The 72,089-nt window shown below is 43.1% G+C and overlaps 1 protein-coding gene and 1 long non-coding RNA gene across 2 annotated transcripts; both read right to left on the bottom strand.

Annotated features, from left to right (window-relative positions):
• Positions 1-22,592: 22,592 nt before the first annotated feature.
• On the bottom strand, positions 22,593-23,955 carry LOC137358839 (uncharacterized). The gene is made up of 3 exons (XR_010971336.1): positions 23,888-23,955; positions 22,996-23,152; positions 22,593-22,725 (listed from the first exon to the last, which is right to left on the bottom strand). It is a non-coding gene; the product is annotated as an uncharacterized lncRNA (long non-coding RNA).
• A 10,286-nt stretch (positions 23,956-34,241) lies between these two features.
• Positions 34,242-45,633, bottom strand: LOC137358844 (scavenger receptor cysteine-rich type 1 protein M130-like). Its single transcript, XM_068025061.1, has 4 exons — positions 45,592-45,633; positions 40,891-41,205; positions 34,882-35,190; positions 34,242-34,282 (listed from the first exon to the last, which is right to left on the bottom strand). Exons 2-4 carry the CDS (start codon positions 40,913-40,915, stop codon positions 34,242-34,244), a joined length of 375 nt encoding a protein of 124 aa, XP_067881162.1. The 5' UTR covers positions 40,916-41,205; positions 45,592-45,633.
• Between the last annotated feature and the right edge of the window lie 26,456 nt (positions 45,634-72,089).

Raw genomic sequence — 72,089 nt, 5'->3', positions numbered from 1 at the left:
TATTTACATCGAAATCATTAAGGTGCAGTGCAAACAGCAAGGCTCCCCGCATCGATCCCTGTAATACACCACTGGTCACTGGCTTCCACTCTCAAAAACAACCTTCGACCATCACACTCTGCCTCCTGCCACTAAGCCAATTTTGGATAAACTTTGCCAAATTGCCCTGGATCCCATGGTCTCTTACCTTCAAAAAGGAAATAGTGAGAGCTCAGGGCCAACATGTTTCCCTAAGGTTGAAGGGCAGTACCAACAAATCCGGGGAAACCTGGATGTCAAGGGATATAGAGGATTGGATAAGGAGTACAAAGGAAGCTTATGGCAGATTCAGAGCGCTGCACACTTTGGAGGCCCTCGAGGAGTATGGAAAGTGTAGGGGTACTTCAAAACGAAATGAAGAGAGCTAAGAGTGGACATACAAAAACACTGGGCAGCAAGATAAAGGACAATCCAAAGGCGTTTCTTTTTAAAGTATATTAAGGGCAAGAGGATAAGAGTAGGGCCGATTAGGGACCAAAGTGGCCATCTGTGTGTGGAGCCGGAGGACGGAGTTTAGGTTTTAAATGATTACTTTTCATCTGTGTTCACCATAGAGACAGACAATATCGGTGTCGAGATCAGGAAGGGGGATTGTGATGTACTTGAACAAATTAGCATTGAAAGGTAGGAAGTATTCGCGGGCTTAAAATGGATAAATCCCCAGATGCAGATGATATGTGACCCAGGCTTCTATGTGAGGGAATGGAGGAGATAGCAGGGGCTTTGACACACATTTTCGAATCCTCTCTGGTACAGGAGATGCATCAGAGGACTGAAGGACAGCGAATTTATTTATTTACTTTGAGATACAGCACTGAAACAGGCCCTTCGGCCCACCGAATCTGTGCCAACCAGCAACCACCCATTTATACTAACCCTACTGTACTCCCATACCTACACTCGGGGCAATTTACAACGGCCAATGTACTTATTACCTGCAAGTCTTTGGCGGTGGGTGGAAACCGGAGCACTCGCCGAAAACCCACACAGTAACGGGGAAAACTTGCAAACTCCGCACAGGCAGTACCCAGAATTGAACCCAGGTCCCTGGAGCTGCGAGGCTGCGGTGCCAGCCACTGAACTACTCTGCCGCTCAAATGACATGAACGTGGTACCATTATGCAAGATGGGTAGCAGGGGTAAACCAGGTAATTACAGGCAGGTGCATCTAACATCAGTGGTAGGGAAACTATTGCGAAAAATCAGAGGAACAGGATTAATCTCCACTTGGAGAGGCAGGCATTAATCGGGGATAGTCAGCATGGCTTTGTCAGGGGGAGATCGTTTCTAACAAACTTGATTGAACTTTTCCTCAGAGAACACATTTGTCCCAAGTCTGCTGCAGGTGAACATGTGAGTATGCCGAAAAATAGACACAAAGACATATACACAAATACGCACAACAAAACTACTCCGCATTCATAATACTTGGCTTTGTCACTTTACAATCACAATCTCTGCGATTTGGAAGTGTTCACAGATAATTTACTGTTAAACGCTCGTGGGTTGCAACTAAATTTTAATCTCCCCACCATCCATCTGACAGGTTCTGTCACTAGCGTCAAGGGTTCACTGGCTGGTTTGTACCAAGCAATTTATGAAGAGATTGGGAATGTTCCACCTGGCAAGGATTCCTATCAGATCCGGCGTTCAGGTCTGTGTTTTATATTTCATGCCGAATTTTCACAAGACAAATGTCACTTCCACTTAAATACCCCATTTTAATTGTCAGCTTACTGACTGAACTCTGTCAGAAATCCGCTCACTATCCCCAGGTGAAAGAGTCCGATCACAGTGCGAGTGTATCTATATCTAGGGGCGGCACAGTGGCGCAGTGGTAAGCACCGCAGCGTCACAACTGCAGCGACCCGGGTTCAATTCTGGGTACTGCCTGTGCGGTGTTTGCAAGTTCTCCCTGTGACCGTGTAGGTTTTCGCCGGGTGATCCGGTTTCCTCCCACAGCCAAAGACTTGCAGGTTGATAGGTAAATTGGCCATTATAAATTGCCCCTCGTGTGGGGATGTGGTAGGAATATGGGATTAATGTAGGATGAGTATAAATGTGTGGTAGATGATCGGCAAAGACTCGGTGGGCCGAAAGGCCTGTTTCAGTGCTGTATCTCTAAATAAAAATAAAATAAAAATCTGTGTCCATAGTAAGATTCCCACCAATCGCAAATGCTTAAAGAACGTGATTTCTGTTTGTTTACAACTATCATGTAATGTTATTCCATTTAAACAAGACCATAAATAATCACTGCTCTCAGCAGGAGATAGTCACATTGACTCAGATTTCATTTCTCTCGGTGACTGGATTTCTGGATCAGAAACACGTTTCCATCAGGAACTCCTAACCTCAAATCCGTGGTTTCTACAAAAAACATATTCTAACACTTTGTATTCTGACGTTTAACATGAAATCTACAAATTCTGCTTCATGATACTGGGGCAGCAACACTGCCAAACCTATATAAGTTCTGTCCTGCGATTTAACCATTGAGATCAATTACTAAGGTTACAACAAAACACACAAAAACGATTTCCCTCGCAGATAAGATAAAAGAGTATCCTAAAATATTTTATAAGTATAGTAAGGGAAAATGGTTGACTAGGGAGAGAGTAGGTCCCCTTAAGGATTAGTGTGATAATCTGTGTATGGACCCACGGGAAATGGGCGATGGCTTAAATGAATACTTTTCGTCTGTATTTACCGTGCAGAAGGTCATGGAAGCTAGTGAGTTCAAGGGAGGGAACAGCGATATCTTGGAGCATATCAACATTACAAGGGAGGAGATGTTGGAGGTTTTGAAGCGCATGAAGGTGGATACATCTCCAGGGCCTGACCAGGTGTATCCGAGGATGCTATGGGAAGCAATTGAGCAGATTGCTGGGACCCTGGCAGAGACTTTTGTATCATAGTTAGTCACAGGGGATGTATCGGAAGACTGGAGGACAGCTAATGTTGTGCCTTCATTTAAGAAGGGAAGCAGGGTGAGCCTTACATCAGTGTAGAAAGGTTATTGCAAGGGATTCTGACAGACATGATTTGCATGCATCTGGAAAGGCAAGATCCAATTCGGGATAGTCAGCATGGCTTTGTGCGTGGGAAATCATGTCTCACGAAGTTGATTGAGATTTTGAGGAGGTGACCTAGAGGATTGACAAGGGTAGGGCGGTGGACGTTGTGTACATGGACTTTAGCAAGGCCTTTAACCAGGTTCCGCATGGTAGGTTGGTCCAGAAGGTTCGAACACATGGGATCCAGGGAAAGGTAGCCAATTGGATACAAAATTGGCTTGGTGATAGGAGGCAAAGGGTAGTGGTGGACGGTTGTTTTTCAGATTGGGGGCCGGTGACCAGTGGTGTGCTGCAGGGATCGGTGCTGGGCCCTCTGTTGTTTGTCATATATATTAATGACTTGGATGAGAATGTAGGGGACATGATTAGTAAGTTTGCAGATGACAACAAAATTGGTGGTATAGTGGACAGTGAAGAAGGTTGTCTAAGGTTACAACAGGATATAGATCAATTGGAAAAGTGGGCAAGGGATTGGAAAATGGAATTTAACGCAGACAAGTGCTAAGTAGTGCATTTTGGGAAGTTAAACCAGGACAGGGCATATACAATGAATGGCAGGGCCCTGGGGAGTCTGCTGACCTTGGAATGCAAGTACATAGTTCCCTGAAAGTGGCAACACTGGTAGACAGGGTGGTGAAGAAGGCGTATGGCATGCTTGTTTTCATTGGCCGAGGCATTGAGTACAAGAGTTGGGACGTCATGTGACAGTTCTACGCATCATTGTTTCGGCCGCACTAGGAGCACTGTGTGCAGTTCTGGTCGCTGCACGACAGGAAAGATGTGATTAAGCTAGGGAGGGTGCAGAAAAGATTCAAAAAGATGTTGCCTGGTTTGGAGGGCTTGAGTTATAAAGAGAGATTTGATAGGCCAAATCTGTTTTCCCTCGGGCGAATGATGCTCAGAGGGGACATGATAGAGGTATATAAAATTGTGAGAGGCATAGATAGGGTAGTTAGCCAGTGTCTGTTTCCCATGATAAGGGTGACTAAAACTAGAGGGTATAGATTTAAGGTGAGAGGGAGGAGGTTTAAAGGGGATCAAAGGGGCAGATTTTTCATACAAATAATAGTGTTTATCTGGAATGAGCTGCCAAAGGAGGTGGTGGACACAGGAACAGAAGCAACATTTAAGAGGCATCTGGACAGGTACTTGAATGAGCAGGGCATAGAGGGATATGGAATTAATGCAGATAGGTGGGATTAGTATAGATAGGCATTATGGTCAGCATGGATGCGGTGGGCCGAAGGGCCTGTTTGTATGCTGTACGACTCTATCACTCGAAGAACAAAGCCACCTTGCACTCTTTTCTGCCCCATTATCCGGGGTGGGATTCGGTTTTGGAGACAGCACCGGCCGTTTGAGACTCTGGAGAGGAAAGAGACGGGGACAGGGTGGACGAATTCTGCATTAAGAAACTGTGCGAATTGACTATGTTTTACACTATTGTCTCGGCTCTGATGTTTGAAATCTGACCCACCAGCTGTACTGTGTATTGTTTCAACTACTCGCTGGATGAGCCAGCATTTCAGGTCCATCCCTAGTTGCTCTTGAACCACTGCAGTCCCTGTGATGAATGTTCCACAATCGTGTCAGATACAAAGTCCCAGGACATTGTCAACGGTTGATGATGGTATTATGTTATTTACTCGAACGTCCCAATCAATCTCTCCAATAACCATCCATGTTTGTGTTTAACAATTACCGATTCCATTGAGTCCCTCAATCAGATTGAATATTACACCAGTCACAGTTTGATTGAAATGGATCCTGGATCAGAAAATCCTGAAGGGAACTCCTCCAGTATTCAGGGTGAGTACATGTTTACTTGTTACCATCAGGTTTTTAAATCCATCACGCTGTCTGCTATCTAAAATCAGCAACTAAATATTTCAGAACTTCCTCGCCCTAAAATGATGCTGCTGAAGACACAGAGATTTTCTGAGTGATTTTAGTTTTAAAAAATGGAGAAATAATTTGGATTTCTGCAAAATCATCCCGATTGCGCCATGTAGTATAATGGAAATAAACTTTCAGTTCATGATGTTTTCTGACACTGTTGTCTGGGCGGTGAAATGTGAAATTTGTGTACATGTTGGATGGGTGATTCAATGGGATACATGTGACTTGAACTCGGAGGGCTGAAGTTTGTCACACAGTGACCACAGTCGGGGAGAGAAAATGCCGCGGATAGCGGTGCAAAGGAAGCTCGACGTCATTACACTATTAGGTGATATTCCCGGAATCGGACGAGCTGGCGGGTGGAGGCTCCACTTTAAGGCGCTGGTCAGGTAACTGAGCCTATAAAACAGGAAATGCATGGCAATTTTCTAAACCATTCACAATTTAGTGAAAGGCGGCCGAGAACAACAGTTTTCAGAGACTCGCCACCTGTAAAGAGGGGGAAGGTCAGTGGAAGGTCAGTTGTGGCTGTGAAAAGCATTACGTCACTGGAGGGAGGGTGAGAATTACGGCATTGGCAATCTGGAGGCTGACCTATCTTGCCGATCACAACAGAGGTATTCAGGGTGAGCATCTTCTCCGACATGTAACATATGTATACAAAGTAGAAAGATTGGTGACATTGAGAAATAAGTGCAGCTATTTACAATAGGTCTCAGCCACTCCGGCTTTGAGGGCTCACATTGTGGAGGAGCATCAGAGATGGAGAGAGCTACAGTCCCCGGGAGTTGGGCTGCATCACCCAGATAGTGACAAGAATCATGAGGCTGGAAGACAGAGTGGATCATCAGGGCACACAGTGGCACGCAAGCAGCATCTTGAGTGCAGGAGATGCTACCCACCAGAGAGGGTTTACCATCAGAGGCTCTTCTTCCTGCAAATGTCAGAGCAGCAGTCTCACTGAAGACTGTGCCTCTCCACGGAGGCAGTCACTGAGCTGTGCACTATGATGGTGGAGGATCTGAACCAATGAGTGGGGGTACCCCTTCTCCAATTTCATTTATATATTTTGTGACATTTAAGGTCGTGAGCTTAATGTTAGGCTCTGCACTCACCTTGCCATGCTACATACTAGATCATCTTCCTGCACCGAAGCTTCTTACCTGGACCACCACACGGCTGCACACCTGCTCCTCAGTCTCCTGCCATGCCCTCGCTGCCTGCCTAGCCGGCCTCCTTCACCTATCCCGATGGGGAAAGCGCTTCCCTACTTGACCTTGCTACCTGGAGGAGCACTTCCAGGGAGGCATGAGAAAACCTGGACGCCAACCTTGCTCTGGCTGCTGCCATCTGCCAAACACACAAGTTGTCAGTCCTCCCACTCAATGTCCTACAGTGCTCCTGCCTTTCAATCGATTGCTGGGTGCTTAAAAATATAGCAGGGGCCTAAGAAGACTCAGCTACTGCGACACGATATGGTCCTAAAATTTACCAGCGTCTAATCGCACTACAGCTGAAGATCAGTCTACCCTGGCCGGCTCAGGTAGATTGACGTCTGATGATATCATTCTAAGCATTCAGTGATACAATTTAATTTAATTTCAGTGAAAATCATTATTTCCTCCCAGGTCTGGTTCCGGGTGATAATGATGATGTTCAGACTGGAGCTATTGAAACCCAAGATGGTCACTTGTTGCTGGACAGTGTTCCTGATGATCTCTTCACACTGACAAGTTCCGGCGGTGATCTCTCCACTCTTGGTGAGTTAAACTCCCACAGTCACCAGCTCTCTGTCACTACTTTGAATTTCATTCCAATCGGCGATGTCACAGACCCTGGTTGATTCAAATTCATGCTGTGATTAAAGGAAATTAGTCGAATCAATGCTTGACTTATTTTAGCAAAGACATCCTGATGTTATTCCGTGTGTGATATCTCTCTTATTAACACTCCCACGGGAAATCCTTCAGGTGCTCAATCTGAGCTCTCTGATTCAGGCTCAGCAGATCCACTTCATCTGCTTTCACCCAGCGGGAAACTAACAACACAGTGAATGGAGCTGGAAAACATTCAAATTCCAGTACCCATCACCTGATTGACACTTATTTCGATGACCCGCACTGAAATTCGCTTTCAGTCCAATCATGTATCCATAATCTTTCTCTCCACAGTCTACAATTCTCAGACCCGCAACGAACCCACTTTCAGTCCAATCATTAATCCATAATCTTTCTCTCCACAGTCTACAGCTCTCAGACCCGCAACGAACCCACTTTCAGTCCAATCATTAATCCATAATCTTTCTCTCCACAGTATACAGCTCTCAGTCCCGCACTGATCCCGGTTTACCGGTTCCCTCCATTCCTGAAGACAATGAGGATGTTCATTGTGACACGTTCACAATAGTAGACATTCCACCAACGATGGGCCGTGACTGTGTGCTTCAACATATTACATCTACATAAACCCGGTAAGACTAATGCTGTATTATTTGTTTCATTTATTTGTGCTGACAGTGTGCAGTCCCGGATGGTTTTTTAATTTATTTTATTTAGAGTTACAGCACTGAAACAGGCCCTTCAGCCCACCGAGTCTGTGCCGACCATCAACCACCCATTTATACTAATCCTGCACTAATTCCGTATTCCTACCGCATCCCCACCTGTTCTTTTATTTCCCTACCACCTACCTATACCAGGGGCAATTTATAATGGCCAATTTACCTATCAACCTGCAAGTCTTTGGCATGTGGGAGGAAACCGGATCACCCGGAGGAAACCCACGCAGACACAGGTAGAACTTGCAAACTCCACACAAGCAGTACCCAGAATTGAACCCGCTGGAGCTGTGAGGCTGCGGTGCTAACCACTGCGCCACTGTGCTGCCCTGACATTAATATGATAATGAGTGGTGTTTTCAACAGTCAGTGATTCTAAAGTATCAGAGAGACATTCTGTGTACTTACTATTGAAACAGGAGGCTTATTGAAACAGGAATATTCTGAGTCGGGAACATATGCTGTATTTGAGGTGTTTGTTTGATGTTTTGCATTGCTCTAACCCTCTCAAGTCGCTTTTGTTGTCCTTTCAGCTAACAGTCAGCCTCAACTCCTGCAAATGATGTCTGGAGGTGGATCACAGACTGGTGGAAAATATTCTGTGTTAAATCTGAGAGAATGGCATGAACTTTTACAACAGTGTAAACATGCTGAATGTGCTTTACTTCACGATATTAGCACCGCTTTATGTTAATCAATCACCAGATTACTTGGTGTTGAAATAACTAGATTTGGCTTTTCTCCACGTTTTGTCTGAAAGTGTGTGTATTCTGTTTAATTAAAATACCAAACAGAATTGATTTCGGATAATTTCTCTGTCTATACAAATACTGAGATATATCACTCCGCATGTAATTACTGACACTGTCACAGAGATTAAAACCATTGCTTATTAATATTGATTTTGTACGAAGATCGTTCTGTAACCGCTTCACATTTTCATATCCTATTAAAGAATGTTTAAAATACGTCAGGCGGCAAATATATGGTCTGTTTCTTTTACCTGCATTTATTGTAACAGCTTCCTCCACCGCTATATACTCGATGTGGACAAATTACTCCTGTTTATAAAGTAAGTGTTGATGTCCAGTGAAAACAATGCAAAAATAATAAAACATGTATTCAATGGGCGCCTTTGTCAATATTACTTCCAATATTATGGTTCAAGTACTAAATATACACCGATTCCTAGATACAATCCAACGTTGTTTTACTGTGCTGCACTATCCGGAGTGTGGCGGGAGAGCGGGGGAATCTGATCAGAAATTAATGTGTTTTTGCACTTCTGTTCTGAATATCTCAGTTAGTCATCAGTGGAGTGCAATTGTTAATCAGTCGGAAGAACGACGACACCGTGAATTACTCTCCAGCAGATTGTGATTTTTGTGATTGGTTGGCTTACTGAAGCACCCGTATCCACCAGCAGAGGGCGACCATTACTAGATTTGAAAACAGATTCTGCTGGAAACACTACTGGAAAAACAGGTCAGGTGTCATCTGTGGAGAGAGACACAGAACGAACTTTGCATGTTAATACGATTTCTTCAGAAACATATAATATTAGAGACGAACTACATTTAGCAAATACAGAACCGGGAAAAGGGGGCATGAAGAGAGTTAAATAATTAAGGTTTGTGTTCAGATGGAAGCAGGTGTGATTAAATGAATTCCGCCCGCTTTACGCTCTCTGATCTATGTCCCTTTGCTCTGCAACACTTCATTCTCTCAACCCTGAAATTATCATTAAACTTGCTCACAATTGTTTTCTGAAAAGAACCCTGGGAGCCTAAGCTCTAACCCTCTGACATACCTTCCCACTTTCCCCTGGACTATGACCACACCAGCGAACATCAAGTCATCCTTTCCCATACTATCACTGCATATGGAGAGTAGACCTGCGTGAGAAGGGCAGCGGCGGCATGAGATAAAAATCGTTAACAGAGAGCCCCTTCTACCTCTCTCGACCTGGAAGAGCTGAGGTGTGACAGCTCAGGAAAACAGATAGGTGATTGGTAGGTATCTCATCCGGGCCTTTTTTGATTAGCCAAGTGGTTTAAATCACGAGACGTTATTACAGATGATGAGTGCAGTTAAGAAATTCACTTTTAAAGTATTTAGCATCCAAATTAATTAATTAAGTCGAATAGAGACGGCTGGGCAGGCGATGTGTTGCAGCTGTCGTATGTGGGAGCTGAGGGACGCCGGTGCGACCCACAGTGACCACATCTGCAGCAAGTGTTGGCTGCTCGAGGACCTTTGGCTCAGTGTTGATGAGCTGGAGTTCGAGTTGCGGACGGTGCAACAGATCAGGGAGCGGGGAGAGTTATCTGGACACTGTATTTCAGGAAATGGTCGCACCCCTTATATTAATTACATCAAAGTTTGAACATGGTTAGGGAAAGCAGGTGTGACTGCGAGTGAGGCAGGTATGGGGATGTGGAATTTAGCTTTGGAGGAGCCTCAGCCAATCCCCTTGTCCAATAGGTACGAGGTTCTTGCTCCCAGTGTGGACGAGGGCACAGACTGCTTGGAGGATGAGCGAACTGACCACTGCACCGTGGTTGAGTGTGTCATTCAAGTGCGGGGAGAAATGTCGTCGTAAAAGAGGATAGCATAGTTAAGGGAATAGATACTGTTCTCTGCAGCAAAGACAGGAAGTCCCGAAGGCTGTGTTGCCTACCTGATGCCAAGTTAAGGAGATCTCTTCTGGGCTAGAGAGAAACATGAAGTGGGAGGGGAATGATCCAATTGTTTTCGCCCACGTAGGTACCAATGACATAGATAGGAATCAGAAAGAGGTTCTGCTGAGGGACCATGAGCAGTTCGGGGCTAAATTAAAAAGCAGAACCACAAAGGTAATAATCTCCACATTACGACCTGAGCCACGTGCAAATTGGCGTAGGGTAAATAAGATTAGAGAGGTAAATGCGTGGCTCAAAGATTGGTGTGGGAGAAATGGGTTCCGATTCATGGGGCACTGACACCAGTACTGGGGAAGAAGAGAGCTGTTCCTTTGTAACGGGCTTCATTTGAACCAAGCTGGGACCAGTGTCATGCTGCAACGTATAACTAGGGTTGTAGATAGACTTTAAACTAATTGAAGCGAAGTTTAGTGAAGAGACGAAAAGTAATCAAAGTGTGACAGGAAGGGGCAGAAAATATAAGCCGAAGATTGCAGCAGAAATTAGAAGCCAAATGAGTAATAATGGTAAAAAGTCTAAGCTTAAGGCTCTTTATCTGAATGGGCACACATTTATAACAAGATAGATGGTTTGATGGCACAAATAGAAATAAATGAATATAATTTTATAACAACTACAGAGACAATTTTGCAGAATGACAAAGACTGGAAACTCAAAATTCAAGGATTTCTGACATTCCGGATAAAAAAGGCAAAGCGGGAAAGGAGTTGAGGTAACTTTGTAAATAATGAAAGGTATCAGTGCAATATGTTGGGCTTGTTGACGCTTATTCATACTGAACAAGCTCGGCATGGTGATCAGAATCCTGGGCTGATTGAACCACATTCAGATTGTACCAGCACGGCATGGCGATCAGTATCTGGGGCTGGCTGTCCCATATTCACACTGTACCAGCCGGGTAAGGTGATCAGTATCCTGGACTGGTTGACCCATATTCACACTGTACCAGCTCGGCATGGTGATCAGTATCCTGGGCTGGTTGACCCATATTCACACTGTACCAGCTCGGCATGGTGATCAGTACCCTGGGCTTCTTGACCCATATTCACACTGTACCAGCTCAGCATGGTGATCAGTATCCTATACTGGTTGACCCATATTCACACTGTACCAGCTCGGCATGGTGATTTGTATCTGGGGCTGGTTGAGCCATATTCACACTGTACCAGCTTGGCATGGTGATCAGAATCCTGGGCTGCTTGACCCATATTCACACTGTACCAGCTTCGCATGATGATCAGTATCTTGGGTTGGTTGACCCATATTCGCACATTGACAGTTCAGCATAGTGATCAGTCTCTTGGGCTGGTTGACCCATGTTCACACACTGGCAGATCGGCATGGTGATCAGTATCTTGGGCTGGTTGACCTACATTTACATTGTACCAGCTCGGCATGGTGATCAGTATCCTGGGCTGGTTGACCCATATTCACACTGTCCCAGCTCAGCCTGGCGATCTGCAAACTGGGTTGGTTGACCATTATATGGGGGGAAAGCGGGAACAGGTTACTGAGTTGTATGATTAGCCATGATCATAATGAATGGTGAAGCATGCTCGAACGGCCGAATGGCCTTCTCCGCTCCTATTTTCGATGTTTCTATGTTCTATGCAGGGGTCTAACACTGCATTCTTAAAGGCAGGAGGATAGGACGATGCACAGGGATCTTCCTTTGCATTCTGAATGGGATGCGGCCTGGGATTACTGGGGGGAAAGTTGTGCTGGCATGAAGCGCATTAACATGTGCCAGCCCTCCGTTAACAGTGTGCTCTCTGTGTTTGTGAGGGGCCAATGGCACACTAGGCACCCTGTGTGAGTGGAGGATGCCAGAAAGGGCAGGAGAATTAAGGTTATGTGGATGGTGGGGGCAATCGATTCAGCTGGTAGGATCTTGATGTTGTCATGCTGTGCCACTCTAAGTGTTGGCCAAGTTGGGAAATGCCATGGCACCCCACATAGTTGATCCAGGAAAGCATCTGATGTGCCTACCAACGCCAATCCTTGCCCTATTAGCAGCCTTCGAATCTATGAAGGGTGCAACTTTATTTATCACATGGCAACAGATTTGGCTCGTCCGCCATTGTGTGATCCACTGCACGTGAGGATCCGTATGTGCTGGAAGCAATACCAACAGGCAGGTGCGATCCGTGTAGAGGCCCCTGGTCGTGAGCAGCAGCCATCAAGCGGACCTGGCCATTACGTTTGCCGTGCATCTACCAGGTCCCACATGATATACCAACAGATGTCAGACCACCAGTGTCAGAGGATATTGTGCATATAGAGATGGTGGTGGCATGTCTCTGTGCCCTGCTCAAGGATGACCTGCAGCCCATGGGCTCCTGTGGACATCCCATGCCTTTGTTTCTCATCGTTACAGCGGTTCGCGAGCCTAATCCCTTTGAAGCCTCTTCGGGGCCCACCAGAGACCTTTGTTGGGTCATGCAGTTAGAAGTGCACCGCTGCATCAGGGAGGTCACCAATGCCCGCACCGGATGGCCAGCGAGGATGTTCACTTCAGGCCGGAGACTCACAGTCAGACCCAGAGGGCTATTGGTTCTGGCATCATTGCCGGAGAACCATACGTTGTAATGTTCATAGACTGCACACAAGTGGTCATCAGGTCTACTGCCACGCTACCACCTGCAGACGCAATATTAAAGGAGCCCACTTAATCCAGGTGAAGCTGGTATGTGAGCACCACAGTTGCTTGCAGTGAATGTGTGACCACCTCTCAGGAAACTGTCATGACACCTGGGTCTTGCACCCGTCCCGGCCACCACCACTGTTCACTAAACTGGCCCAGAGGGAGGGGTGGCTTCTTGGAGATAAGGGCTATCCATTGCAGACATGGCTCCCAACACCAGTGAGAGACTCCACCACTGCTGCAGAGGAGAAGTACAACGCCAGCCACTGAGGTACAAGAGCCACCATTGAGCAGCTGATCGGCATGCTGAAAGAACGCCTTCAATGGCTGTATGGATAGGGTAATGCCCTGTACTACAGGCCGAAAAGGCCAACTCTTTTCTTTGCTGGTCTGCACAAGTATGCACCCAATAGGGGCCAGGCCTGGTATGATGAGGAGAGACGTCAACAGATTCCTCCTCGGAATATGAGGACGCTGAGGACTGACAACATGAAAGATACATTGGAGGGCAGATGACACCCAGGCTCTGCACACAGGGCTAGCAGTGAGCGAGGGACGTACAGAGGTGTCATATCAGACAAAGGCTGTCTGCTCCATAGGAACCACCATGAGCTCTGCAAGCCACACTGATGCAATGTCCATGTCACTGAGTCCCTGGAGACGCTCATGAGTAGTCATGGCATGGTAATGATGTTATTGCATACGTTGGCTCTCCTGAAGTGCCAAAGGTGCAAAGGGATGTGACGTTGCCGCTACATGCTGGCACATATCACTCCCACAGAGAAAACGACACACATGTTGGTGAGGAACATTTAGTGAAAGGAGTCTTTACATTGCTGTGACACACGTGCATTCCCATTTGTATCAGTGTGTTCTCTGCAAACCTCTGTAATACATTTAATGGTCTATTTAAGTCTCACGTACTGGAATGTGCAAAATTAAGATTATTCACCCAGGTGCAGCTCGCCTACAAGAGGGAATGTTACACTTAAGTGGGTGAAGAGAATCACGACTTCACAGGACATTGGGACGCAGCAGGGTAAGTATGTGACAGCAACGCGGAATGTGTTAGGGTAACTGAGCAGGTCAGGCAGCATCTGCAGAGAGAGAAGCAGAGTTAACTTTCAGGTCTGTGAACTTGGACAAGTTAACTCTGCTTCTGTCTCCACAGATGCTGCCTGGCCTGCTGGACTTCTGCAGTACTTTCTGCTTTGCTGCCAGATTGACAGCAGCCCCACTCCGCAACAGTCATGTAAGTATTTCTCGGACGGCTGTCAGGAAACAGGTGCTACAGCGCTCTATATTAGTTATCAAGCGTAATTTAACAATTAACCAGAACAATAAACCCTGTGTATTCGGGATAACATCTAAGTTAGCAATTAACTGAAACGTTTTACACTCTACTTTAGTTATCAAGTCTAATTTTACAATTACCAAGAATTTTATACCCTGTGCATTCGGGATGAGATCTTATTTCACAATTAACTGGAACAATTCATGTTATGTATTAGATATCATGCCTAATTTAACAACGAACCGGAATATTATGCCTTGTGTATTATTGGTGACATCTAATTTAACAACCAACTGGAGCGTTTTACACTCCGTATTAGATACCATGTCTAAAAAAGCAATTAACCAGAATATTATACCCTGTGCATTAGAGATGACATTTAACTTGATAATTTATTAGAATTTGAAGCACGCTATACTAGTTATCATGTATAATTTAACAATTAGCAAGAATATTATACCCTGTATTTTCGTGATGACATCTGATTTAACAAGTGGAACGATTTACGCTCTTTATTAGTTATACTGTCTAATTTAACCATTAACCAGAAGATCATTCCTTTTGTATTTGGGATGGCATCTAATTTGACAATATATTGGAATTTTATACACTCTTATTAATTACCATGACCCATTTAACAATTAACCAGAATATCATTCCTTTTGTATTAGGGATGGCTTCTGACTTGACAATATATTGGAATTTTATACACTCTTATTAATTACCATGACCCATTTAACAATTACCCAGAATATTATACCCTGTGTATTCAGGATGACAGCTAATTTAACAATTCACTGAAACATTTTACACTCTACATTTATCATCATGCCCAATTTAACAATTAACCAGAATATTACACCCTGTGTATTCGCGATGACAACTAATGTAACAAATGCCTGGACGTTCTATACTCCGTATTCATCATCATGCCCCATTTCGCAATTAACCAGAATTTTATACCCTTTGTATTCGGGATGACATCTAATTCAACACCTAATGGGAACATTTTGCACTCTGTATTAGATATGATGTCTAATTTAACAATTAACCAAAATATTATCCACTACTTAATATGAATGACATCTGATTTAACAATGCCCGGAACGTTTTTGTCTCTATATTATTTTGTATGTCCATTCAAACAATTAACCTTAATATTATCCCCTGTGTGTTATGGATGGCATCTAATATAACAAATGCCTGGAACGTTTTACGCTCTATATTAGTTATCATGTCCATTTTAACAATGAACCTTAATATTATCCCCTGTGTGTTATGGATGACATCTAATATAATAAATGCCTGGAAAGTTTTACGCTCTATATTAATTATTATGTCCATTTTAATAATTAACCAGAATATTATCCCCTGTGTATTATGGATGACATTTAATTTAGCTATTAATTGGAACATTTGCTCTCTCTATCGGTTATTTTGATTTGATTTAGAGATACAGCATTGAAACAGACCATTCGGCCCACCGAGTCTGTGCAGACCATTAACCACCCATTTATACTAATCATACACTAATCCCATATTCCTACCACATCCTCACCTGTCCCTATATTCCCCTACCACCTACCTATACTTGAGGCAATTTATAATGGCCACTTTACCTATCAACCTGCAAGACTTTTGGCTGTGGGAGGAAACTGGAGCACCCGGAGGAAACCCACGCAGACACAGGGAGAACTTACAAACTCCACACAGGCAGTACCCAAAATTGAACCCGGGTCGCTAGAGCTGTGAGGCTGCAGTGCTAACCACTGCGCCACTGTGTGGAGTTTGCAAGTTCCCCCTGTGTCTGTGTGGGTTTTCTCCGGGTGCTCCGGTTTCCTCCCACAAGCCAAAAGACTTGAAGGATGGTAGGTAAATTGGCCATTATAAATTGCCCCTAGTATAGGTAGGTGGTAGGGAAATATAGGGACAGGTGGAGATGTGGTAGGAATATGGGATTAGTGTAGGATTAGTATAAATGGGTGGTTGATGGTCGGCATCTCGAAACTAAACTAAACTAATGTAACAATTAACCAGATTATCCCCTGTGTATTAGAGATGATATCTAATTTAAAAATTAACTGGGAAGTTTTACACTCTGTATTAGTTAGCTTGTCGAAGTTAACAATTAATCAGAATATTTTACACTGTGTATTAGACATGACATCAAATTTAACAATTAACTGGAACATTTTACACACTCTATTAGTTGTAATGTCTAATTTAACAATGAACAAGAATATCATCACCTGTGTCTTAGGGATGACATTAAATTTGACAATATATTAGAATTTTAAGCACTCTACACTAGTTATCCTGTGTAATTTAACAATTAACCAGAATATTACAACTTGTGAATTCGGGATGATATCAAATTTGACAATTAGCTGGAACATTTTACACTTTATATTTGTTATGATGCCTAATTTAACAGTTAACAGGAATATTCTACCCTGTGTATTAGGGATGGTGTCCTATCTAACAATTAACAGGAACAATTCATGTCCTATATTAGTTTACATTCCTCCTTTTACAACTAACTAGGATATTCACCCTCTGTATTAGGGATGACATCTAATTTAACAATTAGCTGCGACGTTGTACTCTATAAATTAGATATCATGCATAATTTAACACTTAATCAGAATATTATAGCCTGTGTATTAGTGATGGCATTTAATCTAACAATTAACTGGAACAATTTATGCTCTATATTAGTTGTATTTCCCATTTGAGAATTAACCAGACTATAAGCTGTGTAATGGTGAGTTCATGTTGTTTAACAATTTGCTGGCATGTTTTATACTCTATATTAATCATGTCTCTGTTGGAAGCTGCAGACGGAAGATCTCCAGAGGAGATGAGGTCAGTGACAGTCCCGGGGGAATCGGAAGAAGTGTCTGAGTGTTGGCACTGAGCGTCTGCAAGGTAGAGGTCGGTGCACCGGACAATAACAGCACCACCCTTATCTGCAGGCTTGATAACAATGTCGGGGTTAGAACTGAGACTGGCATGTTCAGAGCAGGGATAGTTTAGAGTGAGTGTGGGTGGCAGAGAAATTATGATGACACGCTGACAGTTTTCAATGAAAAGATAAAGAGCTGTTAAGAGGCCAGAGGGAAGGGTCCAGGTAGAGGGTGCATGCTGGAGGCGGGTGAATGGGTCTTCTGGCCGGGGAAGGACTCCTGTGCAAAGAAGTGAGCATGGACGTCAAGGCAATGGAAGAAGAAGTTAATGTCGTGCCAAGCACGGAATTCATTGATGTGGGGGTGTAAGGTGATTAAACTGAATCCTTTGCTGAGTACCAAAAGTTCAGCACCAGAGAGGGGAAGGTCAGAGGGTATAGTGAATACATGGAAAGGGGTCAGATCAGAAGGGGTTGGGTCAGAGGGAAGAGAAACGGAAGGAGGATCTGCAGGGGCATTAGTTCCCATCAGCTGTTGGAACTTGCGTTCCATAGCACATGAAAGGAAGAAAAAAGACTAATATTAATGCGCAGGATAAGACGAAGGATGAAATGAAACTGTGGAATAGAACAGCTTTGAGATAACGTGAGGTGGTGCTTCTGGAGAGAGAGGTCCAGTGTGTACATGCGGTGGGCACATGCAGAAATCCAGTGTGGATCTCAGGATGCGGCAAGAACAGCTGTCCGACGAACGTTGTATTTCTTAGAGATGCCTGTAATCCTGCTGGATTTAAAAAAAGGATGAAAATTCAGTTGGAATCCACGTGGAATAAGTCGGAGTTGGAGACAGTCACTGAGGAAGGAAATGTTAATGTGAAAACATGTTTTGGTAGACACTTTAGCAAGCAGCACGACGGAAATAGAAAGCAATGAAAGTGAACAAGGTAAAAGAGGCAAACGAAAATCCCGTCGGAGAGAAGAGCAGAACTTCTTCAATGTAATTCCTGGAAGAGAAGTGGCAGTGAATTAAACACTAAGTTAAAAGCAAAATGCATCAGATGCTGGAAATCTGAAATAAAAACAAGAAATTCTGGAAATACTCAGTGGGCCTGACAGCAGTGAGAAGCAGCGTTATTGTTTCAGGTCAGTGACCGATTTTCAGAACTGACAGATATTAGAAATGTAAAAGGTTTTAAGCAACTAAAACGGGGTGGGCAAGAGATAACAAAGGATAAGGTGTTGATAGGACAGGGTCAGAGGCTAACTGACCATATTGTCATGGAACAAAGGCAAATAATGTGCTAATGGTGTGCTGACATACAAAGCGTGAGGACAAAGAGGGTGAGAATTGACTGTTGAGCAGAACACACTCCAATCACTCACATTAAAAAAACAGTAGGTAAGCATAGTAGAAACGAACTGAAAAACCTAAAATAAAGTAAACAAATAAAAAAGGAAAAAAGAAAACAAAAGAAAATATAACCAAAAATACAAAGGGGGGCGTCATGCTCTGAAATGATTTAACTCCGTGTTCAAGCCGTCAGGCTGCAGTGTGCCGAATAGGTAAATGAGATGTTGTTCCACGATGTTCTTGTGTTGATGTTCGCTGGAACACTGCAGCAATCCCAGGACAGAGATGTGAGCATGAGGGCAGGGGTGGTGTACTGAAATGACCAGCAACCGGAAGCTCGGGGTCATTCTTATGGACTGACTGGAGATGATCACCATGCCGAGCTGGTACAATGTGAATATGCTTGAACGAGCTCAGGATGCTGATCGCCCAGTCAAGCTGGGGCAGTGTGAATATGGGTCAACCAACCCAGGATACTGTTCACCATGTCGAGCTGGTGCAGTGTGAATATGGGTCAACCAGCTCAGGATATTGATCACTATGCCGAGCTGGTACAGTGTGAATATTGGTCAACCAGCCCAGGATACTGATTACCATGCTGAGCTGGTACAGTGTTAACATGGGTCAACCAGCCCAGGATACTGATCACATGCAGAGCTGGTACAACGTGAATATGGGTCAACCATACCCAGGATACTGATCACTTTGCCGAGCTGGTACAGTGTGAATATGGGTCAACCAGCCCAGGATACTGATCACTATGCCGAGCTGGTACAGTGTGAATATGGGTCAACCAGCCCAGGATTCTGATCACTCTGCCGAGCTGGTACAGTGTGAATGTTGGTCAACCATCCCAGAATACTGATCACCATGCCGAGCTGGTTCAGTGTGAAGAAGCATCAACAAGCCCAGGATATGGCACTGATACCTTCCTTTATTAACAAAGTTCCACTTTTGCCTTTTTTCCCCGAATGTCAGATATCCTTGAATTTTGAATTCCAAGTCTTGGTCAGTCTGCAAGCATCTCTCTGTGATTTCTCTCAAATCACATTCATTTATTTCTATTTGTGCTGTCAAATCATCTATCTTCTTGTAGATGCTGCGTCCATTCAGATAAAGAGCCTTAAGCTTAGACTTTTTTCCCATTACTACTCATTTTGGTTCTAATTTCTGCTGCAATATTTTGCTGATATTTTCTGCTCCTTCCTGTCACACTTTGATTACTGTTCACCTCTTCACTACCCTGCATCTCTGATCTCTCATTTCCTTTTGATTGTTTTTAAAACTTCCCTTGAATTGAAACCCACCACCCCCGTCCCCCGCACTAATTAGTTTGAAATCGAATCTACAACCCTAGTTATACGTATGGGCATATGGGCAGGACACTGGTCCCAGCATTGTTCAAATGAACCCCGTCCCAACGGAACAACTCTCTCCTTCCCGAGAACTGGTACCAGAGCACCATGAATCGGAACCCATTTCTTCCACACCAATCTTTGAGCCATGCATTTACCTCTCTAATCTTATTTACCCTGCGCTATTTTCCACGTTGCTCAGGTAGTATTGCGGAGATTATTGCCTTTGTGGTTCTGCTTTTTAATTTAGCACGAGCTGCTCATAGTCCCTCAGCGGAACCTCTTTCCGAATCCTTCCTCTGTCGTTGGTACCTACATGGGCTACAATAACTGGATCCTTCCCCTTCCATTCCAAGTTCGTCTGAAGCCAAGAAGAGGTCTCCTCAACCTTGGCACCAGGTAGGCAACACAGCCTTCGGGACTCTCTATCTTTGCTGCAGAGAACAGTCCCTATTCCCCTAACTATCCTAACCCCTATTAGTACATTTCTCTTTTCTTACCCACTTGAATGGCGCTCTGAACCATGGTGCTGTGGTCAGTTCGCTCATCCTCCCTTCAGCCTGTGCCCTCGTCCACACTGGGAGCAGGAGCCTCATAACTATTGGATATGTCTCCTCCAAAGCTAAATTCTAGATCCCCATACTTGCCTCACTCGCAGTCACACCCTCCTGTCCCTAACTGCAGTCCAAAGTTGATGTAATTAATATAAGGGGCGCGACTGTCTCCGGAAGCACAGTGTCCAGGTAACTCTAACCCTCCCTGCTGTGTCACATTGTCCGCAACTCGGACTCCAGCTCATCAACTCTGAGCCGAATGTCCTCGAGCAGCCAACACTTGTTACAGATGTGGTCACCGTGGATCGCACTAGTGTCCACCAGCTCCCACATACTTCAGCTACAACACATCGCCTCCCCAGCTATCTCTATTCTAATTAATTAATTTGGATGTTAAATACTTTAAATGTGAATTTCTTAACTGTACTCATCATCTGTAATCACGTCTCATCATTTAAACCACTTGGCTAATCAAAACAGGCACGGATGAGATACCCACCAATCACCTACCTGTTTTTCTGAGATGACACACCACAGCTCTGACAGGTGGAGAGAGGTAGAAGGGATTCTCTGCCACAGCTTTTTATCTCATGCCGCCGCTGCCCTTCTCACGCAGGTCCACTCTCCATGTGCAGTGATAGCATGCGAAAGGATGACTTGATGTTCGCTGGTGTGATCATGGTCCAGGGAAATTGGGAAGATACGCCAGAGAGTTAGAGCTTAGGCTCCCCAAGGTTCTTTTCAGAAAACAACAACAGAGATTCCATTGTCAGCAGGTTTAATGACAATGTCATGGTTGAGAGAATGAAGTGTTGCAGATCACAGGGACATAGATCAGAGAGAGTAAAGGCGACGGGATTCATTTAATCATACCTGCCTCCATATTAACATAAACCTTAATTATTTTATTCCCTCCATGCCTCCTTTGATTAGAGATACAGCACTGAAACAGGCCCTTCGGCCCACCGAGTCTGTGCCGAACATCAACGACCCATTTATACTAATCCTACACTAATCGCATATTCCTACCAACCATCCCCACCTGTCCCTACATTTCCCTACCACCTACCTATACTAGTGACAATTTATAATGGCCAATTTACCTATCAACCTGCAAGTCTTTTGGCTTGTGGGAGGAAACCGGAGCACCCGGAGGAAACCCACGCAGACACAGGGAGAACTTGCAAACTCCACGCAGGCAGTACCCGGAATCGAACCCGGGTCCCTGGAGCTGTGAGGCTGCGGTGCTCACCACTGCGCCACTATGCCGCTTTTCCCTGGTTCTGTCTTTGCTAAAAGTAATAATCTCAATCATTACATGGTTCTGAAGAAATCGCATTAACGTGCAAAGCTGGTGCTGTTTCTCTCTCCACAGATGATACCAGACCTGCTTAGTGTTTCCAGCATTATCTGATTTCAAGTCTAATAATGCTCGCCCTCTGCTGGTGGTTACAGGTGTTTCAGTCAGCCGACCAAAAACAAAAATCACCATCAGCTGGAGAGTCAGCACGATGTCGTCGTTCTCCCGACTGAGTAACAATTGCACACCACTGATGACGAACTAAAATACTTAGAATTAAATTGCAAAAACACATTAATTTCTGATCAGATTCTCCTGCTCTACCGCCATACTCCGGGATAGTGCAGCACAGTAAAATAACATTGTATTGTATCTAGGAATTGGTGTATATTTAGAACTTGAATCATAATATTGGAATTAATATTGACAAAGACACACATTACAGCTAAAACATGGAATCAATGTTTTTATTAATTTTGCATTATTTCCATTGTACATCAACACTTACATTATAAACTGCAGTAATTTGTCCACATCGAGTAGATGGCGGTGGAGCAAGCCGATACAATAAATGCAGATAAAAGAGACAGACCATTTATTCTTCGACAGACGTATTCTAAACATTCCTTAATAGGATATGAACATGTGAAACGGTTACAGAACGAATTGCATACCAACTCTTTATTGATAAGCAATGGATTTAATCTCTGTGTCAGTGTTGGTAATTACATGTGGAGGAATGTATCTCAGTATTTGTACAGACAGAGAAATGATCCGAAATCAATTCTGTTTGGTATTTTAATTAAACAGATTACACACACTTTCAGAGAAAATATGGAGAAAAGCCAAATTTTGTTATTCCAACACCAAGTAATCTGGTGACTGATGTACGCAAAGTGATGCTTATATCGTGAAGTAAAGCACATTCAGCATGTTCACACTGTTGGAAATGTTCATGCCATTGTTTCAGATTTAACACAGAATATTTTCCACCAGTCTGTGATACACCTTTAGACATCATTTGCTGGATTTGAGGCTGACTTTTCAGCTGAAAGGATAACAGAAACGACTTGAGAGGGTTACAGCAATGCCAACCATCAAATAAACACATCAAATACAGTATATGTTCTCTACTCAGAATATTTATGTTTCAATAATCCTCCTATTTCAATAGTAAGTACACAGAATGTTCTCTGCGATACTTTAGAATCACTGACTGCTGAAGACACCATTCATTATCATATTAATATAAGAACCAGCCGGGACTGTACACTGTCAGCACAAATAAATGGAACAAATAATACAGCATTGGTCTTACCGGGTTTATGCAGATGTAAGATGTTGAACCGCACAGTCACTGCCCGTCATTGGTGGAATGTCTGCTGCTGTGAACGTGTCACAGTGAACATCCACATTGTTTTCAGGATTGGAGGGAACCAGCAAAGCTGTTTCAATGCGGGTCTGGGAGTTGTATACTATGGAGAGAAAGATGATGGATTAATTATTGAACTAAAAGTGAGTTCAGTGCGGGTCATCTGTATAAGTGTCAATGAGGTGATGGGGACTGGAATTTGAATGGTTTCCAGCTCCATTCACAGTGTTGTTATTTTCCCGCTGGGTGATAGCAGATGAAGTGGATCTGCTGAGCCCGAATCAGGGTGTTTAGATTGAGCACCTGAAGGATTTCCAGTGAATGTGTTCATAACAGAGATAACGTCAGGATGTATTTTCCAAAATAAGTCCAGCATTTACTTTTGTTCAGAGATACAGCACTGAAACAGGCCCTTTGGCCCACCATCAACCACCCATTTTCGGCTAATCCTACACTAATCCCATATTTCTACCACATCCCCACTTGTCCCTATATTTCCCTACCACCTACCCATACTCGGAGCAATTTATAATGGCCAATTTACCGACCAGCCTGCAAGTCTTTTGGCTGTGGAAGGAAACCGGAGCACCCGGAGAAAACCCACGCAGACACAAGGAAAACTTGCAAACGCCACACAGACAGTACCCAGAATTGAACCCGGGTTGTTGGAGCTGTGGCTGCGGTGCTAACCACTGCACCACTGTGCCGCCCCATTGAGGAGACTAATTTGCTTTAATCACAACATGAATTTAAATCAACCAGGAGTCTGTGAGATCGCCGATTGGAATGAAATTCAAAGTAGAAACAGAGAGATGGTGACTGTGGGAGTTTAACTCACAGATAGTGGAGAGATCACCGCCGGCACTTGTCAGTGTGAAGAGATCATCAGGAACACTGTCCAGCAACAAGCGACCATCCTGAGTGTCAATGGCTCCAGTCTGAACATCATCATAATCACCGGGGACCAGACCTGAGAGGAAATAATGATTTTCACAAAAAGCACATGGTAACACTGAATATTTAGAATGATATTGTTAGACGCCAATCTACTCAGGCTTGCCAGGTTTGACTGTGATATTCAGCTGGAATGAGATTTGAGCCTGACGAATGGTAGGACCATGTCGTGCCGCGGCAGTTGAGTCATCATAGGCCCGTCATATATTTGAAACGGCAGCCAGCAATCGATTGAAAGACAGGAGCACTGTAGGACATTGGGTGGGAGGACTGACAACTGGTGTGTTTGTAAGATGGCAGCAGTCAGAGCAAGGGTGGAGCCCAGGTTTTCTCATGTCTCCCTGTACGTGTTCCTCCAAGCGGCAATGGCAGGAGGGAAGCGCTTTTCCCATCGGAACGGGTGGAGGAGGCCGGCTAGGCTGGCAGGCAGGGCCTGGCAGGAGATTGAGGAGGAGTTGAGCAGACGTGAGGTAGTCCCATGTAAGAGGCTTCAGTGCAGGAACAGGATCAATGCCCTGATGTAGTATGGCAAGGTGAGTGCAGTGCCTTACATTAAGCTGACAGCCTTAAATGTCACACAATATGAAAATGAAATTGGAGGAGGGGTGCCCCCACTCATTGGTTCAGATCCTCCTCCATCAGATCCTCCTCCAGCTCAGTGACCACCTCCCTGATATGGCACAATCTTCAGTGACACTGCTGCTCTGACATTTGCAGGAAGCAGAGCCTCTGATGGTAAACCCACTCGTGGGTAACATCATCTGCACTCAAGAAGCTGCTTGCGTGCTACTGTGCTGCCCTGCTAATCCACACTCTGTTCCAGCCTCACGATTCCTGTCCCTCTCTGGGTGCAGCAGACCAACCCTTGGGGACTGCTGTTCTCTCCATCTCTGATGCTCCTCCACAATGGGAGATCTCAAAACAGGAGTGGATGACACCTATTGTAAATTGCTGCACTCACTTCTCAAACCCTTCATTGTTTTCATTTTTTATACCTATCTTATAAGTCAGAGAGGATGCTCATTCTGAATACCTCTGTTGTGATCGCCAAGATCGGTCAGCCTCCAGATTGCCAATACCGTGATTCAATATCTCTCCCCCTCCCTCCAGTGCCACAATGCTTTTCACAGCCAAAACTGACCTTCCTCTGAACTTCCCCTTGGTTATCGATGGCGAGTCTCTGAAACTGTTAGTCTCGCCCGCCTTTCACTAAATTGTGAATAGTTTGGAAAATTGCCATGAATTTCCTGTTTTCTTTGCTCCGCTATCTGCCCAGCGTCTTAAAGTGGAGCCTCCACCCACGAGCTCGGTCGACTCGGGGAATATCACCTAACTGTGTAAGGACGTCAGGTTTCCTTTGCACCGCTATCCAGCGGCATTTTCACTCCCAGACTGTGGTCACTGTGTAACAAAATTCTGCCCTCCATTTAAAAGTCACGTGTATCCCATTGAATCACCCATCCAACATACACGCAAATTTCACATTGCACCGCCAAGACAACAGTGTCAGAAAACATCATGAACTGAAAGTTTCATTCCATTATACTACTGGATACAATCGGGATGATTTTGTAGAAATCCAAATTATTTCTCCATTTTTTTAAACTAAACTCACTCAGCAAATCTCCATGTCTTCAGCAGCATCATTTTCGGGCGAGTGAGTTCTGATTGATTTAATTGTTGATTTTAGATATCAGACAGAGTGATGGATTAAAAAACGTGATGGTAACAAGTAAAAATGTACCCACCCCGAATTCTAGAGATGTTCCCTTCAGGATATTCTGATCCAGGATCCGTGTCACCCAAACTGTAACTGGTGTAATATTCAATCTGATTGAGGGACTCAATGGAATCAGTAACTGTTAAACACAAACATGGATGGTTATTGGAGAGATTGATTGGCACGTTCGAATAAATAACATAATACCGTCATCATCTGGTGACAATGTCCTGGGACTTTGTATCTGACGTGATTGTGGAAAATTCATCACAGGGACTGCAGTGGTTCAAGAGCAACTAGGGTTGGACCTTAAATGTTGGCTCATACAGCGAACCGTTAAAACAATACGCAGTACAGCCGGTCGGTCAGATTTCAGACATCAGAGCAGAGACAATAGTGTAAAACATAGTCAGTGAGCACAGTTTCTTAATCCAAAATCCCTCCACCCTGTCTCTTTCCCTTTCAGAGTCTCAAACGGCAGGTGGTGGGGCTCCAAAACCGAGCCCCACCCCGGATAATGGGGTAGAAAAGTGTGCAAGGAGGGCAATAACGGATTTGAAATTCGAGTCATAGAGTCGCACAGCATAGAAACAGGCCCTTCGGCCCACAGCGTCCATGCCCACCATAATGCCTATCTATACTATTCGCCCTGCCTGTATTAATTCCACATCCCTCTATGCCTTGCTCATTCAAGTACCTGTCCAGATGCCTCTTAAATGTTACTACTGTTACACTCTCCACCACCTCCTCTGGCAGCTCATTCCAGATAAACACTATTCCTTGTGTGAAAAATTTTATCCCCTTTAAACCTCCTCCCTCTCACCTTAAATCAATGCCCTATAGTTTTAGTCACCCTTAACATGGGAAACAGACTCTGGCCAGTTAACCTATCTATGCCTCTCATCATTTTATATACCTCTATCATGTCCCCTCTCAGTCTCCTTCGGTCCAGGGAAAACAGACCCAGCCTATCCAATCTCTCTTTATTAATCAAGCGCTCCAAGCCAGGCAACAGCTTTGTGAATCTTTTCTGAACCCTCTCTAGCTTAATCACATCTTCCCTGTAGTGCAGCGACCAGAACTGCACACAGTACTCCTAGTGCAGCCTAACCAACGTTATGTGCAACTGTAACATGACGTCCCAACTTTTGTACTCAATGCCTCGGCCGATGAAGGCAAGCATGCCATTCGCCTTCTTCACCACCCTGTCTAACTGTATTGCTACTTTCAGAGAACTATGTACATGCACCCCAAGGTCTCTCTGCTCAACAACACTCCCAGGGCCCTGCCATTCACTGTTTATCTCCTTCCCTGGTTTAACTTTCCAAAATGCATCATTTTGCACTTGCCTGCGTTAAATATACCATTTGCCAATCACTTGCCCACTTTTCCAGTTGATCTATATCCTGTTGTAGCTTTAGATAACCTTCTTCACTGTCCACTATACCACCAATTTTGGTATCATCTGCAAACTTACTAATCATGCCCCCTGCATTCTCATCCAAGTCACCAATATGTATGACAGACAACAGAAGGCCCAGCACCGATCCCTGCGGCGCACCACTGGTCACAGGCCTCCAATCTGAAGAACAACAATCCACTACCACCCTCTGCCTCCGATCACTAAGCCAATTTTGTATCCAATGTGCTACCACACCCTGGATCCCATGTGTTCGAACCTTCCGGAACAACCTACCATGCAGGACCTTGTCAAAAGCCTTGCTAAAGTCCATGTAGACAACGTCCACCGCCCTGCCCTCGTCAATCCTCTTGGTCACCTCCTCAAAAAACTCAATCAAATTCGTAAGATATGTTTTCCCACGCAGAAAGCCATGGTGACTATCCCTAATCAGACCTTGCCTTTCCAAATGCATATAAATTCTGTCTCTCAGAATCCCTTCCAATAAATTCCTCACCACTGATGTAATGCTCACCGGCCTGTAGTTCCCTGGCTTATTCCTGCTACCCTTCTTACATAAAGGCACAACATTAGCTCTCCTCCAGTCTTCCGGTACCTCACCCATTGCTAATGATGATACAAAACTCTCTGCCAGGTCCCAGCAATCTCCTCCCATAGCCTCCTAGGATACACCTGGTCAGGCCCCGGAGATTTATCCAACTTAATGTGCTTCAAAACCTCCAACACCTCCTCCCTTGTAATGTTGATATGCTCCAGGATATCGCTGGTCCCTCCCTTGAACGCATTAGCTTCCGTGACGTTCTGCACGGTAAATACAGACGAAAAGTATTCATTTACGACCTACCCCATTTCCCGTGGCTCCACACATCGATTACCACACTGATCCTTAAGGGGACCTACTCTCTCCCTAGCTACCCATTTACTCTTAATATACTTATTGAATCGTTTAGGATTCTCATTTATCTACCAAGGAAATCGTCTTTGTGTGTTTTGTTGTAACCTCAGGAATTTATCTCAATGGTTAAATCGCTCCTTAAATATATCACAGGACAAAGCTTTCATCGATTTTCTAGTGTTGCTGCCCCAGTATCATGAAGTGGAATTTGTAGATATTATGTTAAGCTTCAGAATACAAAGTGTCAGAATAAGTTTTTTTGTAGAAACCACTGATTTCAGGTAAGGAGTTCCTGATGGGAACGTGTTTCTGATCCAGAAATCCAGTCACCTCGAGAAATAAAATCTGAGTCAATGTGACTGTCTCCTCCTGAGAGCAGTGATTATTTATGGTCTAGTTTAAATGGAATAAAATTACATGAAAGTTACAAACAAACTGAAATCACGTTCTTTAACCATTCGCGATGGGTGGGAATCTTCCCAAACCCATTGCTCATCTTACTATACACACTGATATAGACACACTCGCACTGTGATAGGCCACCTTCACAGGGTGATAGTGAACGGATTTCTGACAGTGTTCAGTCAGTAAACTGACCATTAAAATGGGGTATTTAAGTGGAAGTGACATTTGTCTAGACAAAATTCGGTATGAAATATAAAACACAGACCTGAACGCCGGATCTGATAGGAATCCTTGCCAGGTGGAATATTCTCAATCTCTTCATAAATTGCTTGGTATAAACCAGCCGGTGAACCCTTGCCACCAGTGACAGAACCTGTCAGATGAAGGGTAGGGAGATTAAAGTTTAGTTGCAAACCACGAGCGTTTAACAGTAAATTATCTGCGAACACATCCAAATCACAGAGATGCCGATAGTAAAGAGACAAAGCCAGGTATTGTGAATGCAGAGTAGTTTTGTTGTGCATATTTTCGGATAAGTCTATGTATCCATTTTTTTTGCATTCTCATATATTTACCTGCAGCAGACTGGGGACAAATTCAATCAAGTTTGTTAGAAACGATCTCCCCCTGACAAAGCCATGCTGAGTTCCCCGATTAGTGCCTGCCTGTCCAAGTGGAGATTAATCTTGTTCCTCAGGATTTTTTCCAATAGTTTCCGTACCACTGATGTCAGATTCACCAACCAGTAATTATCTGGTTTATCCCTGCTACCCCTCTTGAATAATGGTACCACATTCACTGTCCTCAGTCCTCTGGTACATCTCCTGTGATCAGACAGGATTTGAAAATCTGTGTCAAAGCCCCTGCTATCTCTTCCCTTGTCTCACGTAACAGTATGTGGCACATCCTTCCAGGGCGGTACTGTGGCACAGTGGTTAGCACCGCAGCAACCCGGGTTCAATTCTGCGTACTGCCTGCGTGGAGTTTGCAAGTGCTCCCTGTGTCAGCGTGTGATTCCTCTGGGTGCTCCGGTTTCCTCCCACATGCCAAAGAATTTCAGGTTGACAGGTAAATTGGCCATTGTAAATTGCTCCTAGTTTAGGTAGGTGGCTGGGAAATAAAGGGACAGGTGGGTATGTGGTAGGAATATGAAATTAGTGTAGGATTAGTATAAATGGGTGGTTGATGGTCGGCACAGACTTGGTGGGCCGAAGGGCCTGTTTCAGTGCTGTATTTCTAAACTAAGCTATCTCATCTGGGCCTGAGGATTTATCCATTTTAAGCCCACTAAAACATCTAATACTTCCTACCTTTCAATGTTAATTTATTCAAGTATATCACCATTCCCTTCCCTGATCTCTACACCAACATCATCCATCTCCATGGTGAACACAGATGAAAAGTAATAATTTAAAACCTAATCTATGTCATCCGGCTCCACACAGATGGCTACTTTGGTCCCTAATCGGCCCTACTCTTTCCCTGGTTATCCTCTTTCCATGAATATACTTTAAAAACTCCTTGGTATTGTCCTTTATCTTGCTCACAAGTGTTTTTGCATGCCCCCTCTTCGCTCTCCAAAGTCATTTTTTAAGTACGGCCTGTGCTTTCTATACTTTTTTAGGGCTTGCGCTATTTTCAGCGCTCTGAATCTGTCATAAACCTCCTTTTTATTCCTTATCTAATCCTCCATAACCCTTGACATCCAGGGTTCCCTTGGACTTGTTGCTCCTACCCTTCAACTTTACGAGAATATGTTGGCCCTGATCTCTCCTATTTCCTTTTGAAGGTAAGAGCCCATGGGATCCAGGGCAATTTGGAAAATTGGATCCAAAGTTCGCTTAGTGCCGGAGGCAGAGGGTGACGGTCAAGAGTTATTTTTGCGATTGGAAGCCAGGGACCAGTGGTGTACTGCAGGGATCGGTGCTGGGGCCATTACTGTTTGTAATGTACATTAATGATTTAGACGTGGATATAGGAGGTATGTCAGTAAGACCGCAGATGACACGAACACTACTGGTGTCATAAACAGTGAGGAGGAAAGCCTTAGATTGCAGGACGATATAGATGGGCTGGTAAGATGGGCGAGGGAGTAGCAAATGGACTTTTATCCTAAGAAGTGTGAGGTGATACACTTTGGGAGGACTAACAAGGCAAGGGAGTATACAATGGATGGTAGGACCCTAGGAAGTACAAAGGGTCAGAGGGACCTTGGCGTACTTGTCCATAGATCACTTAAGGCAGCAGCACAGGGAGATAAGTTGGTTAGGAAGGCAGATGGGATACTTGTATGTATTAGCCGAGTCATATAATATAAGAGCGGGGAGGTTATGATGGAGCTGTATAAAATTATAGTTAAGCCACAGCTGGAGTACTGTGTACAGTTCTGGTCACCACTCCAAAGGAAGGATGTGATTGCACTGGAGAGAGTGCAGAGGCGGTTCACCAGGATGTTGCCTGGGCTGGAGCATTTCAGCTATGAAGAGTGACTGGATAGGCTAGAGTTGTTTTCTTTAGAGCAAAGAAGGCTGAGGTGGGACCTGATTGAGGTATACAAAATTGTGAAGGGCATTGATATGATAGATAGGAAGAAACATGCTCCCTTAGCGGCGGTTTCAGTAACCAGGGGGGATAGATTTCATGTAAGGGGCAGGTGTTTGAGAGGGGTATTGAGGAAGAAACTATTCACAAAGAGGATGATTGGAGACTGGAACACACTGCCAGAAGGGGTGGTAGAGGCAGTACCCCTCACAAAATTTAAGGTATTTAGATGAGCATTTGAAATGGGATAGCATGCAAAGCTAAGGGCCAAGTGCTGGGTAACGGGATTAGAATAGATAGGTGCTTGATGGCTGGCACAGACACGTTGGGCCGAAGGGAGTGTTTCTCTGCTGCATAACTCTATGACTCCATGACCTGATCTCGTGCTTGTGATCGTTTGCAAACTACTTCCAGTCTAGTCAAGTTACAAGGCTCGATCTTTTCAGCTTTATGATTGTCTTGTTACAGAGGCTGTTCTGGCCGGGTCCTTGGCAGAGATAACAGGTCTATGCTGTCCTAGCTATGGACTCTTTCTTATTCAGAGAGAGAAAGAGAGATTTTTCTATAAGAACTCAATATTATTATGAAAAGTGCTTTTTATTAAGAGGTCCATTTCTTATAATAAATCAGGAGTGGGTTAGATGGGTGAAATATGAGTGCAAGCGTAGTTTTGGAATGTCGAATCACCGCTGGTGAATACAGGAGGTCCTATACAAGTATCACTTGTCAAAATAACTGACAGGCCCGGTTAGACAACTCGCGATTGGATGCCCAGAGCCCGAATCTGAAGGGCAGGAATTGATACCCAATGGATGAAGGAAGATGAACAGTCAAATAAATAGCTGAATGCACAGCCCAAAAAATCAAATTATCTTCCTGATCCATTGTTACAATAAGTAAATTCTTCCAGAGTTTCATGTATTATGTGATGAACTCTCACAGTGAATGTGAACACTTCAAATCACTCTCCGTTTTGAATGTCACATTTTATTCATTCTGGAGCACCTTGAATGGAGAAAACCAGCAAAAACGACTGCAATGTACTTCTAACAAGGTCACCTGACAGTCCATAGAAAGCTGCATTGACCGAAAGTCTTGCAAGTATATGACATGAAATCTGCGATTTTCTGTTTGTTCCACGGTAAGATATGAGCCTCACCTCTTCTGATTGACTTTTTCTGTATAACCACCATCAGTGAGACCAACACACAGATTAGCAGGACTCCGAAGCAGACTGCAACTAGGATGGAAGTAGTTTTATATCCCTGTTCTTAATGACAAAAATAAAGAAAGGTTTAGCACAGACACAGTCCATCTTGTGTGATAAAATATTTGCAAGAAGTATTTAATAATTATATCCACTGCTTCCAGGCAATGAGTTGGGCTGAACATTCCCCATTATGTGGTGCACATTGCACCAGAGGAAAGTGTGAAACAATCTAAATTACAGAGACAGTGCCCCCATGTTTCTGATCAGTGCAGGACAGTTCAGGTACAGCCAGAAACTGGGATTAGCGGAATTTAAACTGGACCATTTGAAATATGCGGTGAGGCAACAAAATGTTCCAGTCAATGAGAACGTGCACATAGCATCTTCAGAAAATGACAACAATACCAATTCAACTAATACAAACTCCAATGCTAGCTGGACTATTAATAATGGTAAGTACCTGCAGATGTGGATGGGAAAGCAATTGGAGGCACATCGAACCCTATGGAATATATTGTACAAAATGTTCAGGAGGATGAAATTTCAGCACTTTCCATTTAAACGATAAATACTGTTCTTAATTTCCCGAACTAATGAGTCAATTTAACAAAACAAGGTACCCTAACCCTACTCTCCAAACCCTGCCACCCTCACCGGAACAAATTACACTGGCATCTTCCTTGTGATCACAGTCAGATTGAGCCGGTGATGAGGAAGGACAGTCGGCCAGAGAAGATTCACTTCCAGTGCACTTCACCTCATCCAGCCAGATAACACCGTCACCCTGAGAAAAAGTAGCTCCTGCGGGGGCCAATAGAGCGTGACCACAACCCAGCTGTCTGCAGACAACATTGGCATCGGACAAATCCCAGGAGTCATCACAAACCGTGCCCCAGCTGTTATTGCACAATATCTCCACTCTCCCAGAGCAGTTGGTGTTACCTCCAAACAGGCGCAACCAATGTCCAGAATCTGGCAAAGAGAATCAATTATTATTATTGATGTAGTATAAGACAGGAGTACAAGTCAGATAGTTGGTATAATAAAGAGGAAGTAGCACCTGGTGAAAGTACATGTTTACAATCATATTCTCGAATGCAGTCCTCTGATCGATGGAGCTGCTCCTCAGTTACTTTTGCTTCTGTTGAGAAGAGAAACATGCTGACTGTATCAGCCACCAATTTTTGAAATGACACTCACAGATTGAGACGTGTGTTGTGTTACCTGAACAAATAACACCAGCATCCTCCCTGTGTTCACAGTTGTGTTTCCCCCACGGTTCTGTTTGACACTGCCAAAGGAACGATTCGTGTGAAATACACTCCATCCCCTCGAGCCAAATGGGTCCAGGTCCTTCTCCGAATGACAGAGTGTAATAATCGATAGAACTGAGGGGACCGCACTGTAACTGTTTACAGATCACTTCTGCATCAGGTCCATCAAGTCTCTCCGAGCACACTGTTCCCCAGGTGCCATTGTAGAACACTTCCACTCTCCCCTCACAGCGATGCTTCCCATTCACCAGCCGCAGCTCTTTGTGCTCTGTCAATGACACAATTGATATCCAGGTGTTTGGATTGATAACTCGTTGTATGTTCATACTGCACAGCTCAACACATGCTGCACCAGTTGTGTTCACTGATTTCCGGTAATTATTCAAGAAAAGCGATAGAAAAACACCGGCAGCCCATAATGTATTAAAGAATAATCAACACGGATTGAACAACAGAAAGACAAACAACGTTACTGAATTGTTTTCAGACGTTACAGAAAGATAACGGGGATAATGCAGTCGACGCAACATGCACGTTTTTTTCAGAAGGCCTCCGACAAGGAACCACATCGTGAGATCATGACTGGGGTCAGAGCATGTGAAGTCAAGAGATCAGTGGAAGAATAGTATAAGACGAGCTACAAAGCACACTGTCGGGTTTAAATGTGGTAACCCAGAATGGCGGAAGGTGGGAAGTCGTGTTCCACAGGTCTGGGGTCACTGCTGCTCAATATTTACAAAAACGATTTTGACTTAGACAAGGGAGACATGATTTCAAAATTTCAGATGACAGCAATTCGGGGATATAGTTAACACTAAGAAAAACAAATACGAAATACGGAAGACGTTAGTAAAAGAGCCGAATGGGCAAACAATTGCCAAATGAGTTGAATACAGATAAGTCTAAGGTGGTCAGTGTTGATAGGAAGAATAAAGAGGCAACGTACTTCTTGTAAAATAAGGATTAAAATGATGTATAACAGCAAAGAGACCTCGGGATACAGGGGCACTAATCACTTATAAAGTGACAGAAACCGAAGCTAGTGATCATAAATATAGGATGATCATGAACAAATCTAATAAGATATTCAGGAGAATTATTTTTTTTAGCTCGGAGTGGTTTGAATTTTGAATTCCGAACACATGCAATTGTTGAAGTGATGAGCGTCGATGCCTTCAAGGTAAAGCTGTATAGGTACATGAAGAAGAAAGAAGTAGGCGGATATGCAAAGAGGGTTAGATGCAGTGATATGGGGCGATACTCGTGGGCAGCATAAACACCACATTGACCAGTAAGGCCGAATGGCCAGATTCTGTGCTGTCCATTGTATGTAATTCGATGTCATATCTTCCCTGTGAAGCCATGTGCACAACACTACGGAAAATGGGCACATGGAAGCACCCTTACCTGAACACAAGATCCTCACATCTTCTTTATGAGAACAGTCGTGGTTACCCCACGATGCTGAGGGACATTCCCAGAGAAATGATTCGTTACCGAAACACTTCAGTTCATCCAACCAAACTGGCCCTGAGCCTCGTTCACAAGATGCCGGAAGTGCCAGGTCCAAGGCCTTTCCACAACCCAGCTGTTTGCAAACCACGTCAGCGTCCGCCAGATCCCAGGAATCATCACAGACTGAACCCCATATCCCATTGTAATAAATCTCCACTCGGCCAGTACATGGGCTTCCACCGTCAGACAGCCTTACCTGCACGTGGTCTGTTGGACAACAGTACAGGAGGATTATACTTTCAATAGACATTCACCTCATCACTCAATGCAACTCATTGCACCATCACCAGCTTTAAAACAAGACATGTTAAATGCGCCTGCGACAGGTAAATAAAGCTATAAAACAGAATATCTGTTTACACATGCTTCTTACACAGAATGTAATGAACAGAAATGTTTCAGATATCCTACTACATCTGGCTTTGACATGTTATGTTCTCCAGTTCCCATTTTATGTTTTGAACGCTGTGTACGTTGTTGTACAGGCGATCACTCACACGAATAACAATTAATTTATACCCATGTTTTATTACTGTATATGTTCGTTGTCCATGTATGTTACCCTTATCTGTTATCTTGGTCAGACATTTACTGTCATCTCCTATTGCCTTTATCTTGAATTGCAAGTGACTTGCATTTATCTAGCGCCATTAACGTAATGCAACATCCCAAGGCGCAGTACAGGAGTGATATCAAAGAAAATTTAACACAGAGCACCAAAGAATATATTAGGTCACATGACCAAAAGCGAAGTCAAAGAGTTTGCTTGTTATGGAGTATCTTGAAGCAGGGAAGAGAGGTTGACAGGCAGGGAGATTTAAGGAAGCAATTCTGGAGCGTGTGACCTTTGCAGCTAAAGGCACGGCCGCCATGGTGCGCAATTGAAATCAGGAATGCTCAAGAAGCCAGAACTGGGAGCTGTCAAACTGGAGCCGATTGCAAAGAGAGGAGCTGCGAGGCCAGGAAGGGATTTGAAAACAAGGATGAGAAATTTAAAACCGCGCATTGCTGGGAAAAGTAGGTCAGTGAGCAGAGGGCAGATGCCTGAGTGGCAATTGGTCGAGACAGCAGAATTTGCAGAGGTTGGAACTAAGGAAGCCAGCCAGGATTACATTAGAATTATCGAGTCTGGAGGGTAAAGGGCAATCGACAAGAATAGATCACGGCAAATTCGGGTGATGTCATGGAGGTGAAAATAGACAGTGTTAATGAAGATATGGAGATTTGGTAGGAGGCTCACCCCGGGGTCAAATGTAACACCAAGATTACAAGCAGTCTGCCTGAGTCACAGACAGTTGGTGTGGCGAGAAATGGAGTTGGCAGCAAGGAAACATGCGATGGGGACTGATGGTTTCTATCTTTTCAATACTGAGTTGGAGGAATTTTCTGCTGATGCAGTACTGAATGTCAGACTGGAATTCTGACAGTGTCCAGGCTGTGGAGGGCTCAAGAGAGTTGAATGTGAGGTAGAGTTGGATACAGTGAGATACATGTGGAAACTGAGGCTCAGTTTGTGGATATCACTGAAAGGCAGCATGTAAATGAGAAATGAGCTATCAATGGATAGATCCTTTGGTGACACTGCAGGTGACTTTGCAGGAGCGGGAAGAGAAGCCATTGCCGGTAACTTTCTGACTATGACTGTACAGATAAGACTAGAACCAGCTGAGTGCAGTCCCACCCAGCCAGGGGATAATGGAGAGGGGTTGGAGAAGAATTTCATGATCAATCATATCAACATTTGTAGACAAGTCAAGAAATAGGAGGAGGAAACGTTTAGATTTGTTACAATCACTTAGGATGACATTTGTGACTTTGATAAGAGTTATTTTGGTCTTGTGGTGTGGATAGAAATCTGATTTGAGGAATTGGAACATGCAGTCCATAAAAGATGAGCATGGATTTGGGAGGCGACAACACATTCAAGGACGTTGGCGAGCAACGAACAGTTGGAGCTGGGGCAATAATTTGCATGGACAGGTGGTCAATGGTTTCTTTCTGAGGAGAGGCATGATGACTGCCGATTTGAAGGAGAGAGGGCTGAACATGAAGAGAGAAAGAGAGAATCGTTAATATTGTCAGCTGTCATGGGACCCAGGAAGGGAATGTCTCTGTTCAGTATCTTAGTAGAAATAAGGCGCACACAGCAAGACGTGGATTTCATCAACAGCATAGGTTCAGAGAGAGCGTGAAGGACTCTAGGAGAGAAACAAGAAAAGCGAATTCAGGGTGATGGTGCGGGGTGGGGTTGAACAACTGATAGGAAGTTAGGCCCGGTGGATTGGGGAAGAAAGGTAAGTTGTGGAGGCGACTGAACAGATATTTTTGAACTTTGTGACAAAAAGTCTAGGAGTCCTCTCATTTATTTTTGGAGTTCAGGGTGGACGAGGCAGGGGAGTGGTTCAGGGGGAAGATTTATGATGGAGAAGATATGCTGCGCGTTTCCTTTGCCTTCCTGGATGATCATTGTCTAACGGGTGGTTTTAGCAAAGAAGAGCAGGACCCGATGATGCTTTATGTGATTGATCCATTCAGGATTATATTACCAGATTGTTGGCCAGATGTCACCCAGCCTTTCTGTTTTTTTAAAATTCTTTCATGGGGTGTGGGTGTTACTGGCAAGGCCAGAATTTCTTTTATCCACCCTATATATTACTTCCAATTCATACTGGAGAATGTAACGTCCACAAGTTCTACCCTTGAACATCAGTCTTGCAATATACAGTATCTTCGTGTAGAACTATGTTCCAGGGTCGTGTTGATTATAACATTATCATAAATCGATGTAATATTAATTGCATAACAGAATCACTTACTTTTGTAAGGATGGGACTCTGTCTTTGACAATGAAGACATTTGAGTAATTTTAGAGATAAACCATACGTCTGAACAGAGAATATGCAGACCTCTCTGTCCAGACAGGCTGCTGCTATTATGTTCAATGAGCAGACGAAACTTGTGAGGCATATTATCAATTGCTATTGTCTGTAAAATATCAATGATCTAAACTAACAATTATATCAATATATGACTGTTGGAGTGAACAAAGAGGGCAGAAAACAGGATCTCTCTGCAAAATGTTGGACAGGATCAGGAAGTGTCATTGGACAATTGAACTCCAGATGTGTAGACCTCCTGGCTGAGCAGGAAACCAGTATTTAATCTGGACGAGACAGAAATGATTGGACTAATTGCTTCAGGCACTTTGGGGAATAAGAATCAGGATGTGACCCATCAGATAGAGAAGTAGAAGACAAGGAGAAGACACATGGCTTCTGTAGGCGGACATAAATGTTGGGTGGAGCTGGACATCTACCTAACTAAAGAACAAGATGACATACTCTACTCTGTCCAGTGACTGAGTGTGTAGTAACCATTCGGCACTGTAAACTTCTGACGTGAAACGATGGAATGTATTGAATGCCGCTGTGTCCGAAAAAAATACTTACTGCAACCAATCGGTATTAAATCTGAATCATTAACTATCTCATATGTTGTAAGTTCCACTCTGTCATATTTAAATAAATGTTCGTTGGAACAACCCCAAACTATCATTAGCGAAATATCAGCACGGTTTTGTGAAGGGTAGGTCGTGCCTCACAAACCTTATTGAGTTTTTCTCGAAGGTGACCAAACAGGTGGATGAGGGTAAAGCAGTGGATGTGGTGTATATGGATTTCAGTAAGGCGTTTGATAAGGTTCCCCATGGTAGGCTATTGCAGAAAATACGGAAGTATGGGGTTGAAGGTGATTCAGAGCTTTCGATCAGAAATTGGCTAGCTGAAAGAAGACAGAGTGTGGTGGTTGATGGCAAATGTTCATCCTGGAGTTTAGTTACTAGTGGTGTACCGCAAGGATCTGTTTTGGTGCCACTGTTGTTTGTCATTTTTATAAATGACCTGGAAGAGGGTGTAGAAGGGTGGGTTAGTAAATTTCCGGATGACACGAAGGTCGGTGGAGTTGTGGATAGTGCCGAAGGATGTTGTAGGGTACAGAGGGACATAGATAGGCTGCAGAGCTGGGCTGAGAGATGGCAAATGGAGTTTAATGCGGAAAAGTGTGAGGTGATTCACTTTGGAAGGAGTAACAGGAATGCAGAGTACTGGGCTAATGGGAAGATTCTTGGTAGTGTAGATGAACAGAGAGATCTTGGTGTCCAGGTACATAATTCCCTGAAGGTTGCTACCCAGGTTAATAGGGCTGTTAAGAAGGCATATGGTGTGTTAGCTTTTATTAGTAGGGGGATCGAATTTCGGAGCCACGAGGTCATGCTGCAGCTGTACAAAACTCTGGTGAGACCGCACCTGGAGTATTGCGTGCAGTTCTGGTCACCGCATTATAGGAAGGATGTGGAAGCTTTGGAAAGTGTGCAGAGGAGATTTACTAGGATGTTGCCTGGTATGGAGGGAAGGTCTTACGAGGAAAGGCTGAGGGACTTGAGGTTGTTTTCGTTGGAGAGAAGGAGGAGGAGAGGTGACTTAATAGAGACATATAAGATAATCAGAGGGTTAGAGAGGGTGGATAGTGAGAGTCTTTTTCCTCAGATGGTGATGGCAAACACGAGGGGACATAGCTTTAAGTTGAGGGGTGATAGATATAGGACAGATGCCAGAGGTAGTTTCTTTACTCAGAGAGTAGTATGGGCGTGGAACGCTCTGCCTGCATCAGTAGTAGACTCGCCAACTTTAAGGGCATTTAAGTGGTCATTGGATAGACATTTGGATGAAAATGGAATAGTGTAGGTCAGATGGTTTCACAGGTCGGCGCAACATCGAGGGCCGAAGGGCCTGTATTGCGCTGAAATATTCTGATTCTAATTCTAAAAAAAAACATCGGTCGAGGCTTTCATTCTGCACAATACAACTTCCCCAGAACATATGCCTGCATTGACATGCTGCACAATGGAACTTTCAAGCATCTGGTCCAAAACATCTGTCTACTTTTATACAGAGCCTAATGAAACTTACACCAGAACAACTCCCACACAGCTACCTGCACTTATATACTGCACAATGGAACTGATTGCAAGCTCGACGCCGGATTTGATACCACAGCTGAGAGTCCAATTCTGTATTCTATTTATCACAAAATAGAGATCTTTCACCTCTATCATCATTCACCTCCCTTCCTGCCGCAGCCCATCTGCTGCTGAAATGCTCACCCATGCTTTGTTGTCTGTGGAACAGCATATTTCAATGTTCTCCCGGGTGATAACCCATCCTGCATCCTCCAGAAACATCAGCTCATCCAAAGCTTTGTCGCCTGCCCTCCATTAAGCCCCTCTCAGGAACGTCACTGCACTCACTGGTATCCCTGCTGCCAATGCATCGAGTTTTCAATTATGATCTTCATGTTCAGACACCTTCATGCTCTCCCCCTGCCATCAGTATAACCTCCTCCAGCCTGAATCATTTCGAGAGCTCTGCATTTATCTGAATCCAGCTTCTTGTACATCTCCAACTTCCATCCCCCACAACTTTCAGTCTAGCCTTTAACCATCTTACCACCCAGATGAGAATTTCCACCCCAAACATCTCTGTGTCTCCGCCTCTTCAAATCCAACCATCTGACTAAAGATTTAGTCACCCACTCTAACATCTCTTTGTCTGGCTCTGTGTCAGTTTTCTGTCCGATTACATTCCTGATAAACTCTTTGTGATGGATGTGTTTATTGAAAGCTCTGTAAGAAAAAAGTTCTTGTTGTTTAATTGTGTCCGTGTTCTCTCTCCCTGCACACCACCCCATCCATCCCCAGCTCCCCCACCGCCCACCATCCTCATCCCCTGACCCCAAATGAAATTACTGGTTTGAGACACCCAGGAACAAGTAACCTGTATTATCACTTTTCTCAGCAGATTAGACATTTCACTTCTTTGTTATTGTAAAAGCAGTGAAGAATTTGTTTACCTGAACACAGGACCCCAACATCCATACAGTCAGTGAGAGACGAATTCAATGTGAACAAACTGCAGTTCTGGAGCTGCAATTCATTTCCTCCACATTGGACATCATTCACCCAGATGGGTCCTTCACTCTTTCCGTCCTTTGAATAGTTATAAGCGGCTGTCGCTTCACCACAGCCCAGCTGTGTACAGACCACGTTGGCATCATTCAGGGTCCAGAGTCTGTCCTGTAATCTCCTCCAGCTGCCGGTGTAGTAAATCTCCACTCGCCCATCACACCAGCTTCCCCCGTTAGTCAGCCTTAGTGACCAATTTTCATCTACAATATGAAACACAATGGTGAAATTGAAGCATAATTCACTGCCACCAGAAAAGATATTAATTTTGATGGTTACTATTTCTGTCATCATTGTTCAGAAGGCTTGTCGGCAGATGTTGTTCACCATTACCTTTTCTCAGTAAATACATTTTGGAGACATACCAAGTAGCTTCCGCTGACTAAACTGGGGGCCAAGGGTAAAATGAACTGGGGTTGAGCGCGGCACATTCCGGCAATGGATAAGTGATGAGACCGAAGGGTGGTGCAGGGGCTTTAAATAGCTCCTGACAGATGACAGTTCCTTTCATCCCATATAGAGAGAAACAGACAAGTTTACGTTGCCACAATGCTTCCGATGACATCTCAAGTCGCCTCACAGGCAATGAAGCACTTTTGATTTGTAGTCACTAATGCTGACAGGTGACTGACCTGAGGGACTGAAGGTTGTCCTCCTGTCCACATGTACTGTTATGTCCTGCTCTCGCCCTGTACTTGAAGCATCATCAACGTTTCTTCCAATTTCTCCCCCTCATTTTCACATAGTCCATCTTCAACTCTTCCATTCCCTTCCACAACATCTCTGTCTCTGATTCTGGGGACTCTCACAGTTATCTTGTCTATGATTCCTCACACCACGAATACTAGAATGACTCTATCACATTCTTCCACTTTCTCCATCTGCATTGTATCTGTCTGGTGATGCAACCGATCATACCAGTGCTTCCAGATATGTCTTCCTTTTTCCACATCCGAGGACTATCCTCACCTCCTCATCCACCCACCATGGTTGACAGGGCCCCATCACGTCCATTCCATTTCCCATACTTCTGCTTTAACCCTTTCCCCCCTCGCAGAACCATGATAGGATTCTGCTTCTCCTCATCTTCCACTCCATCAGCTTCCATATTCAACAGATGATCTTCCACCATTTACACCACCTTTAATGTGATACCACTACCAAGCACATCTTCCCCTTCCCTCAACTTTTTTCATTCTAAAGGGACCATTCCCTCTGTGACACTCTTCGCACTCTTCAATCATTCTCAGCAACCCTTCCCACAGGAACTTCCCAGGCAAGCGCAGAAGATGCAACCACTGCCTTGTTACCTCCACCTTTCTCACCGTCCAAGTCGACAAACATTGCTTCCAAGTTAAACAACGATTTGCTCGTACTGCTTTCTCTTTTGTATACTGTATTTACTGTATTGACTGATTATGATGCTTCTCTTTTACATTGGCACAGCAAACACAGTTGAGTGATTACTTTGCAGAACACCTTTGTTTAGTCTGCAAGCTTTACCTTTATCTTCCAGTTGCCTGTCATTTTCATTGTATACTCCACTCCCACTCTGACCTCTCCCTCCTTTTTCTCCTACACAGTTCCAATGAAGGCTAACATAAGTTTGAGAAATAGCAAATTAAAAGCAAAATACTGCAGATGCTGGAAATCTGAAATAAAAACAAGAAATGCTGGAAATACTCCGCAGGTCTGGCAGCATCTGTAGAGAGAGAAGCAGAGTTAACGTTTCAGATCAGTGACCCGCCTTCACAACTGACAAATATTAGAAACGTAAAAGGTTATAAGCAAGTTAAGTGGGGGTGGGGCAAGAGATAACAAAGGAGAAGGTTTAGATAGGATGAGGTTACAGAATAGCTGACCAGAATGACATCGAGCAAAGATGTGTTAATGGTGTGTTGAAAGACAAAGCATTAGTACAGAAAGGGTTTTAACGGAATGAAAATTGAACAGCCACAAGTACAAACATAAAAAAACAGTGGGTAAACCAACTGAACAAACTAAGATGAAATAATATAAAAACAAAAAAAAATTAAAAAGGGAAAAGAAAAAACAACTAAAAATAAAAGTAAAATGGAGGGCCCGTCATGCTCTGAAATTATTGAACTCAATGTTCAGTCCGGCAGGCTGTGGAGTGCCTGATCAGCAAATGAGATGCTGTTCCTCGAGCTTGCGTTGATGTTCACTGGAACATTGCAGTAATCCCAGGACAGAGATGTGAGCATGGGAGCAGGGGGAGTGATGAAATGGCAAGCAACTTGAAGCTCAGGGTCCTGCTTGAGGACTGTTGGAGGTGTTCACAAATCAGTCACGCAGTCTGCGTTTGGTCTCCCCAGTGTCGAGGAAACCACATTGTGAGCAGCGAAGACATTATAGTACATTGAAATAAGTACAAGTAAATCGCTGTTTCATATGTAAGGGGTGTTTGGGGCCTGGAATAGTGAGGAGAGAGGAGGTAAATGGGCAGGCATTACACCTTCTGCGATTGCAGGGGCAGGTGCCGTGGGAAGGGGATGAGGTGGTGGGGTAGCGGAGGAGTGGACCAGGGTGTCACGGAGGGAACGATCCCTTCAGAATGCTGACAGGGGAAGGGAGGGGAAGATGCATTTGTTAGTGGCATCACGCTGGAGGTGGCGGAAATGGCGGCAGATGATCCTTTGGATATGGTGGCTGATGGAGTGGAAAGTGAGGACAAGGGGAACCCTGTCATGGTTCTGGGAGGGATGGAAAGGGGAGAGGGTAGAGGTGCAGGAAACGGGCCAGACACGGTTGAGGGCCCTGAAAGCCACAGTGGTTGTAAGGACCTCCTATCAGGACTCCATTCCATTCTCCCAGTTTCTCCGTCTCCGTCGCATCTGCTCTGATGATGCTACCTTCCATGACAGCGTTTCTGATGTGTCTTCCTTTTTCCTCAACCGAGGATTCCACCCCCACCCCCCCCCCCCCACTGCGATTTGCTTGTACTTCTTTCAATGTCATATACTGCATTCGCAAAAAAAAACGACTTGAGAGGGTTACAGCAATGCTAACCATCAAACAAATACTCCAAATGTATGATCTCCTCAGAATATTCCTGCTTTAATAAGCCTCCTATTTCTTTATTAAGTATAGAAAATGTACCCTTATACTCTCTTCAATCATTCTCAACACCCCTTCCCACAGGAACTTCCCATGAAAGCGCAGGAGTTCCAACCACTGCCCTGTTACCTCCACCTTTCTCACCATCCAAGCCCCAAAACACTGCTTCCAAGTGAAACAACGATTTACTTGTACTGCTTACTCTTTCGTATACTGTATTTACTGTATTGACGGATCATGATGCGTCTCCTTTACATTGGCAGACCAAACACAGTGGAGTGATTACTTTGCAGAACACCTTTGTTCAGTCTGCAAGCTTTACCTTTAGCTTCCAGTTGCCTGTCATTTTCATTGTGTACCACACTCCCACTCTGACCTCTCTCTCCTCTTTCTCCTACACAGTTCCAATGCAGGATAACATAAGTTTGAGAAACAGCACTTCCTCTTTCCACTAGACTCTTTACAGCATTTTAGAATGAACACTGAGTTCAGCAATTTCAGATCATATTCCCTCCCCCTTTTTTCTTTATTGGACGATATTTGTCTTCCAATTTGCACCTCCTCTAGAAATGTGCTTTTTACTTGGCCCATTCCAACATATTTTTGTTGTGCATTGTCCGTTTTACCATTTCATCTCTCCTGTCTTTCACCACACCACGGAGCGTTCCTTTCATTCTTTCCTTGTTTTCCCCTTTCTTTAAAAAAACTGCTAAATCTCGAAGTTCTGATGAAAGATCCACAAACTGAAAGGTTGATACTCTTTCTCTCACCATAGATGCTGCCGGAACTGCTGAGTATTTCCAGCACTTACTGTTTTTATTACCTATATTTTAAGTTGTGAAACGTGGGAGCACTTTTGCATTGAGCAATGTCCCACATACAGTGATCAGATAACTGAGCAGATATTCTGTTATATGAGGGTGCTGGCTGAGAGATAAATGTAATCCCGGAAACTGGGCGAATTTAAATTTACATCATGTTTGTGACATTTTCAAAGACATAGCACATTGGTGAAATAACGAATTACGTCATTCAATATCATTTTATTGCAATCGGTGTTGTGGAACTTAAAATATATCTCACACTATGTATCTTGCAACAAGTTCACAGTGTTTTCTATTGAACAGCTGATCTTTGCAGAGAATTCCATGATCATTCATATTTGAACTGCCTACATTGATAACAGTTTCAATGCTCGAGCAACATATCCATTCCATGGCAGTGGTCCTGGGAGCATCTTGCTGATTCTATAGCCCATGAAAAATGCCCCAGATTTACCCAGAAATAGATATTATATGACGCGAAGTACTACCAACTTTTCATTGTATGTATTAAATGTTTACTGGAGTGAAGCTTTGATTCATTTGTAATTTAATTCAGACCAATAAACCCACAAACACATCTCAGAATCTTAGTGACAAAGGAAGCATGGGATCAGCAAAACTAGTGAATCAGAGACTTGTGGAAATAGTCAATGATGCTTGAAAGCAGAATTGACTGAGATGACTCACCCGCACAGATGACACTTGCATCGTTTTCATGTGAGAAGCTAAACTGTTCCCAGGATGAAACAGGACAATCCCACAATCGCGTCTTGTTCCCCAGACACCTGTAATTTTCCTTCCACACTGCACCAGTACCCTTTCCAAAGCGGGCTCCTCCTGGGATTGAGTTTACTGTCCCACACTGTAAGTGCTCACAGACCACTTTGGCGTCTTCCATATCAAAGTAAAGGTCACACAGCGTCCCCCACTGGTGTCCATGTAGCACCTCCACCCGACCGGAGCATCTGTCCATCCCACCAACCAATAGAAGTTCAGATTTTCCTGTATTGAAAACAAATACAAATCCAAATAATTTCTAAATCATCCTCTGCACAGAAACAGCAAAATAGAAAATGGGTAAAAAAAAAAAAGTAGAATTTTATCTACACGATTATCCAGCCATACTTTACACAAATTATCGATCAAATTGCAATTAGAATTACTACAGCAACACAAAAGTAAAATACTGCGGCTGTTGGAGATCTGAAATGAAATAGAAAATGCTGGAAATACTGAGCAGGGCTAGCAGCAACTGTGGCGAGAACAAGAGAGTTCTGTTTCAGGTCTGTGTCCTTTCCTCACAAAAATTACTACAGGACCTCTTTAAGAAGTTTGCTGAATACTCAAAAGTTAACAATTCTTCTTTCAAACGCTGATCAATTCTTGGTCTTTATCTCTTGGTGCTTGGAATATAAAACTCAGAAGGATGTGATGTTTCTGTTGTATCTGTTGTCGCTTTTGTGCACCGCACTTCACAAAACCATTGGCTTTGGAGGTGGTGCTGGACAGAGTCACTGGAATGACAACAATGCTTAAAGCATTACATTATGAAGACAAGTTGCATAAACTTTGTTTACAGTAGATTGCGTTTAGAATGATTAGACATTATCAAGTTGACGTGTATAAAATGTTTAAGGGGTTTGATAGATGCGCTAGAGAAGATCAGGAGAACAAATACAAAACAAGGCCATTTAGGAGCTGCTTTTCTTCATGAGGGATGTGGACATCACTGGCAGTTTTTGTTCAAGTTTATTTGCCATTGAAACCGTTGTCAGAACCTTCTTCTTGAACTGAAATTGACTGCCTGGGCAATGTTCTTCTGCAAGTTCTGAGGTCGGTCGAGTTAAGTCAAAGGTTTTAGGCATAGTGTGTACCTTTAGCTGCATGTGTTATAAACAGAGTGGGAAGTGTAGAATTTGGTAATTAGTGTGTAAGACTGAAATCTAGCCTTAACATTTAGAATTTAACTTGTAATATAAAAAAGCTGCAAGGCAGTTCATGTTAGCAGTTAATCGTGCAAGTCAAGTTCGCAGTAAGCAGTCAATCAGCTGTGATTGTCTGATCTGGGGTAATTACTGTCAGCTGGAAACGGTCTAAACTGTTGCAACTTGAATGAGCCTGCAAAGGCATATAACATTAGACTTCATTGCAAGTGGGTTTGAGTGCAGGAACAGGGATGTCTTACTTCAGGGCCTTGGTGAGACCACATCTGGAGTACTGTGTGCAGTTTTGGTCTCCTTATCTGAGAAAGGATGCCCTTGCCATGGACAGAGTGCAAAGAAGATTTACTAGGCTGGTTTCCAGGATGGCAGGATTTACGTATGAGGAGAGATTGGGTCCACTGGGCCTATATTCACTAGAGTTTAGAAGAACGAGATAGAGCCACATAGAAACCTATAAAATTCGAACAGGACGAGGCAGGCTCGATGCAGGGAAGATGTTCCCGATGGCTGGAGAGTCCAGAACCAGGTGTCACAGTCTCAGGATATGGGGTATGCTATTTAGAACCGAGATGAGGAGAAATGTCTTCACTCAGTGGGTGGTGAACCTGCGGAATTCTCTACCGCAGAAGGCAGGGGAGGCCAAACAATTACATATTTTCAAGAAGGAGATGGATATCTATCTTAATGCCAAAGGGATCAAGGGGTATGGGGACGAAACGAAACAGGGTAATGATTTTGATGATCAAACATGTTTTTTTAATGGCTTGGCAGGCCCGAAGGGCCGACTGGCCTATGCCAACTCCTAGTCCTATTTTCTGTGTTTCTATTTTTAGTCTTCTAGTAAGGCAGAGTGTTACCACAGATTGCAATGTTAACTGAATACATTATGAAAATAGTGGGAAGTTAGTGTTTGCTCAGAGTAAGAATTCGGTGTACAGGGGGAAAAGGAGTTTTTTTTTCATTCGTTCACAGGGAGTGGAGGTTTTTGGCTAGGCCAGCATTTATTACCCAACCCGAATTGCCCTTGCAACTATGGTGCTGAGCCGCCTTCTTGTACTGCTGCAGTGCATGCGCTGTCAGTACACCCACAGTGCTGTTAGGAAGGGAGTTCCAGGATTTGACCCAGCTACGGTGATGAAACGTTGATATAGTTCCAAATCAGGATGGTGTGCGGCTTGGAGGGGAACCTGCAAATGGTGCTTCTACCATCCATCTGCTGTCCTTGTCCTTCTCAGTGGCAGAGGGCGTGGGTTTATAAGGAGGTGCTTTCTTTTGTCTGTTAAGCTTCAGTAAGTGAGTGGAGTCACCGATTTAACAGGGCGCCACGGCCAGCAGCAGCAGAGAGGCAGAGACCAGACAAATAGAGGGGAAGCAGTTGTCAGGTCAGAGTATGAGGGGACGTGGATAATTTGCAAATAAGTACTAAGTTAATTGGTGAGTGCTTAGTGTTTCGGCGTTAGCTACCCAGTAAAATAGCTTTAAAGCTAAAATGCATCTACACATAATTTTACCTTTTAAATAAAGACAGCCTATGTTCTCGCAGAGCAGTTATTTTTTTCTGGATATAGGATTTTGTGGATAACGGAATTATCCCGAGGGAGCATGTCCATAGTAGATGTCTCCACCTGGAAACTCTCTGGCACAGGGTCATAGAGCTGGAGTGGGAATTGGAGATACTCCAAAACATACAGCAGCAAAAGGAGTATTGGACAGTTTGCTGCAGATTTTAGTCACATCTTGTAGAGAGGTGCAGGGTCAGAATGAGGCTGTTGCAGTTTATAGTGCACAGCAATGGAAATCCAGATTTGTTGGTGAACGAGGATATGCAGAAAATGAATCTATCCAACAGGAACAATGTACTGGCTATTTGTGAGGATAAGGATGAAGACTGTCAGAAGGGCAGCCAGAATGTTGACCGGGATACGTTGGAACAGGAGGCTGTGCAAAAGGTGGAGGAGTGGAGCATAATGTGATACTTTTAAGTAGTTCAATCATTAGGGTTTTAGGAGTCCCAAACAGTATTTGCCCAACTTGTGCGAAGTGAGGGATATCTCAAATCAGATTGCGAGAATGCAGGGGAAATATCCAGTCGTTGTGGACCATGCAAGGACCAACAGCATAGGAAAGAAAAGGCAAGAGTTTCTTTTCAGAGAGTACCTGGTGCTGAACTATAAAAGAAGATCTCAAGGATTATAATCTCTGGATTATTATACAAGCCGCTTGCACATTTGAATGGGGAGTGGGGGGTGGGGGATTAGGGAGGTCAACACGTGGTTGAAGGTGTTGATTTTGGAAAGAGGTGTTACTTTTCATGGTACCCACCACTTGTACTGGGATATTAAACAACTGTTCTGTTGGAATGCGCTTCACCTGAAATGGGTTGGGATCAGGGTCCTAGAATAAAGGATAAATAAGGTTGTTATAGGAATCTTAAACTAGTAAGTGGGTGAAGGGAAGCTGGTGGGGGCTGGCTGAGGGGGTAGAGCAAAGTTGGAAATCTAACGTAAATAGGCAATACCGGGAGAGGAAAAACTAAAACATGCAATATTTGAGTAAGACAATTTTACAGCTTTACAACACTTGAATCTGCTCTGAAAACAGCTGTTGCTTTCTTGACAAAACAGTTGCCAGAAATACTGGCAGACCTCGACGTTTTGGGCAGTGTACTCTGTCCATTGTCTGGAGAAACAAGTGGAACTGGTGGAAGCGATCGGTTTATATGTCGTGGAGAATGGGAATATGGACAGGATCTTAGGTTATTACATGTTCTTGTTCTGGCTGCTATTGGTCTGTTAATTATATTCCGTGAAAGGTCGGTACATGTCATTGTGCTTGCTGCTGTTTGGTCAGCTACAGTGTATCGTGGCAGGTCAATCCATACTGTTGTTCTGCTCGTGGTATGTTGGCTGCAGAGCAGGGGATGGTGTGTCTCTTGAGGAGAGACAATCAGATATCCACTGAGGAGCAGGCCACTGTTAGGGGGACGTTGTGGTGTTTGTAGATCTCCATAGCTTCCCTGATGCAATGAATGAGACAAGCCTGCCATCGTCAAGTAAGCTCAACTCAATGACCACCGCATTGAATGGTCCAATTCCAAACTCACCTCATCTATTATGGACTTGTGTGCAAGACACAGTAACATCATAAGTATAAAAGAAAACAAAAACATGGAAAAATAGGGAAAAGAGACCAGATTCTCGTGAATGGCAGATGTACAAAGAATAGCAAAGGGTGACAAAATAGATCGCAAGAGCTACAATACTTTTACAATAACTTCTAAAATAGGTTGTAAGTAAGAGCAATGTAGCCTCATTAAAATGACAATGGTGATATTATAAATGAAAATAAGGAAATGGCGGGAATTATACATAATTACTTTGCATCAGTATGGACGTGGACGTCACTTTTCTTAAGGTTCCTTGTTGCCACAGTTGACCAAAAGCTGCCTTGACGTCGAGGACAGTCACTTTCATCTAACCTCTGGAATTCAGCTCTTTTTTCCATTTTTGGACAAAGGGTGCAATGAGGCCTGAAGCTGAGTGGTCCGACAAACCCAAACTGAGCATCAGTGAGTAGTTTATTGGTAAGTACTGCTTGATAGCGCTGTAAACAACACCTTCCATCACTTTGTTAATGATTGATAGCAAACTGCTGAGACAGTAATTAGAAAGTTGCAATTGTCACACTGCTATTTAAAGAAGGTTAGCGAGTGAATCGAGGGAATTCTAGATTGGTTCACCTAACAGCTGTTGTCAGGAAATTACGAGAGTGTACATTTAAAGATGGAGTGTCTGATCACCTTGAGAAGTTACAGCCAATCAGAGAGAGGCAACATGCATTTGTAAAAGGTAGATCATGCCTGATGAACCTGATCAATTGTTTTGTGGAGGACAGGGGAACCTCAATGGATGTTATTCAGATGGACTTCCAGAAAGCAAACAACAAAATCCCTCATAACCGATTGTTGGCTGAAGTTGCAGCTCATAGGATGTAGGGCAAATTATTGACTACATAGGGCGTGAGCTAAGTGGCAGGAGACAGACAGCAGGGATAATGGGCAGATCATCTAACTAGCAGGATGTGATAGCGCCGTCCCACAGGAACTTCCACTATTTATTAATGATTTAGATGACTGGATAGAAAGCCATATATAACTGACATATTCAATGTTGCCATTGAAAAAAAATCAACGATATTGTAATTATGCATATTTTAAGCATAAATTTGCAACAAGAAAAAAATAGATTAAGTGACTGTGTGAAGCTATTACAATATTGGCAAGTGTGAGGTGTCCAATTTGGAATTTAAAATGTTCCAGTATTTTCGAAATGGTGAAAAAACGGAAAATAGACTTCAGGGTCATGGGCAAGGACAGGAAAAAAACAGCAAATGGAATGCTGGGCTTTATATCTAGAGGAACGGAATACAAGGGGCTAGAAATGATGCGACAGCTAAAAAAAATCCTGATCAGGTCACATCTACAGTAGTGTTCAGCTGTATGCAAACTAAAAAGTACTTTGGGCAGTTAGAACTGTGCAAGAAGTATTGTGCGACAAGAACTGATGCTGGGAGTACTATTGATCATATTTTGCATAAATGATTTCGACTCAGGGAGGGACGTACAATTCCAATATTCATTAATGACATGTACTTGGGACAATGGTTAATACTAAGGCAGATTGTGATAAAAAAAACATGACGTTAACGAAATTGTAAATGAATTCTAATGCAGATAAATGTTCACTTACAGATTAGGGGAGGAAGACTGAGAACACATTTTCCTTGGACAATGATAATCTAAATTGTGTCGAGGAGCAATGGGATTCAGGGGTACAGATAGAAAAATGAATACAATAGCAATACGGGTTAACAAAGCTACAGAAAATGCAAAAACATTGAGGATTATTTTCAGAGAGATACGTTGAAAGGGGAGTCATACCCAGCACAAGCAAAGATTTGCTGTTGATGGGAGTCGGTTGATTGGGTGCGAACTGGTCAGTGTTTCCCCGCTTTTCTAGGCAGTATGCAACTGGGCAATTTTCCACCGTATCAGTTGGATCCTGGTGCTGTAACTGTACTGGATCAGCTGGCCTCCAGTTGTTGCTAGTTTTAGAGCACTGATCGTCAGCCCTGCAACTGGAGTGTTATCGGGCCCCTAGTTCTTATGTGCAGTGTGCTCAGCCGCTTCTTAATGTTGTGCACTGTAAATTTAGGAATGGACCGAAAAATAGAAAGCATTTGCACAGCAGTAGCTCATTGGCATGGATTGTCACGCACTACTTCTCACCTTTTGCCAGTCTGAATAACTACATTTAACCCACACTTTGTTGACTGTTTTGTAGCCAGTTTTCTACAGTCTGTCATGATCACCCTTCACATTATGCAATTAATTACCTTGAAACCACATTCACAGTTTTAGGTTTAAAAACTGGACAGACAGTTTGTGACCAGCAAGATGCAACAGTCAGCATATAATCATAGAATGTTTACAACACAGAAGGAGGACATTCAGCCCGTTGTGTCCATGCTGGTTATCGGCAAGAGCTCCTCAGCTGGTCCTATGCTTCTGCCCTTTCCCCATAGCAATGCAAAGATTTTCTCTTCAGGTGCTTGTCCAATTCCACATTGAAAGCCACAATTGAATCTGTCTCCATCAGACTCGCAGGTAGAACATTCCAGCTCCTAACCACTCGCTGTGTAAATAACGTATTCCTCATGTCACGGTTGGTTCTTTTCCCATCCACCTTATAACAGTGTTCTCTGGTTATTGACCTTTCTGACAAGAGGAACAGTTTCCCTCTATCTACTCTGTCTATTCCCCTCATGATTTTGAACACCTCTATCAAATTTCCTCGCAGCCTTCTCTGTTCTCAGGAGAGCGACCACAGTTTCTACAAACTATCATTGTAACAGAAGTCTTTCATCCCTTCAACCTTCCTTGTAAATCCTTTCTGCACCCATTCTATGGCATTCACATTCTTCTAATGCGCCATGCCCAGAATTGTACACAATATGCCAGTTGAGGTGAAGCCAGTGTTCCACAAAAGTTCATAATAACTTCCTTACTTTTTTACATTATACCGCTACTGAAAAAGGCCAACATCCCATTGACTATTAACCAATTTCTCAACCTGCCCTGCTACCTTCAACGATTTGATCAGAAATACTCCCAGGTGACTCTTGGCTGCAGCCACTTTCTAATTGTACCCTTGAAAGGAGACTGGCAGCAAGCATTAAAAGAAATCCCAAAGTATTCTATAGACAGAGAAATAGTAAAGGGGTGACAAAAGGAGGAGTGGGGTCGATGAGGGATCAGAAAGAGGATTTACATATGGAGGTAGCGGGTATAGTTCAGGTATTATCTAAATTCTCAACGCCTGTCTTTGCCAGGAAAGAAGATGCACCCCGGACAATGGTTACAGAGGAGGTAATTCAGATACTGGAGGGGTTTAAATTAATAAAGAGGATGTATCAGATATACCCTGTTAATAAGAACATACGTATGAACACACAAATTAGGAGCAGGAGGTGGACACTCCACTCGTCGAGCCTGCTCCACCATTCAATACGTTCATGGCTGAACTGATTACTCCACATTTCCACTGACCCCCGATAACCTTCCACCCCCTTGGTTATCAAGAATCAAACTACCGCTGCCTTAAAAAAATTCAAACACACTTCTTCCACTGCTTTTTGAGGAAGAGAATTCCAAAGAGTCACAAACCACTGAGAAAAAAATTCTCCTCATCTCTGTCTTAAATGGGAGACCCTTATTTTTAAACAGTGACCCCTAGTTCTAGCTTCTCCAACAAGGGGAAACATCTTTTCCACAACCACCCTGTCAAGACCTCTCAGGATATTATATGTTACAATCATGTCACCTCTTCCTCTTGTAAATTCCAGCGGAAGCAAGCCTAGCCTCTCAAATCTTTCCTTGTATAGCAGGTCACTCATTCCAGATATTAGTCGAGTAAACCTTCGCTGTACTACCTCCAACGCATTTACATCAGTCCTTAAATAAGCAGACCAGTTTGGTACACAATATTCCAGATGTGGTCTCACCAATACCCTGTGTCGCTGAAGCATAGCCTCCCTACTTTTGTATTCAATTCCACTCGCGATAAATGATGACATTTTCCTAGCTTTTTAAATTACTTGTTGTACCTGCATACTAACGTTTTGCGTTTCATACACGAAGACACCCATATCTCTCTGTATCTCAGAGCTCTGCAATCTCTCACCATTTAGATAATATGCTTCCCTTCTATTCATACTCCCAAAGTGGACAATTTCCCAGTTTCCTACATTATACTCCATTTGCCAGGTCTTTGCCCACTCACTTAACCTATCTATATCCCTTTGCAGACTCCTTATGTCCTCTTCTGAAGTTACATTCTTACCTATCTTTGTGTCATTAGCAAATTTAGCAAGCATACCGTCGGTCCCTGCATCTAAGTCCTTTCTATAAATTGTGAAACGTTGAGGCCCCAGCACAGATCCCTATGGCACACCACTCGTTACATCTTGTCAACCAAAAAAATGACCCATTTATGCCTACTCTCTGTTTCCTGTGAACGAACCAATCTTCCATCCATGTTAATACGTTACCCCCCACACCATGAACTTTTATTTTCTGCAATAGCCTTTGATGTGGCACCTTCTCAAATGCCTTCTGGAAATCTAAGTACAATACATCTACCAGTTCCCCTTTACCAACAGCACATGTAACTCCCTCAAAGAACTCCAATCTATTGGTTACACATGATCTTCCTTTCACAAATCCATGTTGACTATGCCTGATTACCTTGAATGTTTCTAAATGCCCTGCCATAACATCTTTAATAATAGCTTGTAACATTTTCCCTAAGGCAGGTGTTAAACTAATTGGCCTATAGTTTCTTGCTTGCTGTTTCCCTCCCTTTCTGACTAAAGGAGTTGCATTCGTTATTTTCCAATCTAAATAAACCTTCCCCGAATCTAGGGAATGTTGGAAAATTCAAATTAACGCATCAACTACCTCACTTGCCACTTCTTTTAACACCCTAGGATGAAGTCCATCAGGTCCCCGGGACTTGTCAGCCTGCAGCTCCAACAATTTGCTCAGTACCTTTTCCCTGGTGTTTGCAATTTTCTTGAGTTCCTCCGTCCCTTCTATTTCCCGACTTACAGCTAAAACTGGGATGTTACTTTTGTACTCAATAGTGAAGACCGATGCCAAATATCTGTTCAATAAATCTGTCATCTCCTTATTTTCCATTATTAACTCCCCAGACTCACATTTTATAAGTTCAACGCTCACGTAGTTACCTCTTTTCTTTTTTTTTAATGTATATATATTTATATATATAAAAACTCTTACTATCTGTCCTTATATATCTATCTAGCCTGCTCTCGTCCTCCAATGCTACCTGACTTATCAATGTTTTTGTCATCCTTTGTTTTTTAAAAATATTCTGTTCAATCTTTTGACCTGCCTCCCATCTTTGCGCAATTACAAGCTTTTTCTTTAAGTATGATACGACCTTTGGCTGTTATACTTAACCACGGATGGTGGGACCCACTCTTGAAATGTTTCTTTCTCGTTGAAATATGAGAAATTGTGTATTCTGAAATATTCCCTTAAATGTCTGCCACTGAAACTCTATTGACCTATCCCGTAACCTGATTTGCCAGTTCACTTTCGCTAGCTCTACATTCATGTCCTCATAATTGCCCTTATTTAAGTTTAAAATATTAGTCTTGGACCCACTCTACTCTCCCTCAAACTGAATGTAAAATTCAATCATATCATGATCGCTGCTACCAAGGGGCACCTTAGCTGTGCGGTCATTAATTATTCCGACCTCATTGCACAATACCAGGTCTAGTATATCCTACTTTCTGGTTGGCTCCACAAGGTATTGTTCCAAGAAATTATCCCGAGAATATTCTATGCAGTCCTCATCTAGGCTATCTCTGCCCATCTGACTTTTCCAGTCTAAATTTAGGCGAAAATCTGCCCCTAATTATCACTGTACCTTTCTGACAGGCTGCCATTCATTTATTCATTTACAACCCGCCCCACAGTGTGGTTAATGTCAGGTGGTCTGTACACCACTTCTGACAAGCAAATTCTTGCCTTAATGATTTTTCATCTCTACCCGAACAGCTTTTACATCCTGGTCTCCTGATCTTAGGTCATCCCTCACCATTGTGCTAATACCATAATTAATTAACAGAGCTACCCCTCCACCTGTTCCTAGCTTCCTGCCCTTCCTAAATGCCATGTATCCTTCAATCTTCAGGTCCCTGTCTATATATATAAGTGAATTAGACCTTGGTGTACAGGGCACAATTTCAAAGTTTGCAGATGATACAAAACTTGGAAGCATTGTGAACTGTGAGGAGGATAGTACAGATCTTCAAACGGACATTGGCAAGTTGGTGGAATGGGCAGGCAGTTGGCAGATGAAGTTCAATGCAGAGAAATGTGAAGTGATTCATTTAGGACGGACTGACATGAAGATAAAATATAAAATGAAGGGTTCAATTCTAAAGGGGTTACAGGAGCAGAGGGACCTTGGTTTAATAGTGCATAAGTCATTGACGGTGGCAGGCTAGGTTGAGAGAGCGTGCAATAAAGCATACACGGCCCTGGACTTTATTAATAGGTGCATAGAGTGCAAGAGCAAGGAAGTTATGTTGAACTTGTATGAGACACTAGTTCATCCTCAGCTTGAGTAATGCATCCAGTTCTGGGCGCCGCACTTGAGGGAAGATGTGAGGGCATTGGAGAGAATACAGAGACGTTTCATGAGAAACATCAAGGTTCCAGGGATGAGGAATTTCAGTTATGAAGATAAATTGGAGAAGTTTGGATTGTTTTCCTTGGAGAAGAGAAGGCTGAGAGGTGAATAGGCAGAGGTATTCAAAATAATGAGGATTCTGAATGGAGTTCGTAGAGAGAAACTGTTTCCACTGGTGAAAGGATCGAGAAGGAAATGGCACCGATTTAATGCATTTGGTAAGATCAGCTGAAGTGACATGCGAAAAACGTTTTTCATGCAGCGAGTGTTTAAGATCTGGAATGTTTGTCTGAGAACGTGGTGCAAGCAGGTTCCATTGCAGCATTAAAAATGGAACTAGACAGTTCTATGAAAAGGAAGAATGTGCAGAGTTATGGAGTGAAGGCCGGCGAATAGAACTGAGTGAATTTCTCTTTCAGAGAGCCCATGCAGTCATGATGGGCCGATTAGTCCCCTTCTGCACTGTAACAGTTCAGTGCTTCTGTGATATTGCCTCTCCTCCGTTTTCCAACCAAAATGCATCAGTTCACACTTCTCTGCAAGAAATTTCATCTGTAACCTGTCCGCCCACTTCACCAGCCTCGCTTTATCCTCTTGAAGACTATTGCAATCCTCCTTACTGGCCATGTTTTCAGGCAAACGCGCCTCTTTTCTTCCATTAGTTCAACGGTGTTGAATTTAATCGTTGCAGCTACTTCCTGAACTATCTTAGCTCCTTTGTTTAATATTCTGTGCATTTTACTTTCTCAGTATTTCCTAAAATTTAAAAGACAATGCGCAGGCAGCGGTGGGATCTTAACGCGCAGTTTCCTCTTGTGATACCCACAATAACTGCGGACCCATTACTTCAGCTCCCCGAGGCTGAGAAACCTGCCTCCCTCCCTCCCCTGCTCCCCAGTCTCAGCTTCACAATCTGTGTAATACATCAGATCTGAGGCCAAGCGATGATTGCAGGCGGACAGCCGGTCTGACAGTGCATGTCAGGTAGCGGCTGCTGGGTTGATGAATGGAGAGTTGGATTGAGGTTGTGACATTTCCAGCCGTTCAGATAATTCACTGCGGATCAAGGGAAAATCTCAATGGAAACTGCTCTGTCTGCATTGTAAATGTGCTGAGTATCAGGTATTTGCTGCTGCCGGTGGATAATGTTTAATAAATATGGTGCTAATGATATAATTTTAAACAGTGATCCGAACATTAACATTAATTCTAACCGGAGATTACTGGAATTATTAACATCTGACTTTCCAGGTACTGACCATCCCGGATTGTTTTACTTTTGCTTCTTCCCAGATTCTATCAGCCGCGGTGGGAGACGGGAGACTGAGAAAGATTTTTACCTGAGCAGATGGCACCGGCATCATAGGTGTGTGGGTAGGAATAGTGATCCCATTGAGCTGACTCACAGTCCCGCAGAGCGGCCTCGGTCCCGCTGCACTTTACACTCAACGTCACAATGGGTCCGGACCCTTCCCCAAAGTGAGCCCAGCTTGGTGCAGAGACCGCAGTTCCGCAGCCCAGCTCCCAACATACAACAGCGGCGTCCTGCAGGTCCCAGTACGAGCCATACACAGTCCCCCACTGTCCCCTGTAGTGTATCTCCACTCTCCCAGCGCACCGACTGCCCCCATTCGCCAGTCTCAGCTTCACCATCTCTGTAAAATATCAGAAATATCATCAAGCGGTTATAGTGTGTTAAACCCACAGGTTCCCAGCGCACCGACTGCCCCCATTCACCAGTATCAGCTTCACCATCTCTGTAAAACATCAGAAATATCATCAAGCGCTTATAGTGTGTTAAACCCACAAGTTCCCAGCGCACCGACTGCCCCCATTCACCAGTCTCAGCTTCACCATCTCTGTAAAATATCAAAAATATCAGCAGGCGGTTAGAGTGTGTTAAACCCACAGGTTCCCAGCATACGAACCCTCCCCATTCACCAGGCATGAATAGATAGGAACATCAGTCTGCACTCAGAACCCTAATAAAACCCGAAGTAAATATTACACATAAAAGAAAAAGGAAACTGAAATACTAATAAACGGTGCAAACGAGCAGGGAACCAGGAGACAGCCGGATATTCCCACCAACACAACTGCTCCAATGGGAACGAGGTGGCGACAGGCTCAGAGTCGAATTAACCGGCAGAAGTGGGGAGATGGGCGTGGCTGTAATGATCTCATATTTAAGTGCTCAGTACTGATTGGGCGAACACAGTGAGATCCCAGCACCACGAAAGAGCAGGGGAAATTGCCCCCTCACCCAACACAGCCAATAAAGATAGGGCTGGATGATGATGTGATCAGGATGTCAGCACAGATTGGTGAGGTGGACCTTTGGACCGGCAACAATGTCAGTGGAGGTGATTCTTCACACTCTGCTCTTCAGAGACCCTTAATTATTGTCCCACCACATGAAGACAGCAGTCATCTCTTAGCTAGGTAACAGTGTGAGTGGAGCTGATTATTCTCACTCTGCTCTGCAGAGACCCTCAGTTACTGTCTCTCCACATGAAGGCAGCAGCCATCTGTCAGCTAGAATTAAAGATCTTTACTATCACAATGAGCGACACACTCCCTTTCTGAGTAGCAACAGGGCAACGTGATCAAAAAGGTGCTGCGACTGTCGCCCAAACTTAATATTTAATGGGATGGGTTGGAGCAGAGAGATAGCAGATAGTGTGAAAAAAAAGGCGATTACCTGACGGGCCGGCCTTACTGTTCCCAGTTCTGCCTGAAATGAGAAGTTAACAATTAGAGTTCACTGGGAAAAGAAATGAATGAAACTGTCAGAAAGAAAAGACACAAATGCAACTAACTGCAGGGTCATTATTCCCAACACTTTGCGGAAGAAATTATAAGGGATATGTGATTTCATTCCTTAAAACAGAAAATACAGTTTCTGCATCAAATTAATATTGGTAATGGGCCTAAATGTATCCAGAATTGTTTTCACATATACACACACTGACACCCGGATACACTCTTCCCTTGTGGCGGTGGGTGGGCCTTATGTAATACCAGTGTGAAGGTGCCTGAGAAGGCGGTGGTGATGATCCTCTCCCTTATAGAATTTTACAATGAAACAGCACAGAGGGATGCCATTCGGCCCTTGGTGCCTATGCTGTCTCTTTGTCAGTGCAGTCTAATTAGTCCCACTCCCTTTCCCCATCGCCCTGTAAATGTGTGCTGATGGTGCTCTGACCATTGATGACCTGTGTAGGTGCCCTGAGAAGAGAGTGGTGATGGATCTGCTTTTCAACTCACTGGTGATGGCACGCTCAGTGAATTCAGTATTCTGATCTAAAGTTCGAGAAGGAATGGGAACATTTAAATTCTATTAAAGATTTTCCGATCCTGTGGTAGATTCCGATGCCTTTTAATTTACTGCAAAGTCTTCCACCTGTAACTTTCAAAGTTTCTATAAAGGTTTAATTGGGCCTTTCTGCTGTTCAATAAAATATATAGCTTCCTCAAACAAAACAAAACAAGATGAAGGATCTGTCAGTCTCCTAACTCCCTGCTGACTGTGTCTTACTAAGTTGCTGCTGTTCCGATTCTCTTGTCACCTGCCTCGCCGACGTGCCCTATTCTTTTACCCGTTAATGATGTTCGATCAATGGTCCTCCCGTTTACTGGTTAAGTGTTTATGCTTTTTAAAAATGCAGTCTGTCGGTTGACTCTCCCAATCCCCCTGATGACAATTTGTCTCACAGATCTCCAGGTGTTTTTCTATTAACACATTATATACGATGGAGGGTGTATTGAGCTGCTCCCCATCTCGCTGATCGCAATGTGTCTCACAGATCTCTAGGTGTTTTTTTAATTCTCAACATTACATACTATAGAGGGTGTGTTGACCTGCTCCCAATCCCCCTGATCACAATGTGTCTCACAGATCTCCAGGTGTTTTTACGATTCTCAACATTATCTACTATAGACGGTGTGTTCATCTGTACCAATCCCCCTGATCACAATTTGTCTCACAGCTCTCCGGGTGTTTTTCTATTCACAACGTTATATACTGCAGACAGTGTGTTGACCTGCTCCCCAACTCCCTGGTGAAAATATATCTCCCATGTATTGTTGTCTCTTTGTATACTCTGGTGATATATTATTGCCAACGGGACACCAATTCCTGTCCTCAGCTGTGCCTTCTGAGGAATCTTGAATGTGTTACATTTTCCCAACTATTATCTCATTGGTCTCTTTATGCTCCTAATTCGATAATGTAAATAGTGTGTGACTTCCTCCCAGTAGGAACCTTAGCATTCCTACCAACTTTTCGTGATAATAGTCAGTTCCCATACATCCCCTTTTCCAGTGACCCAATGACAGACGAGGGGGAATAATCTTTCAGTATTTACTGATAAACGGTTCCAATCTCAGTGTTTCTGTAGAGTCCGTGAATCTTCTTCAATCCATTCAGTCATTTCACCTACTCTTCATGCATTTATCATTTCAGCCTGTAACCACCCATGTAACACTGGACTTTTTTTTCCAGATAATCCAGTGGTTCAAGGAGAAAACCCACGAGCACCTTCTTAGGGAAACTAGGGATAGAGTACACATGGGTGCAGAACAATATCGCCAACATGACGATAGTGCTTCAAGAAAACACCCCGCCATCCCATCTGGCTAAGTAGGGTTGTTCTGTAAATTCTGGCTAGCCAGCGAGCTCATATCCCGAAAATGAATCTAAACAATCTATAACCGAGATTCCCATATTTGTCTATTCGACCAGTTTATTTCTTACCATCTCAGATAAATGTTCAGTCGTTCCCCTTTCTCAATCATTACTATATTTCCATTTATCTGCACTACTCATATCTGCTGACTCCTCCATTTGGCTCTCTTATCCTTCCTCACAATTTGTAACCGCTCTCATTATTTTTCTTGAAAATGTTTGAATGCATTTCTTTGTGTACCGTTTTCCAAATCACCTCCACATACAGGGAATACACCCATTATTCCCAAACTCTTCTGGTCGGCCTCCATCCCGAGGTAAACTTCAACTGATCTAAAACTCTGCTGCTGTTATCCTGGCTCGGACAGTCCCGCTCACCCGTTTCCCCAGCTCTCACCGACAAGTGGTAACTCCCGCTTCCCACACCTCAGATTTCGGCGGTCGCACCATTACCTTCCTGATGTTTAGACTAATGGGTTTGGTGCAAAACTGTTAAGTTATTTTAACATTTTATACTTATGTCAACTTGCTATTGTACCGTATTACTACAAACAGTAACATGGAAATATTAATTATAAATAACAATCAACTCAAAGGAGGTGAACTGAAACGGGATAAACGTGGGATATACAAAGACCAGAATTTAAACTCTTGAATGTGTCACAAAACCAGGGATGGAGTGGTTTAGGGATTACAAAATACAGTCAGTACAAAGAGTTTATAAGTACATGCTTGTCACGGCAGATTATTAGGTGGGTCAAGAATCAAAATAATTATATTTAATCAAACTATTTTAGTTCCAATTTGAACTACTTCCACAATTAGGTGAGCTCTTGTAGATTTCAGAAGCAAATTAATTGATAGAATTACAGTTATTATAGCTTGCACTCACAAGCAAAGCACTGGACAGAAGAAACTCATATCAAACAATCCGGATTCTGTGCGTCAATAGCATTATCTGTAAGTTTTAGCAATCACTATCCATAACACATCAGCTAGTGTCTGAAGAAACGTTGCCACGGTTAGAAATAACCAAACACGCATCAAAAATTTACAGTACCGAGACAATTTGTTCTGGGCCCTGTCTATTGAATTGAAATATGCAAACGAATTCAGGGTTTCTTCCACAGGTGATCAGAGTATGGGACATGTGGAAGGACATTAAAGAATTTAATAGGAGTAGGATTAGGCCAGACTGCCTACGCAGCCTACTCCGGCATTCAGTAAAATCATGGCTGATCTCCTGCCCCAGATCTACTTTCCCACCTTTACCCAGAGACTGGGAAACAACTCCAGATCTTTCATTAAACACTGCATCGCACCATATAAAAAGTATGGGGCATGTGGAAAGAGATTCAGAAACGCGTCTGGATATTAAATATTACATCAAATGTATGAATCATATAGAAAGAGACTGAGAAACACTAATTATTACACAACACCGTGCACCTAAATGTATGAAATAGAAAGCATGATTTAATGTGAAAAGGCTTTGTTTTGAAGATTGTCGGTGACTAAATAAAACTGTTCATACGTCAAATCCCCTGAAAACAGTAGCATCATTTCTGGAGGGTGTAATTGATAACTCTAATAATAATCAGTACAAATGTAGCAATATTGATTGCACCTCCTGTTAATATATTATACAATATTTATTGTCCTTTCTGAACGTTCCAAATTCTGTAAGAACTATTTAATCTAATTCTCTGCATCACACGGCACTTTACTGAGAAATTCTGGGGACAGGTATCTCAATGTGGGATGAGTTGGCTAGATGCAGATCGCAGTATACTGCAGTTCTGACTCCCATACACTCGATTTTAACACTGAGCAATTTCTACTTCCAGGAGTCTCGTTTTAAACGCCTCATTAGAATCTTAACTCCAGTCTTCAGCGTCTGTACGACAGCCATAGGAAACAATATAAAACCAACTCTTGCGGCATTTATGTTCAATTTTGGTACTAAAACTGAATTTAACTCAATTCTCCTCTGGAAACACAATTAAATGTTAATCAGATGACAAATATTAGATCCGCTTTTGCTGTCAGCGACAAAAGTGGATAACAGTTGCCTATTTGAATTTGATGAACTTAAAATCAAACAGGACAAAATGTATTTAATGACAAATTTATAAATTAAGGAAACTGTTTCAATATTCACTTTATACGATCTCAATAAATGACAAATTAAAATAAATATGCACATTTCGTATAAATTGATTTTGATCTGGGGCCAATTGCTAAAAAAAAAAAGATTCAGGGAGTCAGATAGATTTCATACTTTCTCTTTGTTCTTTGGCTTGCAGAAAATACTCTTAAATGACCTTCAAATTCAGGATTTTAGAATACAATCCATTTTACAAAAACAAAAGACAATTCATCATGGAGGTATGCAATAACATTTAGGGAGAGTTTTCCTGTCGTGAACCAGCATTTGTTGTCGATAGACATTGACAAATGTAACCAAACCCGCACCGGAAACAATGAGAAACTGAATCGAATCATCCACTGAAAAACTCTGCAAAAATATCGAGCAGGTGGAAGGAGACTATTCAAGATATCTCATTAAACAATTCGCGGTGTTTTACATAAAAGGAGCATGTGGAAGGATACTTTGCCACAATTATTATTACTTTACACTGTACATATGAATATGTGAAATAAGTTGAGAATTTACAATGCAAAGTGCTACAGTTGCAAGGTCATCATTAAGAAAACAATAATAAATGGAAAATCCTCCGGAGATTTTGGAATGTTCAGTAACATTATCTTTTGGAGAGGCACGTCACAATTACAGTAATAACTAATGCTAATTGAAACAATATTGGTTCTGCCTCCAGTTAATATTATACAATATGATAAGATCATGTACAACACTCTAACCTGGAACAAACTATTTAAATTATTTCAGTTCCATTCAGTATGTCGCATAGGGTCAGACAACACTTCTACTGTGAAATACCTGGGACAGAAATACCCGTGTGGGTTCATTCGGCAGTAGATTTAGCTTTGACTGCTGTTCTATAATCCCTGCATTACCATCGACCCCACACCCCAAACCGCGAGACCTTCTACTCTCTCAGTGATCACGTTCTACTGCTAGATTGCTGTGTTTAAATCATCTGCTTCGAATTTCAACACCAGTCAGTTGTGTCGGTACAAGAGCATCAGAGGATCAAATAAAACAAATTGCCACGGTATTTGTTTTCAATTTTGGATTTAAATCAAAGTTTTACACATGCCCCACCTGGGGATTTAGACGACGTGTTAATCAGACACAAGCTATTATAAAACAATGTTTTCTGATAGCAAAAGAATGAATAATTGTTCCCTATTTAAGACTGACGGAATGTAAAATCAAACCATCAGCTCAAGCTCCGTATTCAATGTGAATTCTACAAATGTGATAAACTATTTCAATATTCTCTTCATATGATAGCAAAGAATAACATTGTTTTATGTCATAAAGCATGCCTGCTTTTAAAAATGATTCTGAGCAACTAACGATTGGGGAAAAGGATACAGGGATTCAACCTGCTTCATTGTTTATATTTTCTGTGGCTTGAATAAAGTTTTCTTTAAATAATCCACAAAACAGGATTTTACTCTCCAATTATTGCATATTCATGGAAATATAATTCGTTAAATACAGAAAGTATCTGATAACACTGGGACTACGTTGTCCTGTCAGTAAACCAATAAAGTATTTTTATAGACAGAGATTAATAAATGGAACCAAACACACACGGGAAATAGTGAGAAACAGAATTGAATCATCAATGGAATAACACAACAAACATCGAGCCGTTGGAACAATAATAAAGAACAATATCGCTAACTCTTTACACACAACATGACACTGTGTGAAAATATGTGATTGGGAAAATTGAACTATCTTTAGGCACTGTACAAAAATGAGGAAATAGTAGAATTAATTTAATATAAAAGATATTGATCTTGAAGATCATCACTAACTGGTCAATAATACAGAGCAAATTCCCCTACGATTTAGGAACTTTCAGTAACATCATTTTTTGCAGAGTGCTCGTGAAAATTATACTAACAATAAAAACGAATTGAAAAACATTGGTTCCATCTCCAGTTGAGTGCTTATTATAGAATGAATATAACACTTCAACAATGAACAAATTACTTTAAAACATTTAGTTTCATGAACTGTATCACTAGGACAGCAGACAGCACTTGTATTGAGAAATATCTGTGACAGGAATGTGTGTGGCAGTTCATGTGGGCAGTTGATGTAGTTTTGACTGATGTTCAACACTCAGTGAAATAACTTACACACAGACCTCGAAACACTCTATTCAAACAAAGACGGCACTCTGCTTCTATCAGACGCGCTTTAAATAATCAGATTAGAATTTCAATTCCAGCTGGCTGTGTCAGTATAAGAAACACAGGGGGAAATATAAAACAAACTCCCGCAGTCTTTGTGTTCGATACAAATTCAACTGGGAATTCAAAATACCCGTTAATTCGATGTAAAATATTCCAAACTCGTTTCATGTAACCAAAACAATATTACTGTCAGCAGTAGCTCACTCTGGCCTCTGAGTAAGGAGATGGTGGGTTCAAGTCTAATTCCAGAGACTTGAGCACAAAATCTGGGCTGCCACTCCAATGCAGTACTGAGGGTGTGCTGCACTGCCCAAGTGCTTTCCATCGGAGGAGAAGTTAAACCGAGGCTCCGTCAGCCCTTTCAGGTACACTATTTGGAGGAAGGGCAGGGGAATTATCCCTAGTGCTCTGGCGAATGTTGATCCCTCAATCAACATCACACACACAAAAAAAGTATTCTGGTCATTATCACATTGCTGTTTGTCGGCGCTTGCTGTGTGTAAATTAGCAGCCACGTGTCCTATATTACAGTATGGACAACACTACAAAACAATATCGAATTGACAGCAAAGCCCTTTGGGACGTCCTGACGTCGTAAAATGCGCTATATAAGCGCAAGGCATTTTTATATAAATGGAGGTTTATTCCTATTTGTAGTTGAAAGAACTTAAAATTGAAACATTCAATCCAAAATTTGTAGTAAATGAAACTACTACAAATTATATTACACAGTATCCATTTCATACCATCCCAATGAATGACAACTGAAAATAAAATAGATCCGTTTTACGTAAATTGATCTCAGACACTGACATATTCTATTCTAACAGCGAAGTGTCTCTTTTTCTAACAGACCCTGCTTAAATCGACCCATGAGATTTTAAACGCCAGTCTGCTCTGTACGAGCGGCTGGTAGAAGGCAATAAACAAGTGCCAATATTTCATTAAACTCTACACAAGAAAATTAAAATGTATAAAGCATTATTTACTTTCCACATCTCCTGAATGGGTTCTGTATTAAAGATGATAATTAGATTAATAATATACATCTTGTAATAATAATCAGTGTATCAGTAAATAACATAATGCATTCAAAAATCTGTAACTTACAGTTCAAAAGCTGCAGTCGAGACAGGGTCAGGAAGGTTTGCATCATGGTTCTGGCGCTGGGTACAGCGATGAGAACAGAACATTACCCGAACGCAGTTCTCAGACACTAAGAGCTCCTTACAGCAGCTTCTGAAACTTTGGCTGTTGTGGAAATTAATTCTTTGAGAGAAGTTTCTGCAGAAACCAATGTTTCCTTCCAAATAACCAATAGATTTTGACTTGTGTGAACCGTGAATTACAAGCTGGTAAAATACACCAATGAGACGAAATGTGACCATTAATGGATAAAATGAACCCAGGTTCCAACTACCAGCCTATCCTGCGAGGATAATGACGTGTGACAGTGTGAAAAGTAAATGAATCACTGATCTGGCGTCCAGATCATAGATTCATAGATGCACAGGAAAGGCCATTCGGCTACTTTAGTCAGAGTCGTCCCTTTGAAACAGCTATCTAATTTGTTGTCACATATGTCGCTTTTTCTCGTAACCCTGCAAATTATTCCATTGCAAGCACTTGTTTAATTGCCTTCATAAATTCCTCTGGAATCTGAATTCATCACTCTTTCGGGTCTTGCTTTCCAGATCTAAACAAGCCTCAGTGTGAAGAAATGTCTCTTCACTACCTTTCTAGTTATTCTGCAGGTTCTACAGAAGGTGTCGGACCCAGGCCCATCTCTGGAACTGCAGAGAAGAGGTAGCTGAGGCAGGGTCACCAGAGCAAGTACGCAAGGCCCCGGTGAGAGCGCCTGGGTGGTTTTCTTGTGGTGCAGGAGGAGGGCGGTCCCGGGGAATGAACTGGTTCCTGGTGGGGGTGCTCTGTGCGTCACACATTGGCCATGAAGGAGGCAACGCCCCACCCCACCCACAAGGCCACAGGGAGAATGCTTTGTTTTACAAGGTGTCCTCTCCATATGGTGGAGGACATCGCTGCTGGTAAGATCCCAGCGGGGGTGGAATGATCCCATAATTGTCCCTTAATTGGCCACTGAAGATCCTCAATCTGCCATTGGGGGAGAAGGCTGTTGTAGGCCTATCCTGCTCCAGGATCACTGGAAGACGGTGAGGCGATGGGATCTCCATTCTGCCAAATCCCTTGTCACATACCACATTTCTCCGTGCCCCCTCTCCACCCCTCCCAGCTTCCAATCACGCCTCTGGGGGCCAGTAAAATCATGGCCATGATCTCTGATGACAAACCTATTCATGAGAGGAAATAATTTCCTCATTCTTACTCTACCATAACCCCTCATTATTTTGAACTCTGTTAGATCTGGGATGGCGGGACTGACGTATGAGGAGAGATTGAGTCGGTTAGGATTATATTTGCTGGAGTTCAGAAGAGTGAGGAGGGATCTCATTGAAGCGTACAAAATTCTAACAGGACTTGACAGGGTAGATGCAAGAAGGATGTTCCCGATGTTGGGGGAGTCCAGAACCAGGGGTCACAGTCTAAGGATACAGGTAAGCCTTTCAGGACAGAGTTAAGGAGAAATTTCTTCACCCAGAGAGTGGTGAGCCTGTGGAACTCGTTACCACTGAAAGCAGTTGAGGCCAAAACATTGTATGATTTTCAAGAAGGAGTGAGATACAGCTCTTGGGTCTAAAGGGTTCAAAGGGTATGGGGCGAAAGCGGGAACAGGTTACAGAGTTGGATGATCAGCCATGATCATAATGAATGGCGGAGCAGGTTCGAAGGGCCAATTGGCCTACTCCTGCTCCTATTTTCTATGTTTCTATCCCACTGAACTTTCCCTGCTCCAATAAGAAAAATCCAAGCTCCTGAATTCTCTCCATGTAAATGAATTCCCTCACCCGTGGTGCCTTCTTGATAATCCTCATTTGTACGTTTTGCAGGGCCTTGAAATTCTTCCAAGGTATTCATGCCCGGAATTGTACATAGGACGCCAGCTGAGTCATAACAATTGATCAATCAAGTAGTAGCTTGATGCCCGTTATGTTTGAATTCAATAAGCCCATTTTCAAAGCAAATATCTCGTACATTTTCTCAATCAGCTTCTCTACTTGCCCTGCAATCCTTAAAGATTCATGAACATGCATTCCCCTCTGTTCTTGCACCTCCTGAAAATGGTACTATTTATGTTATATTGACATGATGTTTTCACAATGAACATCACTTCTGACTTGACCACAATAAGTTGCATCTACCGTTGATTTGCCATTTTCAGCAGACTGTCTACCCTGAAGTCTGCTATTATAATATTCACGATTTAATGCAGAGCCATGTTTTTCACCATCCACAAATGTAAAAATTATACATTCTAAACCCAAGTCTATGTAATTTGCATGTCGAAGGAAAAAACAGTAGTCTTAAAACCAACCCCCGGGCAACAGCCACTCTCGCCTGTCAGAAGAACATCCATTCACCACTGTTCTCTACCTCCTATCTCTTACCCAATCGACTGCTCGAGCTGACATCGTCCCTTTAATAATATGCATTCTCATTTTCTGAATAAGTCTGTTATGAGGTACTTCGTCAGCATTGGATCCCAAATACACAAGGCCTGCTTCAGTCTCTTACTTGATTAAAGAACTCAATCAGTTAAGTTACACACGATTGGCCTTTTATAAATCCGAGATGTTTTTCTCATCTTACCTCATGCTTCTGCAAGTGAGAATTAATTTTGTCCTTGATGAAGGCCTCTAGTAGATCTCTCAACTTTCACTGTGGTTAGACAGATTAGCGTGTAGTCACATGGTTTACCCTCTCCTCTCGTTTTGAAAAGGAGTCTAACGTTTGCCAAATTCCAGTCCTTTGGCCCCAGTGCGATATACAAGGAGGATTGAAACATTGTGGTCAGACCTGATCTTATCTCTACCCAGCTTCCTTTATCTCCCAGAATGCTTCCCATCTGGACCAGGGGTGTTGTCGACATTTAGTGACAAACTGTTTTAGCAACGCGTTCCCATCTATTTCATCCTATGCAGGATATCTACATCCCTCTCCTCGATTGGGACATTAATTTCAGCCTCTTCTTTTTTGAAGCCAGTTGCAAATTACTCATTCTGTACCTCAGTCACGACCTCTGCCTCGACAGGAACATTTATTTGCTTCTCCATAATCGGCTGCACCATTCCTTTATTTTTACTTGTATATGTTTTACAAGATTTCTGATCCCCTTTACTGTCAGCTGTTAATCTTTTCTATGCTTTCCCTTTGTCCTTCTTGTATTCTTTTCCAATTCTCCCTGTACACTCTGCTTTCTATTTGGTTTGAGATTATATTCTTGAATTGGAATTTGTAATGAATCCCTCCTTTCTCTTTTCCTTTAACTGACAATTCATTTTTCATCCAGAGAGTGCAGCATTTAATTCCCCATCTTCACCTCTCGACTTGAGTATTCCAATGCATTCCTGGCCAACCTCCCTGTTTGCATCCTCAGTCATCCTGAGGACATCCAAACCTCTGCTGCCTATATACAACTCTCGCCAGGAGACGTTCATCCATCACCTCTGCAATCGCATTAGCTTCTGGTCATGCACCTTAACAATATTGAAATTCCCACGTTTATTTTATCATCTCCCCATGAGCTCTTCTCTCCCTATCTCTGTAATCTCTTTCAGCCCTATCAGATATTTGTCCTCCTTCAATTCCGGATACCTGAGCATTCCCAAATTTAATCGCTCCACCGCTGGTGGTCTTATTTGCATCTGCCTAGATCCGAAATTCTGGAATTCTCTCCATAAACCTCTGCCTCTCGACATCTTTTTCCTCATTTAAGATGCTGCTTAAAACTTACCACCTTGACGAAGCATTTGGTCATCTGCCATTATATCTGTTAACGCTGCTCGCTATCAAATTGTGTTTGATAATATGACTTGGAAATTTTAACTATGTAAGGACACCTCATCAATAAGAAGTTGTTGATCTTGTTTTCCACCTTCTCCTTTACTCTTCTCCAGTTAGAAGTGTGCTTTAGAATGAAGTGTATTTAGCTCTCGGTGGCTGAAAGGGCCTTTGAACCTTTCCATTCCAGTTCCACTATTATTCCTTCCATCCTTCCTTAACTGTAATGAAGTTGCCCTTACCCTCAACTTTCACTCCACCAGACTCTACATTCAATGAAATATCCTCCATCACTTCTGCCAACTTCACCACAATGCTCCCACCAGACATCCTCTACTCCATTTTCAGCATTCTGAAGGTACAGCTTGACCCACTGTTCCTTCACTCAAAACACCCACTACTCTTCCAATGTCACCTTCCCATGCAAGTATTGGTGATGCATGACCTGCCCTTTTACCTTCTCTCCTTCAACTGTCAGGACCACAAACAGTGATTTATTTGCATTTTTGTCTTTGTTTAATCAATGTATTAATTCTTAACAATTGTCCTCCACACCATGGAGATGAAGCATACCTTCTGCAATTACTTTGCTGAGTACTTCCTTTAAGTCCCTTAGCTTCCATTCACATGCCATTATAATTCGCTGTCCCACTCACAGCTGACCTCTCTGTACTCAGCCTCCTACATTGTTCCAATTTTTCTGACTCAGCATCAACTTCAAAAATAAACACGTGGGAACTACTGCCACCATTTCTTTTTGACAGCAGGTTCTGGTAATGATTCTGTTCTTCATTTAATCGCGACTGCCTTCCACCCCATCACATTTTCTCTCTTTATCTCCTTCCTCTGTTCCCATTTTCCCTGCCTCTGTCCTTACTGAAACACTGTTACAGCACAATCTTTTCCTGTTCTGAAGAAAATTCTCTTTCTCAAAATGCTGCCTCGCCTGCTAAGTAGTTCCAACATTTTCAGTTCATGATTTAGATTTCCAGCATCTGCAGAAATTTGACTTTTTAAAGAAGTTGATGTCATAGAGAAATGTGGTGAGGTTGCAATTGAATGTAAATACATACACACAATAGATAAATAACTTCGGAGAGAGTGGCACATGGGAATATGATGGGATCAGGAAAGTAATCTTCTTCGGCACACACTTGGTCAAATGTTGACTTGTTGCCCAGGGTAGTCACCTCGATTGCCATGACCACCATTGCGAGCAATACAGCAATCACTGTTTTTCTGCTCAGTTTTGCTGTATTTGCCCACTGTGGAACAGCAGAGTGTATCTGAGACATTCCTCTCAAAACTGCTGCACTCCATATCAGGACTGTGCAGCTTTATTGGGAAAACTGCCAAATATTTGAGGAAATGTGATCTCTAATTGAGACTGTCGAGAGACACAGAACACACTGAGACACTGAGTGGTCATCATAAGTTGTGAATGTTCACCATCGTTGAACTATACAGGGAGGGATGTGATGTGTTTCCTCTAAA

Source organism: Heterodontus francisci, unplaced genomic scaffold (assembly GCF_036365525.1).
Source record: "Heterodontus francisci isolate sHetFra1 unplaced genomic scaffold, sHetFra1.hap1 HAP1_SCAFFOLD_157, whole genome shotgun sequence".
NCBI lineage: Eukaryota > Metazoa > Chordata > Chondrichthyes > Heterodontiformes > Heterodontidae > Heterodontus > Heterodontus francisci.
This window is presented reverse-complemented; position numbering and strand designations above follow the sequence as displayed.

What these genes read in the sequence shown, in the direction of transcription:
- LOC137358844 (XM_068025061.1), bottom strand. Translation starts at nt 40,915, where the DNA reads ATGGATGTTGGGGTCCTGTGTTCAG. An exon ending in TGTTGGGGTCCTGTGTTCAG is followed by an intron (nt 35,191 to 40,890) that starts GTAAACAAATTC and finishes GTTGTCCAACAG; the next exon opens with ACCACGTGCAGGTAAGGCTG. An exon ending in AGAAGATGTGAGGATCTTGT is followed by an intron (nt 34,283 to 34,881) that starts GTTCAGGTAAGG and finishes TGTTTTTCTTAG; the next exon opens with TGTTAACTATATCCCCGAAT.